The sequence below is a fragment of the Cynocephalus volans genome, chromosome 10, assembly GCF_027409185.1.
Source record: "Cynocephalus volans isolate mCynVol1 chromosome 10, mCynVol1.pri, whole genome shotgun sequence".
Classification (NCBI taxonomy): Eukaryota; Metazoa; Chordata; class Mammalia; order Dermoptera; family Cynocephalidae; genus Cynocephalus; species Cynocephalus volans.
The window spans coordinates 51,068,055-51,139,716 of NC_084469.1; the positions used below are offsets into that span (position 1 = coordinate 51,068,055).

General features: G+C 45.6%; 3 protein-coding genes and 1 non-coding gene across 8 annotated transcripts in view; all 4 read right to left on the bottom strand.

Moving 5' to 3' along the window:
* Positions 1–4,868: 4,868 nt before the first annotated feature.
* On the bottom strand, positions 4,869–16,255 carry C5AR1 (complement C5a receptor 1). Its single transcript, XM_063113226.1, has 2 exons — positions 16,202–16,255; positions 4,869–5,918 (listed from the first exon to the last, which is right to left on the bottom strand). Exons 1-2 carry the CDS (start codon positions 16,202–16,204, stop codon positions 4,869–4,871), a joined length of 1,053 nt encoding a protein of 350 aa, XP_062969296.1. The 5' UTR covers positions 16,205–16,255.
* Positions 16,256–57,459: 41,204 nt separating this feature from the next.
* Positions 57,460–57,566, bottom strand: LOC134389790 (U6 spliceosomal RNA). The gene has a single exon (XR_010024764.1). It is a non-coding gene; the product is annotated as a U6 spliceosomal RNA (small nuclear RNA).
* A 5,614-nt stretch (positions 57,567–63,180) lies between these two features.
* INAFM1 (InaF motif containing 1) lies at positions 63,181–63,947 on the bottom strand. The gene has a single exon (XM_063112919.1). The coding sequence runs from the start codon at positions 63,932–63,934 to the stop codon at positions 63,506–63,508; it is 429 nt and encodes a 142-aa protein (XP_062968989.1). The 5' UTR covers positions 63,935–63,947; the 3' UTR covers positions 63,181–63,505.
* A 731-nt stretch (positions 63,948–64,678) lies between these two features.
* CCDC9 (coiled-coil domain containing 9) overlaps positions 64,679–71,662 on the bottom strand; it is a 12,852-nt gene continuing 5,868 nt past the window's right edge. For 2 of the 5 annotated variants that reach the window (XM_063110747.1, XM_063110748.1), the window contains 9 exons: positions 71,169–71,252; positions 70,910–71,083; positions 70,336–70,517; positions 68,387–68,433; positions 68,148–68,283; positions 67,636–67,729; positions 67,130–67,547; positions 66,674–66,766; positions 65,488–65,591 (listed from right to left, as the gene is read on the bottom strand). In XM_063110747.1, coding sequence (XP_062966817.1) covers positions 65,488–65,591; positions 66,674–66,766; positions 67,130–67,547; positions 67,636–67,729; positions 68,148–68,283; positions 68,387–68,433; positions 70,336–70,517; positions 70,910–71,083; positions 71,169–71,252 — 1,332 coding nt within the window. Of the gene's footprint in view, positions 64,969–65,487; positions 65,592–66,673; positions 66,767–67,129; positions 67,548–67,635; positions 67,730–68,147; positions 68,284–68,386; positions 68,434–70,335; positions 70,518–70,909; positions 71,084–71,168; positions 71,253–71,662 lie in introns of those variants that run through there. The other 3 variants (XM_063110749.1, XM_063110751.1, XM_063110750.1) reach the window with 3 other exon arrangements.

Here is a 71,662-nt window from a genome sequence, read left to right on the forward strand (position 1 = left end):
GTCTGTTGGCCATTTGTATATCTTCCTTAGAGAAATGCCTACTTAGCTCTTTTGCCCATTTTTTAATTGGGTTGCTTGTTTTCTTCTTGTAAAGTTGTTTGAGTTCCTTGTATATTCTGGATATTAATCCTTTGTCAGATGTATATTTTGCAAATATTTTCTCCCACTCTGTTGGTTGTCTTTTAACTCTGTTAATTGTTTCTTTTGCTGTGCAGAAGCTTTTTAGTTTGATATAATCCCATTTGTTTATTTTTCCTTTGGTTGCCCGTGCTTTTGAGGTCAATACCCTTTATAATAAAGGGTAAATGAAACTACAAAGTGCCAGGCCCTGTGGGAAGTGCTTTGGATGCAATGATAACAGTGTGAACACGATGCCTGACTTTGTTGGGCTTATTGTCCATTGAGGGTTATCCTACTTTGATGCTTGGAAGTTTGTGAGAATTCTGCCACACTAGACAGTCATAGTCAACAACCAAAAAATGAAAGACATATAGGAAATAATTGTAACCAATTTATGCCTATTCAAAGAAAACTGGTGATGAAGAATTGTCCTGTTTACATTTGCCTGCATTGAAACATCTTGTTCCCTTCTGGAATAGCTGGTACTTATATGTTAGGTCATGCAATATTAAACTGATTACAAAGAAAAAAAAGTATATATATAGCATGTGATATTTGATGCATGGAAAAGAATGTCAACATATGTGTAAATTATAAAGCACAATCATAAAATAAACATCTGTGAAATCACCATCCATCTTAGAATCTTTACATATCTTAGATAAAGGGTTGGTAAATTTCTTCCATAAAAAGAAAGTAAATATTTTCATTTTTGTGGCTAAAAAAGTCACTCAAGTTTTCGGTCACATCCTCTCAACTCTGCTCCAGTAGTGTGGAAGCAGACATAGATCAAATGGGCATGGCTGTGTCAATAAAAGTTTACTTACAAAAACAAGCAGTAAGCCAGATTTGCTGACCCCTGATCTAAATCAAAGACTCTGAAGACTGGAGTGTTAGAATCACAGACTCCTAGAATGTTGGAATCATAAGCTATTTGACCCAAGGGATCTTATAATGTGAGTTACAGACTATTTGAATCACAGGGTTCTAGAATGTCACACCAGAACCTCCAGCTGTTAGATAGTGGAATGTTGCAGATGCTCTGAACTTTAATCAAGGAAGTCAACTCTGAGCAGTGTAGCCACTGGCCGTGTGAGGCTACTGAGCACTTGAAATGTGGTGGCTTCAAGGAAAGAAGTGCCATGAGTATAAAATTCACACCAAATTTTGAAAACTTAGTACAAAAACAAAATGTGAAATCTCTCGAGAATTTTTTTTATATTGATTGCATACTGAAATATTATCTTAAATATATTGGGTTAAATAAAATATATTACCAAAAGAAATTTTACCTGATTCTTTTTGTTTCTCTTTTGCTTTTCTCCTGCTTACCAGCTGGAAAATGTAAAATCATGTATGTGGTTCACATTACCTTTCAAATCTAGAGTAAAACCATCCTGGTTATTAGAAATGGGAGGCGCAGGAAGGTCTCATGACACAAATACAGCAGAGGAGGCTCTGGCCCCAGGTCTCAGGGGACCCACGTCACCATCTGGGTGAGTGAGAACCAAAGAGTGGGGGGGACTGGGGCTGCAGGTCTGGGGAGAAGCACAGCCCAACTCAGCCAGGCCTATCATCTACTTCCTTTCCTCACCACTTCCCCTCCAAAACTTGTTGACCCAGCAGATTCCCTGGGCCATGGATTTAGCAATCGCCTGGCCCTTCAGCCCACTTCCCTCCTGGGTGGGGCTGGTCAACATTAGGCAGAAGCTGCCTCAGAAAGGCCACCTGGATCGCACACATTAGCCTCCAAAGTGTTTCTAGAAGACCATTGTGGGGCCAGTTCTTGGGACAGTTTTTCCTTCCTAAATCAGAGAGGAAGGGGGACACACATCCCAAAACAGGAAAGCTAGAAGAGAGCCAGGAACAGAGATGGAATGTAGGGGCTGGGGAAGCAGAAGAGAAAGTCAAGGAGGACTTCCCGGAGGAGGCCATACTCAAAGAAAATAGAACAGGGACAGGGATGGTCTTTGGAAAACAGGCTGGATAGCCAGGATACCAGCAAAGAGGCAAGGCAGGGACACAGTGGGAACAGATGAAGGGCTTAGATCAGGCAGGGCATGGGGTGGGGATAAGCTTGGGTCCTAGGCTCAGGCCTGGGTAACTGGGTGGGCAGTGAGGTTGTCCCTGGGATGGGATGCAAGGAGAAGAAGAGATTTGGGAAAGGGTGCTGAGGTCAGTTTGTGCATGCTGAGTGAGCAGGGAGGTCAGGTGTGGAAAGAGAGATGTTGAAGGTATTGGGTGAAATCTCAAGAGTGAGCGATAGGAGAAGTGCGTTGAAGAGAGCTCAAAAAAGCCAACGCTGAAGAGGAGAGGAAGAATCTCTGTGAAGGAGGCAGAGAAGGATCAAGCCGGGAGGCAGAGGAAAACCAGCCAGGCCAGGAGCCAACCAGGGAGGAGGCCAGTAGGTGGGATGTTGGCTGAAGGGGAAGTCTAAGGGCCATTCAGGCTCGTGAGGTCTTCTTGAGGGGTACCAGGAACACCCCCACGAGCTGAAGGCAGCTGGGGCTCAGGTGCTCCTCAGTGACCTCACTGCTCGGGGATCTGCGCCCATGAACACAAGTCACAGAGCAAATCTCGCACTAGGTACCGACATTTACTATCGAGCAGGCACGTACACCCCACACAGCCTCTTCTGGAAGCTCAACAGAGTACCTGTCCTTTTAGGGGCTCAGATGGTATCTTTATTTTTTATTTATTTGTTCTTATTTTTTGGCAGCTGGTACAGGGATCCAAATCTTTGACCTTGGTGTTGTCAGCACCATGGTCTACTGCGTGAACTAACCCACCAGTCCTCAGACAGGATCTTTAGATAACGGTTGTACCCAAGGGAGCTGTGACTGTACTGTCGTGGCAGGATTCAGCTACGTTTCCCGTCAGAATCAGGCAAAACCTTGGTCCAGCACCCCATGCAGAGGTGGTGTTCCCTAAACTCTAATCCTGTTCTTGCAAAGAGGGAGAGGGACTCAATATCTGATATGGCGGCCACCAGCCCTGAGTGGCTACTGGGCACTTGAAATGGGGGAGTTTGAATTGAGACTTGCTCTGAGTGTTACATACACTCAGGATTTCAAAGACTTAGTACCAAAAAAAAAGCAAAAGATCTCATTATAATTTTTTACATTGATTACGTGTTAAAATATAATTTGCATATAGTGGATTAAATAAAATATATTATTGATTATATTATTTTATGTATTAAGTATTATATATAGCAATATAATACAAATATATTAATAGTATCAATATGACTATAATATATTAACATATATTGTGTTATGTATTTTATATATTATATCTGTACTATATTGATATTCATATAATACATAATATTCATATAATACAATTAAAATATCATTAATATAATTGTTCCTAATATAACACATAATTATATTATTAAATATGTTACTATTATTTCATCTGTTTCTTTTTACTTTTTTAATGTGGCTACTAGAAAATGTGAAACTACATATGTGACTCATCATATCTCTGTCGCACAGCATTGGTCTGTACAATATTTCTAGCCAATCCACACACACACAACGCTGAGCAGAAATACTGTGAAGTCAATTATACTTGATAAATAACACAACATTTCAACATTTATTATTGTTTATTTTCTTCATTAAAGTCATGCATACTCATTTTTAAAAAGCTCAAAAGTTTACATACTGTGTGATTTCATTAAATAACATTCTTGAAAGGACGTTAAAGAAATGAAGTGTGGTGGTATCCTGCTGCCAGGGGTTAAGGAGAAGGCTGGAGAGGGCAGAGGGAAGTGGGCATGGCTATAGAAGGGCATCCCGGGGGATCCTTGTGGTGATGGGAATGTTCTGTATCTTGACTGTACCAACGTCAAGGTTCTGGTTGTGAGACTAACTTTCCTTTGCAGGATGTTACCACTGTGGGGAACTGGGTAAAGGGTACTAAGGATACCTCTGTATTTATTTCTTAACGTTTATTTAATTGTTAATTAATTAATTAATTGTTGCGTTGTGTTTTGCAATGATCTCAAAATAAAAAGTCTAATTTTTAAAAAAGCATAAACAAAGCAGTTTTCAAAGTAAAAAAGTCAAGTTCTCCCATCTCCCCTTACCAGCAAGCCATTACTGGATGTGCATCTGCCCGGCCAACGTCCCCGAGCCGCATCGTCGCAGGCGCGCCTTCCTCACACTTTCCACCGTGACCAAATCACGTCTGCTTACTTAACACTTTTTCTAAGAACCCAATTAAGTAACATTTTAACTGAATGTATTTCTTTAAATCAACTCACGACGGCTTAGATAGATCCATGGACTTTTGCTCTATCCTCCCAAGCAAGAATAACTTGAGATGCCGGTGACAATTTTTTCCCAACTCTCCATAAAGTAAATACGTGACCATTTTTTAGAAAGTGAGAATGCTCCTGTTTGTGTGTATTCGATATGTGCTGATGAACGCTACACGCACGGACATTGCTGTGTGGAGGTTCCCAGGTGCCTCGCTTTCAGTTTGTGTTTCAAAAGACTCAGATGGAAAGACAGGCGTGGTGTCCCCAGAAGGAAGCGTTAATGTTGGAAATGAGGAAGGATGAGTAGGATGAGAAGAGTTAGTTTGGAAGAGGAGGGACAAGTCTGGGAAAGAGAAGGAAGGAAGCAGAGGTCACTAAGACAACACGCCACCTCCCCAAGAGCTGAGTTGAAATCAGTAGAAAGAGGGTGACCAGCAGGGAAGAGCCTCAGGCGGATGGTGACCTGGGACGCCTGCCCTCACACCGTTTGGCTCTTCTCAGCCGGCGTGTCCACCGTGGAGCGTGTGAAAGACTTGCTCTCCCTGACCACGGACTCCTCCGTCAGCACGTTCCGGAGCAGGCTGGGCAGGGATCTGCGCAGCCGGCCCTGAAAGCCCTGGCCGGCAACCACGTAGATGATGGGATTGATGCAGCAGTTGATGTAGGCGATGGAGACACACAGCGGGTCCAACTTGCTCACCTGTTGGAAGATGCCTGAGGACGGCTGCAGCAAGGCCAGCATCATCCCTGTCACCTGGTAGGGCAGCCAGAAGATAAAGAAGCTAGTCACCACTGCCACCACCACCTTGAGTGTCTTGGTGGACCGCGTGGCCCTGCGGCTCCATGTCCGGAGCAGAAGGAAGGTGTAACAGATGGTGAGGGTGAGCAGTGGCCACAGAAAGCCCACAATCAGCCGGACGATGGCCACGGCTTTCTCCCTGTGCTGACCGTTTTTACCATAGTCAACGCCACAGAACACCCTGGGTGGGAAGTACTCTTCATGCACCGCACGATATAGGAAGGAGGGTATGGTCAGCAGCAGGGCCAAGGCCCAGGCCACGCCACAGGCCACCCAGGCCAAGCCAGCCCCTCGGAAGTTCTGGCACCAGATGGGATTGAACACCAGCACAAAGCGGTCAGCACTGATGGTGGCCAGCAGCAGGATGCTGGCATACATGTTGAGCAGGATTAGGGAGGGCAGGATGTGGCAGGCCACCACACCAAAGGGCCAGTGGCCGTGCTGGACAATGGATACAAATAAGATGGGCAGTGCCAGGCAGGAGAGGAGGTCGGCCACCGCCAGGTTGAGAAACCAGATGGCATTGATTGTTCGCCTGGCCTCGAATGCCGTCACCCAGACCACCAGGGTGTTGCCCGGCACTCCCACCAGGAAGACAACTGTAAAGATGATCAAGGCCAGGACATCAGGAATGCGCAGTGTGTTGGAAACTTTATCCACAGGAATGCTGGGGTCCAGGGTTATGGAATCATAGTTGGAGTAATCATTGGTGCTACTGTCCACGGGATCCTAAGTGGAATCAGAGAGGCAGGGAGAGGATGAGTCTGGAGACACGTGCCAGGGGAGCCTGTCGCTCAAGTGACTTTTTGCATTCAAGCTTATCCCGGGAAATGGCGATGTGAAGGCTGACAGTCAGCTGGGGTGTCACGCCATTTATTTATTTACTTACTTGCTTATTTCTTTTGGCACAAGGATCCAAACCCTTGACCTTGGTGTTACCTATACTGTGCTCTAACCAACTGAGCTGACAGGCCAGCCCCACACCATTTATTAAAATATCGAAATGCTGATTGGTCGCTTGCCACCCTGCCATTTCCCTCCAGAATCCCCTGGACTTTCCCATGATCCAGCAACCAAATGGTTAAAGCCCAGCCTTGCTGCAAGGCTGCAGCCACTATCCATTCTGATAGGTCAGTGACCAGGACATGCCACTAGTTAGAAATTTTTAATATCGCTTACAGAGATGCTATTAACAGACAGCTTCCCCACACACATCCGCTGTCACCACACTCCCTTCTCCTGCCTTCCACCCACTGAGGCAGATGATCAGCTCTGCGCTCCTCCTTCAAGTGGCCACCCAGAGGAGGCAGTGGCTGTGCAGTATCTCATTTACCTTGGAGGGCACAAGATGGAAGGAGGAGGAGGGCACCCCCAAAAACTCAGTCATCAAGACAAATAATATTTTAATATAATATTTTAAAGAATCCAAATTAATGCCAAAAATCCCAGGTGAAAAAAATTTCCAAGTTTTAAACAAAGACAGCCTGCGTTGTTTGTTTGTTTTGTGACCCTGCATCTATTGTGCGACCGCAGCTGTAGTTTCCAATCAGCCCACGGTGTGCATTCTCAGCTGGGGGAGCTAACGCAGGTGCACAGCGTGACTGACCACAGTATGCAAACATATTGCACAAAGAGGGCTTTCTGGACAGTCATGGGGGGTCGGGGGCTTTCTGGTGAGTGTTTTCAGAGCTTTATTAACTTTTTCTACTTGGCTCAAACTGTGAGAAGATATTTCGCTAAGGGTATATAGGAGCGCACACGATGTGTCCTTTTGCCCTGGGCTCCAGTTACGGCTCAGAATGGCACTAGGGTTAGGAGTTTTGGCTTTAGGGTCCAGATCCTGACTGCCTGTGTGAAGCCTGTATGACCCTCTCACTGCAAGTTCCCTTAGGGCTCCATGCCCTCCCTTTCTTTCCTAGCTAACTCCCATGGAGCGCCTAGCAGCCCATCGGTTTTAACTATCATTATTCCAAAACCGTAGGCCGTTAGGGAGATTTATCAGTCTTAAGCAGAGAAAAAATGTTTGGGGTCAACAAAAGGAAGAATAAGAAATATAGATATGCTAATCACCCTGATTTGATCATCTCACATGGCATCAAAATATCATTGTGTACCACATAAATATGTACAATTATTATGTGTCAATTAAAAAATAATTTTAAAAATCTGAAAAAAAAAAGAAATGAATTTTTTTTTTCCTTGCTGGATGGAGGGTAGAAGGGATGAAAGGAAAAGAGACAGGTAATGAGTTCAAGAACAAAAGGGCCTCACCTAGATTATGGTCTCTAAAGACTATTTGCCGTTCAAAGAAGCCAAGGGTCCTTGGAGAAAGGTTGAGTCCTATTCTAGGACAGGAAATACACAAAGATGAGCCCACAACATCTTGCACTAGAAAGTAAGGAAATTCTTTGTAAATGACAGGTCATGTCAATAGGACAAAGAGACAGCCTGAGATGGTTACCACTACCCAAATACGGGACAATTTGAGCACCAGATAATAATTGCAATGAAATGAGACACACTAATATATAATGTGACTTCATAATGATAATAAAAACAAGCAAACTCATTGGTTACTTTTTTATTCTGGAAAGGAAAAGAAGCATTTATGCAGCTATTTCTGTATAAAGTATATGAAGGTACTTCAAAAAATTCATGGAAAAAATAGAATTAAAAGATAACACATGAGACCTGGGCAGGTTTCAAACCTAGCGATAACGCACTAGATTTCCATCTCATAAAAATCACTCAGACTTTTCTGCAGAGGGAAGATTAGATTCGGCACAGACTGGGCAGGTAGCTGAGTCAGAAAGGTTTTGAAGGGATTCACATGAGGAATTCAGAGATTAATTCATAACAACAGAGACTGTGGGAAGGAGAAGATTTAATAGACAAGAGGAAGGTGAAAATCGTACGAACTTGGGGATTTTTTTTTTTAAAAAGTTGTGGCTGGGCCGGCCCGTGGCTCACTCGGTAGAGTGCGGTGCTGATAACACCAAGGCCACGGGTTCGGATCCTATATAGGGATGGCCGGTCCACGGGTTCGGATCCTATATAGGGATGGCCGGTTTGCTCACTGGCTGAGCGTGGTGCTGACAACACCAAGTCAAGGGTTAAGATCCCCTTACCGGTCATCTTTTAAAAAAAAAAAAAAAAAAGTTGTGGCTGAAACATCAGCGTTCAGACCCTGAAGTAGAAAGGAAGACAAACAAAGGAGCACAGGCTTTTTAAGGCTCTTGTTTCCCCATTACTAGTGAAAAAGACAACGCCCCCCAGGACACAGTGGGTGCTCAAGAAACATTTGTTATGTAGGTGAGTAATTGTTTTACTGGAACAAATAAAGGAAGTGTAAAAGTGGGAAAAAAAGAAGATAATACAAATTCGTCCATGAACTTTTCAAAGTACCCTTGTATTTCAGGGTAACACAAAGATTAAAAGTGGGATAGTCCTTCTTTGTAGAAGAATCATGCACGTGGACAATGAGCACCCACGTCTCCGAAAGCCATTTAGGGGAAAAGTTGACAGAGAATTTACAATAAATGGGTTGGGCTGGCACCATGAGCCTGCTGCTCGGACTTAGCAAACCAAGAAGACAGACAAGCAGACATTATGTGCCATCCGATGTGAGGCGGTGGGCAGGACAGAGCACCACCTAGGAAGTCATCTTTGACACGAAAAAACAAATGGAACCTGAATCTAATCAAGGTTCTGGATTTCAAACTACTAGTTTACAGGAAAAGCCAGAGACACTAGAGGAACGCAGTCAGCCAGGTCAGACCGCGGGAAACGCTGGAGGGAGAAAGGTCTGGTTCCTTCCACAAATAAATGACAGCACTTTTTAAAAAGAAGAACTGTTACAGATTCAAAGGGATTTAAGAGGAATTTCAACTCAAGGCAATATGAAGACCTCATTTGGATACTGATTTGAATAACCAACCGGAAAAGAAGACATTTTTGAAACAATCTGGCAGCTTTAAAAACAGACTGGATATTTTATAATAGTAAGAAATCAGAGCTAATTTAATAAATGTGATATAGGATTGTATTTTTGTTGTTTTTTTTTAAAGTAGGACAGGGCCTTCTGTGATAGAGATACATAGCAGGTGAAATAGGATGTCTTGGGCTTGTTTTAAAACATTCCAGCAAAAGAAATAGCTATTGGGGAGGGAAAGGGAGAGGTAGAGAGGGAGGGGGAGGAGGAAGGGAAAGAGGGAGGGAGGGAGGGAGAGAAACAGAGAGGGAGGGAGGAGGGGAGGGCTAGGTGGCTAAGAACGGTGGTGTTGGTAACTGTTGAGGCTGGTTGATGGGTACGTGGGGTATCGTAATATCGTTCTCTCCACTTCTGTGTGTTTGAAATTTTTCATAATGAAATAAAATAAAGAATAGAAGAGTCCTGAGCAGTTCTTCCCAGACAGAATTGCAGGAGGCTGTTACGCCCCCAAGAGAGAAAGGCTGCTGGAGGTGGAAGCTGGACTGAAGAAAGCCCTGTAGGCAAATCTGTGTCCAGAGACACCAGACACTCCATGAAAAAATCCCCATGCGGGGCACAGATTGATCATATTAAAGCAGCCAGTATTTACTGAGCACCTCTATGTGCCCGGCACGGCATTAGCTCTTTCAGTCCTGACCACAGCCCTATAAGCAGGTTCTATTAATATGCCCATTTTGTGGATGAGGAAACAAGAGGCACCGGGCAGTGAAGTAGCCTGTTCCCGGTCGCACGGATAGTCATTCAGACCTGCACAGGCCGGGACGCAAACTCAGACAGCCGCTTCCCCACCATTTCCAAGGGGCGCTGTGGACACCAAACCAGGAAAACAGGGACAGTGAATAATAGAAATTGTTGTTATAGAAATATTCAGAGCTGGATTTTGAGTGCATTTGAATTTGCAGACTGAGTATTTACGCAAACAGAAACACCCACCTTGCAGGTGAAATAAGATGAAAAATGTCTAATCGCCTAGCACAGAGCCTGGCACACCAGAGGGGGCAAGAAATGGCAGTCATTGCTATTATTATTTATTGATATTATGATGATTGAAGAGTTCAGATTGTCTTTCTCTGGACGCTCTTTTTCAATTTGTCGTCGTCTCCTGTTGCCCTGAGGTTGGCCATGCTGTGATCAGTGGGAACTCGCTGGTGGAGATGTACCAGGGATTAAATTACTGAAAGGGAACATGCCGATGTCAGCTGGTGAGAGGATGAACAGGGTGTGGCCTATTCATTCAGTGGAATATTATTCAGCCATAAAAAGCAATGAGTCGCCGATACATGCTACAGTGTGAATGAACTTTGAAACAATGTTATGCTGAGTGAAAGAAGTCGGGCACAAAAGATCGCATATTGGACGATTCCATATGTATGAAAGGTCCAGAAGAGACAAATCCATAGAGACAGAAAGAAGTCTAGTGGTGCCAGGGGCTGGGGAGTGAATACTGGGGACTGACTGCTTAGCTGGTGTGAGGTTTCTCCTTCAGGTGATGAAAAGGTTTTGGAAATAGACAGAGATTGTGGTTGCACAACATTGTGAATTTATCAAATTCCACTGAACTGTACACTTTTAAATGGTGAATTATATGTGTTGTATGAATTTTACATAATAAAAAAATGCCCGTGCCATGAAGACAAGGAAGGACTGAGGGACTGACTGTTCCAGATGAACATTATTGAGACAATTGGGCAAGTTGGAATATGTCCTGTCTGTGGACTACATAACAGTGTTGCATCGAGTGTTAAATTTCCTGGCATTGATCACTGTGCTGTGTGCATGTGGGTGGATGTCCTTGTTCTTGAGAAACAGACACTGAAATAATTACAGGTAAAGGGACATGATGCCTGTGACTTACTTTCAAAAAAGTTCAGAAAAAAATATGATAAATGATAGATACAGATAGAAAGGTAGGTAGAGAGATAGATAAATGATGGAAGGGTGGATAACGAATGAATAGATAAATACATAGATACACAGATAGCTGATCAATATATGGAAATGGGTGGATAGATGATGGACAGGTGGGTGATAGATATCGAGTGGATGGATGGATGGGTGGAGATATATTACTGATAGACAGATGATGGATGGGGGATGGATGGATGAATGAATGGGTGGGTGGACGATGGATGAGACAGATAGATAATAGATACAGTAAATCTGGAGAATCTGAGAGTTCTTTGTACTATTCTTGTAATTTTTCTATAAATTTGAAAATATTTCAAAATAGAAAGTTAAAATTTTTGAAATATTTCCATTAGTAAATAGCCCCTGCCTTCAACCACCCACCCTACTATGCCCCCCAGCACTCTGGCCTCCCATTTCCTACTCTGGGACCCTCCCCCCAGGTCCCCATGCTCAGATCACTAAAGGGCTAATGCCAGGCACAGCATGAGGCCCCAGACCCTGTTCAGGGGGGCTCTGCATCTTAGTAGGTTGTTAAATATTTGGAATGCCACCCTCAGATGTATACATGAAACTAACTTTTCCCTCTGCTGGTTTCACAATCTGTCAGCAATCCTTGGCTGCACAATGACTCAGACCCTCTGAAGAGGAGACTCCCCACCCCCGGCTCCCCTCATGAGCTGACAAAGCTCCTTTCCTGGCGTGAGCTCACTCAGTCCCTTCCTCTCACTGACTTCATGACAGCAGAAAAAAAAAATGCTGATTCTAACTCTATGGTTTTCAGGATCCCCTTGATGCAAACAGCTAGAAAGTTTTGCCGTTGCAGCATCCCCACAAAGACTGGAAAAAACTGAAGCATTTAAGCTAATTTAAGCCAGTTTCCCCTTGCTGGAGAGAGGACTGGCTAAATTAACGATGGCACATCCAAACAACAGAATACTGCGCAACTGTCAAGAAGAATGAGGAAGCTGTTAAAGTGGTGATGTGGAAAGACCTCCGAGATAGGGGCGAAATCAAAAGAGCAAGAGTGGAGCTGTGCGTAAAGCGTGCTGTCTACAAAAGGGGATCGTCCTCTCTCAATCTGTCTCTACCTGCATGTGTGCGCGCGCTTGTGTGTGCACAAACTAGCTCCAGCGGCTTATAACAGTGGTTGTCCCTGGGGAGAAAAATGGGGTAATTGCGGGAGACAGGAATTGGAAGGCAGCTTTTCCCTATATCTGCTTTGTTCTTGTTGGATATAGAACCATGTAAGTGCATTGCCCATTCCGAAAACTGAATATTATATAAAATATATCAAACCATCCGTGGTTCTACCTTTCTAGGAGTCTAAGAAAGATTCTAAGAACATTTCTTCATTGAACAAATATTAAATGGCTAGAGGATTGGTTCATGACATACCTGGTCCCTGCTCTCAGAGAGGTTCTGGTCTACAGGGAGAAAGAAATTAATCAACTGTGATGAGAACCAAGAGTATTTAGTAAAGAGTCCAGCCTGGAGTGGGGTCAGGAAAAGGTCCCGGAGACATAAAACTATAAACCTGCTGCACTGTCCAATAGAACTTTTTACGATGATGGAGACACTCTATATCTGCACCGTCCAATATGACAGCCACAGGTGGCTGTTGAGTGTTTGAAATGTGGCCAGCGTGTCTGACAAACTGCACTTTTAGTTTTAGGTCATTCTAATTAAATTTAGATAGCCACGTGTGGCCAGTGGCAACCGGATCAGATGGTGCAGGTTGAAGGCTACGCAGGGGGTCATAAGTGCCAGGCACTGTTCAAGGTGCTTCCCAGGTGTTGGTTCGTTGATTAGTTAATAACAAGATTTATGTCACAACAACTTGAAGGGCGGGGGTACTATTATATTGTTGCTAAATTCACATGCTCATTTTAGGGAGGGCCCTTGTCTGTGGCATGAAAAAAGAAGTCTAGATCAGAAGCTGGGAAGAAGAGGAGCATCGAATTGTCCAGGTGAGGTGAGGAACAATGGTGGCTTGAACTAGGTGGCAGCGATGAGGAGACATGGATGGATCCGATGGGAACAGGGTGAAGGAGAAGACACGGCACTTACGAGAATAGAAATAGTAATTGCCAAGCTCTGTCCTAAGCCCTTCTCGTGTATTATCTCATTTAATCCATACAAGAACCCCAGGAGGGTTATTGCTATTGCAACACTTATTTTACAGATGAGAAAACTAAGGCTACAAAGAGGTTAAGACCTTTCCAGGTCCTCTCAGTTAGCAAGAGCAGAGACAGGAGGGAACTCCTGAGAGTTGAACTCCAGAGCCCTCTCTCTGCGTGGCTACCAGTCCTAACATATGGTGGGAGTGAGGGATGTGCATTCTAGATAGAAGACCCCAAGGAAAGAAGGCCAGCATGGCTGGCAGGTGGCCGAGATAAGGTTGGAAAGTCCACAAATGTCATGTGAAAGAATTTGTATTTTATCCTGGGGTGATGGGGAGCCATGGATGGTCTTTGAGGTAGAGAGGGACTAGGTTAGAATTTTCATTTAGAAAGTTCCCTCTAGCCACTGTGAGGAGGTGAGACAAGAGGCAGGAGCGCCAGAGGGAAGGCTGTGACAGGGATTCAGGCCTATTAAGATGAGGGTCTGGATGGGAGTGATGGCTGAGAGGAGGAAGAAAATGGGGAGACTTGAGATTACAGAGAAGAGGCATGACTGGGACACAGTCGGGCAGCTGACGCATGGCTTCAGGTCCCCTATCCTTCCCATAGGGAAAGTCCTGCCAATTGTCCCCCCCCTAAAGTGGGAATAACAGGCCCACTCAGGAATGCTTTCAGAGCCAGTAAATACATAGAAGGCGAGGTTTGCTTTCATTTCTTGAGCATCCCCCTCCCTCTTCCTACATGGACACAACATCTTTAAACAATCCACTCACGGAAGCACGTAAAACCATAGTATGTTGTGACCCTTGAGAAATGGGATCAGACACTTCAACTTTCGTGTTTCTTTTCTCAAATTTGCACAATCTTTATAATGAAAAATCCCTAAGCAATAAAAACAAAACCACTCACGTTCTTAAAATCAAGTGAAAAAGATAAGCCTCCATATACTTTGAAGATGCAGTGAACTGCCTCTCAAATTCAAAGACAAAAATTGTTTGGTAAAACTGTGCAAATGAGGGTGTGGACAAACAGGTAATCTCAGGCACTGTAGTGGGTAATTCAAATTGGTACAACTTTTGGCGTTACCTGTTAAAATAAAAATTGGCCATGCCTTGGAGTCAACATTCGCAATTCTGGAAACCCAATCACTAGTCCAAAGATGAAAGTAGAAGGACAATTTTAGTTTTAAAGACAGAATATTGGAAGCAACCTAAATCTACACTGACAGGGAATAGAACCTCCCACTGGAATATTACACAGCTGACAAAAAGAAGGAGGCATCTCCCTTGAGATACGTGGCAATGAAGTACCTTCCTCATAGGTTAATATAAAATTGGTAAATGCAGGGCTGGCCAGTTAGCTCACTTGGGACAGCGTGGTGCTGGCAATGCCAGGGTAAAGGGTTTGGATCCCCTTGCCAGCCAGCCATGAAAAAAGAAATTAATAAATGTCAAGTGCTTAGCAAAATGCCTGGTATGCAGTAAGCACTCAATAAACACTGATTAACAATATGTTTTTGTGAAAAAAAAAGTAAGGTGTAGAATAATGTATAAAACATACTTCTATTTGCAAGAGGGAGAAAGGACAGACATGTCACACACACTGAGCACCAGTTGTATGCCAGGCACTGTTGTAAGAGCTTTCCATGTACTATCTCATTTAATTCTCTCAACTAGCCTATGATGTAGGTTCTGGGGGTTTTTTGTTGTTGTTTTTTGTTTGTTTGTTTGCTTGCTTGCTTGCTTGCTTGGAGCTGGCCATATAGGTTCTCTTACTATCCTTGCCTTTAAAAGGAGCAGGAAGCCCAGACAGCACAAGTCTCCTGAGCTACTACACAGGAGAGGCAGAAGTCGAAGTTGGTTTCAGGTCCCCCATATCAAGCTACCCCTTACTTCGTCCCTAAGCATCCGTTCATGGGCATCTGTAGACTATTTCTGGAAGGATCTACTATAAACTGGTATCCATAAACTGCTCCTGGGGGCAATGACAACAGTCAGAGGCTCTGGGGTAGGCAGGGAGAGTTGCTTTTCACTGAATACCCTTTGGTACTTTGGCATATTTTATGAAAAGAAAAAAAAAAGAAGCAAATGGTTGCTCCTATTCTGAAAGTCCTGTTGCCCAAGTCGGATCTCAAGGGTGGAATGAAGCAACATCACACTCCTCCCTGGTCCATTCAACTAGTTTTCCATTTCCTCTTTTTTTTTCTTTTTTAAAGATGACCGGTAAGGGGATCTGAACCCTTGACTTGGTGTTGTCAGCACCACACTCTCCCGAGTGAGCCACGGGCCGGCCCCTTCCATTTCCTCTTTCACGCAGATGAAGCAAGGCAAGACCCTCTGTGACAGCAGGTGCTAAATCACAGCTCTTCTGGTGCAGTGGCCCCAACAGGGACACAGGTACAGAAGGGAAACCCTGGTGTACCCTGGGGACACACAAAATCCCTCGAGACTCACAGAATCCATGGGATAGCCCAGTTCTTCCACCCACCATTGAATGACCCAAGCCATCCCTGTGCCTGCTGGGGCCTCAGTTTCCCCATCTCTAGAATTAGAACATCTGAAACACCATGTCAGTAACTTTATCATTCTTCCAAACTACCTCTTTCCAGCCTCCCAACCTGGGCCCCTGCCATTCCTGCTGCCAGGAAAGGCTTTTCTGCGTTTCTCTGCTTGTGGAATATTCTTAGTCATCTTACAAGACCCAACTGAAGAGTTTCCTCCCCTGAGGAAACTTCTCAGGTCCCCAGCCCTGTGAGCTTGCTGTCGCTCCCACAATCCCTTGACAATGTTATTCCTTGGCTACATCCCAACCCTGGAGTGTGAGAGTCTGGGATGAGGGTGAGGAGAGAAGGGGGGAGATTGAATACAGGGAGTGGGAGGAAGGAAAGGGAGAGACAGAGTAAGAAGGGGAGAGTTGGGGAGAGGGAAAAGGACCCACGGGAGCAGAGATGGGAGGTGAGAGGGCTCCTGCACCTGTTCCCTTCCGAGACTCACCATATTCTGGTCTCCTGGGCTCCCCAATGATCCCTCCTATCTGTTTGGGCTCCCCGATCGAAGGTCCTTCTTGCCCCCAGACTGTGGCTTTTAAAGCCCCAAGGGCTGGTGCAGATAGGAGGGAGGAAATAACCCGTCTTTCCTCTCTGGCGTCCTCATTGGTCAGCGCACTGGTCACCGTGTCTGGGGCTCCCTCTGTGGGCACACACCCGAGGATTGTAAACATCCCCTGCCAGTCAGAGGAAGGAGGCCAGGGCTCAGAAAACTGAGAGAATTCCTGGTCCAAGAAGGAATGAAGCCAGTTCAAAGAGGCTCCCGCCCCTGTCTGGGCTCAGCCCCTCTCTTGGCCTTGGTCTCCCCATCTGAGGCCATCTCTCTCTTTCCTTCTAAAGCCCTAGGCTTCTGGGGAAAAGCTCAGGGGTCCAGTTGGCTTAAACTCTCATGGGGCCCTAGAGAGCAGGGATTGTGATCCCCAGCCTCCCAGCCAGGTTGCTTGGAGGCCCAGAGAGGCCAAGCAGGCCTGGGGAGGTGGCCCAGCACTTGGGTACCTTTTGCTATTAAATCTTCCTTCTAAGGTTTTGATGTTGTCAGGAGACGGCACCCCCCCCCCCCCAACAAGCCACAAGCATCCGACTTGGAAATGGGGTCCATATCGCATCCTTTCCAGCTTCATTCTAGGTTATCTTAGAGACATGCTGGGTGAAAAGTATTTTATATTACTTTCCTGTGGCTGCTGTAACAAATTGCCATGAAATGGGTGGCTTAAAACAACAGAAATTTGTTCTCACACAGTTCTGGAGGCCAAAAGTCCAAAATCAAGAAGTTGGCAGGGCCATGTTTCCTCCAGAGAATCCAGGGAAGAGTCCGCTCCTTGCCTCTTCCAGCTTCGTAAACCTTTTTTTTTTTTTTTTCTTAATTTTATTTGGTCGATATACAATGTGGTTGATTATTGTGGCCCATTACCGAAAGCCCCCTCCCTCCTCCCTCTCCCCCCTCCCACCCAACAATGTCCTTTCTGTTTGCTTGTCGTATCAACTTCAAGGAATTGTAATTGTTATGTCTTCTCCCCCCCCCCCGGGTTTTTGTGTGTGTGTGTGTGTGTGTGTGTGTGTGTGAATTTATATATTAATTTTTAGCTCCCACCAATAAGTGAGAACATGTGATATTTCTCTTTCTGTGCCTGACTCGTTTCACTTAGTATAATTCTCTCAAGGCCCATCCATGTTGTTGCAAATGGCAGTATTTCATTCGTTTTTATAGCTGAGTAGTATTCCATTGTGTAGATGTACCACATTTTCCGTATCCACTCACTGATGATGGACATTTGGGCTGGTTCCAACTCTTGGCTATTGTAAACAGTGCTGCGATGAAAATTGGGGAACAGGTATACCTTCGACTTGATGATTTCCATTCCTCTGGGTATATTCCCAGCAGTGGGATAGCTGGGTCATATGGCAGATCTATCTGCAATTTTTTGAGGAACCTCCATACCATTTTCCATAGAGGCTGCACCATTTTGCAGTCCCACCAACAATATATGAGAGTTCCTTTTTCTCCGCAACCTCGCCAGCATTTATCGTTCAGAGTCTTTTGGATTTTAGCCATCCTAACTGGGGTGAGATGGTATCTCAGTGTAGTTTTGATTTGCATTTCCCGGATGCTGAGTGATGTTGAGCATTTTTTCATATGTCTGTTGCCCATTTGTATATCTTCCTTAGAGAAATGCCTACTTAGCTCTTTTGCCCATTTTTTCATTGGGTTGCTTGTTTTTTTCTTTTAAAGTTGTTTGAGTTCCTTGTATATTCTGGATATTAATCCTTTGTCAGATGTATATTTTGCAAATATTTTCTCCCACTCTGTTGGTTGTCTTTTAACTCTGTTAATTGTTTCTTTTGCTGTGCAGAAGCTCTTTAGTTTGATATAATCCCATTTGTTTATTTTTCCTTTGGTTGCCTGTGCTTTGGGGGTCCTATTCATGAAATCTGTGTCCAGTCCTATTTCCTGAAGTGTTTCTCCTATGTTTTCTTTAAGAAGTTTTATTGTTTCAGGGTGCATATTTAATTGTTTAATCCATTTTGAGTTGACTTTAGTGTATGGTGAAAGGTGTGGGTCTAGTTTCATTCTCCTGCATATGGATATCCAGTTCTCCCAGCACCATTTGCTAAAGAGGCAGTCTCTTCCCCAGTGTATAGGCTTGGTGCCTTTGTCAACAGCTTCGTAATCCTTGACTTAAGGCTACATCACTGCAATCTGTGCCTCTGAGATTGCACTGCCTCCTCCTCCACTGTGTGTCTCACTTCTCCCTCTGCCGTCCTCGTATCATGACCCTTGTGATTAAATCCGGATATACCAGGATCGTCTCTCGATCTCAAGGTCCTTAACTTAATCACATCTGCAAAGCACCTTTTGCCATGTGAGATCACATTCTCAGCTTCTGGGAAGTAGGACGTGGACTTCATGGGGGCCATTTTTCAGCCTACAACAAATGGGTGTGATTGTGACGCTGATTACAGAAACAGGCTCGATTTTTCCCACACTGTTCTGCAACTCCACAATAATCACCCACCTCTTTCCCCACAGTATTTTTCTACAGCAATCTTCAATGTTAAAAAAAAAATCTAGTCTATTTTCATTGAAAAAGTAATCCGTGCTCGTTGAAAACATTCCAACAATCCGGAAATGCACTCCCTTCCCTCCACCCCCAGAAAAAAAAGAAAGAAAAAAAAGAAAGGCATTGAAACGTCCACCACCTGCCACCTTCTGAATTCACAGTTGGAATGCGTTCACCAAGACTTTTATAAACGCGGTGTTTGTGTTTTGAGATGGAAATGTGGGTACACGATGTTCTGCAAGGTTTAGTTCCACTAAACGAAGCCATGCGTATGGACTACATTGCTCAGCAAGGGTTTTGAAGGTCTATTGATGGGGATTTGGGGCGTCATAAGAATGCGGTGTTGTTCTCACCCTGGCCTCAGGGGGGCGCTGGAGCAGGGCTACCCAGGAGGCCAGGCCACACCCACTTGACTTTCAGGATTTTGGACCAAAGCTGCATCCCGCCTTAAAGCATGGGATCTTAACATTTTCTATGCCTTGGACCCTTGATGAAGCTTTGAACCCCTTCTCAGAATAATTGTTTTGTAACTTTTTATTTTGATGGAATTTCAAACTTAACCAGAAGTTGCAATAGTAAAAGCAACCCTGTATTCCCTTCACCCAGATTGATGCATTGTTAACATTTGTCCAAGTGCTTTAGTATGCTTCCACCACGTATTTATGGGGGGGTGGGGGGCGTGTATATCAATCAGGGTGGTCCAGAGAGAAGAACCAATAGAGAAGACAGAGAGAGAGAGAGAGGAAGAGAGAGACATTTTAAAAAATGGGCTCATGCGACTGTGGGAGCTGGCAATCCGTAGGAAACTAATACAGGAGGTATAGATCCGTAACTATAACTATAGTTACATCTGTTTACATCTTCCCCTGAATCATTTGAGAGGAAGTTGGAAACGTCATGCCCCTTTATCCTAAATTCTTCATTGTGTGTCTCTTAAGAACAAGAAGATATTCTCTGTCATAACCACAGAATAGCTATTGAAATAAGGAAATGTAATACTGATGCAACACTGTTATGTAATCCAGCTCCTCACTGAATTTCATCAATTGTTTCAATAATGTGCTTTATCCCTTTTTTTTTTTTTCAGAATAATGTGCTTCATAAGTACATTTCAAAATGTCTTGTTCTGTTTAAACAGCATGATAACTCCTTTGTTAGTTTGAAACCTGTTTATTTAATCACTTCCCAACTGGTGAAATTTTAGGTGGTTTCCAATATTTTTGTTCACACCACAGCAAGCATCCTTGTATATATATCCTAGGACCCGTACACAAATATTCATTGCAGATGACTCTCTAGCAGTGAAATTACAGGGCAGTGTGTACACACATTCTCTATGTTTGTAACCTTTATGCTGGTGTCTCTTCATCGTCTTCAAGATCCAGATGTGCCCTGCCCAATATGGCAGCCCGCCAGCCACATGTGGCCTCTGAAGGCTCAAAATATGGTGAGTTCAAATTGACAAGGGCTGTGAGTATAACACATATACCAGATTTCAAAGACTTAGTACAAAAAAATCATAAAAGATCTTAATAATTTTTATATTAATAACATGTTAAAATAATATTTTGGAAAAATTGGGTTAAGCAAAATATATTATGTTATTATAATTAAATATCATTATATGTATTAATATAATATGTATAATAATATCATCACTATGACTATACTATATTAATATATCACTAATATCATTGATTTTAATATAATATATAATAATTGTATTATTAGATATGTTACCATTATCATTTCATCTGTTCCTTTTTTTTTTTTATTGCTACTAGAAAATTTTAAATTACATATAAGGCTGACATTTGTGGCCCACATTATATTTTTATAGGACAGCACAATTCTAGAGCCCTCAGCCCACCTGGAGCCTTTGTGTGAATAATTAAGAGGCGCCCTCTCCAGGCAGTCAGAGCCCTGTACTAGAGCACACACACACAGTTTCACAAAGAGAGTCACTTCTGACTCCTACCTTTACATTTATTTCTCTCTCACATACCATGTGTGACTCATGGCTTCCACTTTGCAGTCTAAGATGGCTGCTTGAGTTTCCTCATCTCCAAACAGTAAGGGAAAAAGGAGCCAGGGGAACAGATGTCCATTCCCTTTAAGGGTAAGACTCAGAAGGGACACACTTTGCTTCCCATTCACAGCCCACTGGCTGGAATGCATTCACATGGCTGCACCTAGCTGCAAGGGAGTTTCGGAAACATAGTCTTTAGCTGGGTGGCCATGGGTCTTGTTAAAACTTTATTCCAGGGCTGGTCCATGGTTCACTCGGTAGAGTGTGGTGCTGATAACACCAAGGCCAGGGGTTCGGATCCCATATAGGGATGACCGGTTAGCTCACTGGGTGAGCATGGTGCTGACAACACCAAGTCAAGAGTTAAGATCCCCTTACTGGTCATCTTTTAAAAACAAACAAACAAACAAAAAAACCTTTATTCCAGTGGACAAAAGGGAAAATACATACTAGAGGACAATTAGAAGTCTGTCACAAACAGCATCAAGAAAGGCATCACTAATTTAAATAAAACAATCTTATTTATTATTACTTAAATAAGAAATCTAGTAGAGGAAAAAGTGTGAGAGAAAAAGGATGTGCCACTGATTTTCTTCTGGTTTACTAAAAAATATTCACACATATGTGCATGAAAATAATATTACCAGGGACGTCAATAAAAATAATATTACCAGGGCCATTATTAAGTGAGACAAACTGTGAAATGCAGGAACAGCCCACAAACCACTCCCACTTCTGACACCAACCACAGAGTTTCTAGGTTGCCAACATCACCCTCAGTCTGACACCAAATACAAGTTCAAGGGGCCCCAAGACGTCTTCAGGTTTGATAATTTGCTAGAAAGACTCACAGAACTCACTGAAAGCTGCTGTACTAGTGGTTATGGTCTATTATGGTGAAGGATACAGATTAAAATGCACCAAAGAAAGAGATGAATGGGGCAGAGTCCAGGTGAGTTCCACATTCAGAGCTTCCAGCTGTCCGGTTCTTCTCCCAAAAAAGTCAAGGATGGCTCCAACTTTCTCGGCTGCCATATGTGGCAATATAAATGGATTACTGCCAATGAGAAGAGCTCACTCAAGCTTTGGTGTTCAGTCTTTGTTGGGGCTTGGTCATGTATACCTGGCTGGTCACCAACATGGCTGATCTCAGTCTCCAGCCCCTCTGCAGATCAAGCTGATACTACATGACCCAAAGCCCCCACCCTCAATCACATTGTTAGACTATCTGGCACCAAAGGCCCCAGGTAAATAAAGACACTTTTATTAGGTGAGACATTCGAGTAACTTAGAGATGACCTCCCAGGAGCTCAGAGTGAAGGCCAGACCTCTCTTTGGACAATGTTAAATTTTTTACTATGCAACAACTGTAAGGAAAATAGAAACAATTTAGTCAGGCTTCCTCACCTCCTATCAGGCAGGACATAATTCAGCACATTTTTGCACATACACTGTGAACTAGTTATATAAGAATAGTGTAACTGTGCATGTGCGCTTATGTAATCCTTAGCTTCTGGCCACTATTGTGTACTTGTAATGTAAGAGAGACAACTACTCTGAACTGCAAGTCGGCAGAGCAGCAGAGTGGAGGCAGAGCTCCTGTCTGAAATAAAGCATGTCTGTTGTGCCTGAGGTTGCTAGAATCTTCTTTCAACTACCTGACTCGTGATCTACACAGGATGGGGCAGAGGGATCAATGATTCCAGCCCAACAAACGACCGATTGTAATTACAGACTTTTTAGAAGTGAAAAGTTATTTACGTAGGACATAAGAACAAAATCTGAAGTCTGGGTGTCTCATAAGATTCCTTTGTTAGAAATAATCTTTACAGAGTATTTTTATGATATAGAATCATGCCTGCTTTCCTGAAATTGTGGAGAATGAAAAGCTTTTTTTTTTCTCGTCTTGCTGTGATTTGTTTTTACCAGCAGTTAGAAAGGCCTACAGTTTCAAAGTAAAATCCTGGGATTCTTCCAGTTAGCACTAAGAGAAAAAAAATTGGTACGTCTGACAACCCACAGAGGAGTGGAAGAAGAAATATTACATATCTCTGGCAAAGGATTTGTACCTGGAATCTATAAAGAACTCTTACAAGTCACAAGAAAAAAGCAGCCCAGTAGTAAAATGGGTTAAAGTCTTGAATAGGTATTTCATAAAAAGAATATTCAGATAGCTAAATAAATACATTAAAAAGTGTGGATGACTTTCTTGGTCAACAGGGAAACACAAGTTAAAATCATAGTGTGGTTCTACTACACGCTCATGAGAAAGACTAAGATAAAAAAGCAGGAAACAGAGCAACCTGAATCCTCACACACAGCTGCAGGGAGTGTAAAATGGTGCAGCCACTTTAGGAAGCTTTGCATGGTATCTACTAAAATTAAACAGGCACCTAACCTATGACCTAGCAAGCCCACTCCTAGGTATTTACTCAATGGAGAAGCAAGCATGTCTGGTAAAAGAATGTTCTAGAATGTTCATAGCAGCTTTATTGTTGGTAACAACCAACAACTGGAAACCAACAAGAAATCCATCAACAGTAGAATGGATAAATAAATTGTATATTTAATAAAACACTATATAGCAGTAAAAAGGAATATGAAAACTAATAGTAAAAAAACTTATTCATGTAACAAGCAACATGGCTGAATCTCAAAGCCATTATGTTGAGTGAAAGAAGCCAAATACTAAAGCATACATATTGTATAATTCTATTTAAATGAAGTTTAAGAACAGACAAAAGTAGACTTTGGTGTTGTAAGCCAGGATAGAAGTTACTTCTGAGGGTTAGAAACTGAAAGGCAGAGTAGGGGGAGCTTGGTGTTTCAAAACATTCTGTTTCCTGATCTAAGTGTTGTTTACTCAGGGATGTTCAGCTGTGAAAAAGGTATAAAGCCATACCCTTATGATTTGTGAAGCTTTATGTCTGAATCTTATTGATGGAGTTTGGATGTGTTGTCCCCTCCAAAACTCATGTGGAAATTTGATCTCCAATGTGGCAGTGTTGGAAACTGATTGAGTCATGGGGGCAGATCCCTCATGAATGGATTAATGCTCTCCCTGGCGGAGGAGGGGAAGTGAGCGAGTTCTTGCTCTATTAGTTCCCACGAGAACTGATTGTTTAAAGGACCCTGGCACCTCCTCTCTCTCTCTTGCTTCCTCTCTCTTGCTTCCTCTCGCCATGTGATCTGCTTGTACCTGCCAGCTGCCTGCCACTTTCCACCATGAGTAGAAGCAGTCTGCGGCCCATGCCAGATGCAGCTGTCCCAGAATCGTAAGCCAAATAAACCTCTTTCCTTTATAAATTACCCAGTCTCATGTATTTCTGTCATAGCAATACGAAATGGACTAAAACACTTATACTTGAGTTAAAAGTTGTGTTCTTTTAAGGAGATCTGAGAGACTTAAAATTTACACAATGGAAAAGAAAGAAGCAGAAAAGGGTCACTGCCAATTGGCATATGGAACACGTGTTATTTTGCATCTACTATCCCTAGCACTTTGCAAAGCCCAGCTCCCATCAGGAACGGATGGGCTGAGCAGGTGGCTGCAGCCACCATGCTCGAAGAGAAGCACTGTGCTCAGCCACCAGCCTGCCAGTGGCCACAGAAAGCCCAGAGCCAGCCAAATGTTGCTTGTCACTCACCACCACCCCCTTGCATGGCGCTGAGGTTCCTCAGCTTTCAAGATGGGATGTGGTAGGCCTATCGGCAGTGGTTCTTGGGTCCACACAGCCTTCCAACCCTGGCCTGACTGGTTTACCAGAATTTTGAGCACCAGCTGGACAGTAAGCACCAGGGAGAGGCTGGGAGGAAGAAGCTGGAGGACACATCAGGCAGAGGGCCTCTCAAAGGCTGGCATAAAACACCACCACCAGCAACAATAATAATAATAACAGCCCGGCTATCACTGAGAGATTGCTCAATGCCAGGCACTGTCCCAAGCACTTCACAATAACCAAAGTTGGTGGAGATGAGACATGCCAACCCTAACAGAATGCAGAATGGAACTTATATTCCTATTACTCTGAATATTCTAGAAGTTTCTAACTCTAAAGTTGTAAATGTGTAAGAGTGTGATTCTAAGATGTCAGTTCTAAGTTGTAAGTATGTAAGAGTTTGATTCTAAGATGTCAGTTCTAAGATTGATTGCTTGACAAAATGCACTCTTTTTTGGTGTACAGATCTGCGATAAAAGCATAAAGTCATGTAACTGTTGTGGCGCAGACTCGACAGAGAAGTGATCAGCACTCAGAGGGTTGGAGAGTAAGGTATTTTATCATGCCAGTGGGCCCAGACGAGCCAGCACTCCAGGCTCTGAGCCCCAAGCTCAAGTGTTACAGGGTTTATATAGGCAACTCTTCCAGGTTTTTAAGTTTCACTTTCTCAGCATTCACATAGCTATTGCAATAAGCAAGCACAGTTTACAGAAGCAGGAGTGCAGAGCCGTTCATTATCAGTAAAGCTAATACAACAAGCAGGTTCTGTTTTAAAGGCAAAACAAGCTACTGAAAGAATTCATTTTGAATCTTCCCAATACAACCACCACTACAGACAAGACACAGAACAGTCCCATCACCCCAGAAAGTTCTCTCGGGCTGCTTCTTTACAGTCAACCTCTCCCACCCCCACACCCCACCAACCCCTGTATGCCCTGGCAATCACTTATCTATTCTCCATCACCATAGTTTTGCCTTTTCAAGAATGTCATTTAAATGGGATCATACAGTATGTAGCTTTTTAAATTTGACTTCTTTTACTTAGCATAATACATTTAAAACTCATCCTTATTGTGTGTATCAAAAGTTCCTTCTAATTTCTAAGTGGTATTTCATCATATAGATGTATCACAGTTTGTTTATTCACTCACCAGTAGAAGGACATTTGAGTTGTTTCCACAGTTTGAAGCAATCTTGAAAAAAGCCACTGTAAACATTCTTGTACACGGTTTTCTGGGATCCTAAGTTTTCACTTCTCTTGAAATGACTGTGTTAGTTTTCTGTGACTGCTGTAACAAATTGCCACAAACTGGGTAGCCTAAGACAATACAAATTTATGCTCTCACAGTTCTGGAGTCCGGAAGTCTGAAATCAAGCCGTCGGTAGGGCTGTGCTCCAGCCAAATGCTCTAAGGGAACATCATTCCTTGCCTTTTCCAGCTTCTGGTGACTGCTAGCATTCTTTGGCTTGTGGCCACATCACTCCAGTCTCTGCTTCCATCTTCACATGGCTTTCTTCTCTGTGTCTGTGTGTTTTCCTCTTCTATCTCTTATAAGGACACTTACCACTGAATTTAGCGTTCTCTGGGATAATTCAGGATGGTCTCACCTTGAGATCTTTAATTTAATTACATCTGCAAAGACCCTTTTTCCAAATAATGTTACATTCACAGATTCTGGGTGGACACATATTTTGTGAGCCACCATTCAACCCACTACACTAACAAACTGTTTTCTGAGGGGCTGCACCATTTTGCATTCCCAGCAGCAGATTCTCTGATTTTAAAGGTCCTAACCTGCGCTGGGTTGGGGGGAAACAAGGGGAAATGCCCCAGAATCTTCCCACTGATGGATGGGGAGGCTGGGAAGTTGACGGAGCAACTCCTATCACCTTTTGGGTAAGAGTTGCCCCAGAGGACATTAAACTTCCCCACACTGTTGGGGTGCATCTGGGGTCCAAGTAAGTTCACTGATACCAGAGAAAATCAATAGGAAAGAAATGGGTACCAAGCTGAGAAGTCTAGAGGCTGTCCCTATGCTGGACACTGTCAGCCCCAGCTGCAGGTGAACCTAGGTGGGTCAAAGGGTGACACAGAGGGACATCAACAGTGTCCACTACACACGGATGACCCTTGACAATTTTTTTTTCCAGAAAATTTTCTCTGCCCTAGCCAAAAGAAGTAATTCTCTTTCTGCCAGTAATTTTTTAAAATTAATATAAATCAGTTTTTCTACTTCATCTCTAAATCAGTGTTCAAAAAATAATAATAATGTAACACTATCAGGTTTAAGGAGCACTGAATTGTTACCTGTTCTGAAGAACAAAATCATCAGCATGCCCAGGAGGCTCTAATATCTCAACTGGCTTGGAAGACATGGAAGCTATGTACAAACAATGAAGTAGAGCTAATCGGGCATGTAAAACAAGCATAAGAAATATCCTTGAGGAAATAAGGGGGTATATTGCAAACTTGAAGCAAGAAGAGGAAGTTATGAAGTAGAACCTAACTGGAGATAGGGATAAAAAGTGTATAATTACTGGAATAAAGAACTCCATAGGCATGTTGAATGGCAGAATAGATACAGCTAAAAAACGAATGTGCAAGGTAAAAATGCTGCCCCAGAAGGTATCAGTAAGGGACAGAAAGAGGGAAACTGTAAGGAAAAAAATTAAGATATGTAACAATGCAAGTAAAAGTTCCAGCTTCCGTCCACCAAATAGAATCTCCCTGAAAAAGAGAAAAGAGAGCATGGGTAAGAAAACACTGTGTGAAAAATTATTCTCTAAGAATTTCCTAGAACCAAGGACGTCATGCTTCCTACTGAAGTGTTTACTACATAATGAGCAAGATAAACTAGAAGAAAAGTAACAAAACCAAATAAATGCTAGTAACAGCTTAAAATATCAAAGAACTAGAGAAAATCACAAAAGCCTCCAGAAAGAAAAAAAAATAGATTTCTTACAAAAGAAAAAGAAGCTGGGGGCTGGCTAGTCAGCTCACTTGGTTAAGAGCGTGGTGTTCTAGCACCAAAGTCAGGGATCCGGATCCATGTACTGGCCAGCTGCAAAAAAAAATAATAATAGAATAAGAATCTGATGTCAATGTGTGCGTGCTGCTGGAGGGGTGCTTAGGGGAACTGCACACTCGTGAGAACAATTATCGGACTGCCATCTCTAAGGAGAGATAAGAGAAGAGACATAGAAAAAGGGATAAGAGAGATGGGAGAAGACAAGGGTTGGTAGGTGGGTGAGAAGGAAGAGGGGAGGAAGGGGAGAGGTAGAAAGACGTGAGGAAATATCAATGAGAGGCCAAGAAGAGAAAAAGTGGAGGTAATGGGAAATGTTTTGCCCTTGACCTTGCCGTTTTTCCAATTTGGGGCTGCCCAAGGCCCTGTGTGGCCTGGGTTGTGGTGCTTAAAGAAAAAAATGTGGGTGAGGAGAGAAAATGAGTCTTGAGATTTTCCATCGGTCTGAGCTGTTTTCTAGGGTTCAGGGGTAGGGAGTCAAATAGGGTCTCCCAGTCTCCATCATGAATTCTGAACAGGGAATAGCGCAGACAAAATTCATGCTCACCAGGAGAGCAGAATGGGGGTTTTAGGCTCCGAAAGATCTCCCAAGAGAGACTACCAGAGACCGAGCACCTGGGGGCTGTGCCCAGGCTCTCTTCCTGAGCTTTGGGATCCTCCCAGGCCCAGAGAGGCTATGCAGGTCCACAAGCTGCCTAGCATTCTGGTGACTTCCCCCAGCCAAGTCCTCTTGCCTACAGTTTTGGGGTTGCTGTCGGAGCCCAGCAGCCCACCTTCTCTTTTCCCACTTCAGCTCTCTGGACTCACCCTTCCCTGCTATTCAGGTACTTCCTGGTGTTAGGTTGGGTTCCAAAGCAAATCTCAAGATGGGATTCATGGAGAAGTAATTTCTTAGGAAGTGGTTCCCAAGAAAAAACTGTTGGCAGGAGGGAGGTGAGGAAGTGAGACAGGTGTCAACCTAAATAACAGACATAGAGGGAGACTCTCTAAAAGAAAATGATATTTATTTGAGAATGGAAATATGTGTGCCATAGCAAACTAAGTGCATATTCAGGGAGGTAAAAGAAGACAAAGGTTTTTAAAGGAAGAATGAGGAGGGTGACGTAATTGTCTTGAGATCATTATGCTTGGCTGCAAGGATCAATAGTGGCACCAGTCTGAGGATGGACAGGCACTTGCTGGGCAGATGTCCTCACAGAAGTACTTTTTCGTGTAAGGTTGTGATGGCCTCTGCAAAAGGTTGTGGTTGTTGCAGTCTTTCGTGATAGCTCTTGTTATCAAGCATTTATGCTGAGAGCCCCTCCTTCATGACCTTCCCTGGCTCAGAGTTTTTAACCCGAGTGACTCCATTTTTATTCTGACAACCTTCACACAGGGAAGAGAAGGATGCCAAGCATCCCAGAAAGGGTAACTGGCTCAGTCCCACGAGGGAGTCGGAGATGTAAATCACACTTCAGAATGGGCCCCAGTAGGGCTCTGGGAGTTGAAGTGTTTATTCCCCTACAACCGTCGGCCATTGGATAAGAGCTGCATGGGGACGGGAGGCTAATTTTCAGTCACTTCCTAATCTGGCAAAGTAGGTTCTAGAAGCAACAAAGGGAATAGACACTGGCTGGCAGGAAGCTGGTGTGCACAAAAGGAAGAAGGAATCTGGAGGTGTGGAGGCAACACAGAGCATCGGTCGAATCTCTCCACCTCCACCTCCAATCTCATTCCCTTTCCCGTGTGTTAGTGATTTAGCCTTGTCCGGGGTTCATTTCCATGTATGGACACACCCCAGCCACTGTCCACAGTGTCCAGGCTAAAAGCACAAGCTCCGGAGAGATCAGGCAATATAGAGATCCTGAGGACAGAGAAATAGAGGGTGTGTGTCCCAGTTTCAAAATGTACACCCTGGGCTACCATGGAAAGCTGGAGGTGGTAAAGACAAGGATGCTGGTCAACAAATTCCAGGTTGCTAGAACTGACCAAGACAGCAGGATTGCATTGCCTCAGACACATTGAGCAGGACACACAGAAATCAGTAGGTTGGAGCATGGTGTTATAACACCAAGGTCAAGGGTTTGAATCCCTGCAGTGGCCAGCCACCAAAAAAAAAAAGAAAAAAGGAAGAAAAGAAATCACTGAGTTCTGTTACAATTTGGAGAGCCAGTGGATGGTAAAAATGATGCAGGGTGGTCCCTTCTCCATATCACCCCATGTGGTAGATTGCATTATTGGCCCCAATTCTTCACCCCTCCCTACATCCTCATTCTTGCCAAGCTTCATTATGGCCTTTTGAATTTGGGACTGACTATGTGACTTATTTGGCCAACAATACACAAGCAGAAGTGACAGCAGGTCAGTTTTCAGTCCATGCCTTAAGAAGCCATGTATATTTCTACTTGCCATTTCTGCCATTGCCCAGAGAAAAACTTGTCCAGGCTAGACCACTGGTCTCGAGAGGAGGATAAGAAACACACAAAGAAGAAACAACACTGAACCGGAGAGAGCAGCTGTTGCAGCACCCAGTTCATCTTAAGAATTTCAATTATTAGTCATGCAATAAATGGTCTGGTTTTTTAAAAAAAAAAATTTTTTTTAAAGAAAAAAGAAACAGAGCACAGCCACCAAGCCATCTTGTCGACCTGCAGTAAAAAGCAGAGCCTCCCAGCCTTGCTCAGCTTCCTCCCCCATAACCAACATGCTGATACGTGAATGATAGTCAATGGTGGCTGTTTGAAGTCCCTGAGTGTTGGGGTAGTTTGCATAATAAGTAGGTCATTTGTAGAATTGTTTAGGCCAATTTGGATGAAGTAGAGTAGTAATAAAAAGGTTTGGTAGAGCCAAACTGCTGTGTATTCTTCTAAACCTGTGTCTTTTGCCTCCTGGGCACCAGTAAGACTATATTTCCCAGCCTTCCTTGCAGTTCCGTGCGGCCATGTGACTGCGTTCTATGCAATGGACCATGAGTAGAAGAAATGTATGCTGCTTTCAAATGTGGTCCATTAAAAGCTTCTGTGAAGCCCTCCCTGCCATATTCCCCTTCTGATAGGGGATCCTGAATACAGAGGATCTAGTAGAGGCTACCAGGGCCCTATGAGATAAAAAAGCCACCTGACCGAAGATTCTGGGTCCCTGAGCCACATGGAACGTCGCCCACCAGCCAGGAACATTGGCATTGGCCCTTTTCTATTATGTTGTACCACAGAGATTTCCGGATGTAACTCTTACCACATCTAGACTTGCCTAATATCAGAATTGAACTGGGGAGAAGGAAATGAGGAAGTATAGAGAGTTTATGTAAACAGGTTCATAATGGGGCAGTTTGGTAACATGCTCACTCAATACTCATAAACCCTCACTTCTATATTCTCTGCAATCCTTTCATATTTCTTTTTTTTTTTGTTTTGTTTTTTTTTGTTTTTTTTTGTTTTTTTTTGTTTTTTTTGTTTTTTTTTAAATTTTATTTTGTCGATATACATTGTAGCTGATTAATGCTCCCCATCACCAAAACCTCCCTCCCTTCTCCCTCCCCCCCTCCCCCCAACCATGTCCTTTCTGTTTGTTTGTTGTATCAACTTCAAATAATTGTGGTTGTTATATCTTCTTCCCCCCCCCCCGGGTTTGTGTGTGTATGTGTGTATGTGTGTGTGTGAATTTATATATTAATTTTTAGCTCCCACCAATAAGTGAGAACATGTGGTATTTCTCTTTCTGTGCCTGACTTGTTTCACTTAATATAATTCTCTCGAGGTCCATCCATGTTGTTGCAAATGGCAGTATTTCATTCGTTTTTATAGCTGAGTAGTATTCCATTGTGTAGATGTACCACATTTTCCGTATCCACTCATCTGATGATGGGCATTTGGGCTGGTTCCAACTCTTGGCTATTGTAAAGAGTGCTGCGATAAACATTGGGGAACAGGTATACCTTCGACTTGATGATTTCCATTCCTCTGGGTATATTCCCAACAGTGGGATGGCTGGGTCGTATGGTAGATCTATCTGCAATTGTTTAAGGAACCTCCATACCATTTTCCATAGAGGCTGCACCATTTTGCAGTCCCACCAACAATGTATGAGAGTTCCTTTTTCTCCGCAGCCTCGCCAGCATTTATCGTTCATAGTCTTTTGGATTTTAGCCATCCTAACTGGGGTTAGATGGTATCTCAATGTGGTTTTGATTTGCATTTCCCGGATGCTGAGTGATGTTGAGCATTTTTTCATATGTCTGCTGGCCATTTGGATATCTTCCTTAGAGAAATGCCTACTTAGCTCTTTTGCCCATTTTTTAATTGGGTTGCTTGTTTTCTTCTTGTAAAGTTGTTTGAGTTCCTTATATATTCTGGATATTAATCCTTTGTCAGATGTATATTTTGCAAATATTTTCTCCCACTCTGTTGGTTGTCTTTTAACTCTTTTAATTGTTTCTTTTGCTGTGCAGAAGCTTTTTAGTTTGATATAATCCCATTTGTTTATTTTTCCTTTGGTTGCCCGTGCTTTTGGGGTCGTATTCATGAAGTCTGTGCCCAGTCCTATTTCCTGAAGTGTTTCCCCTATGTTTTCTTTAAGAAGTTTTATTGTCTCAGGGTGTATATTTAAATCCTTAATCCATTTTGAGTTGATTTTAGTATACGGTGAGAGGTATGGATCTAGTTTCATTCTCCTGCATATCGATATCCAGTTATCCCAGCACCACTTGCTGAAGAGGCAGTCCCTTCCCCAGTGAATAGGCTTGGTGCCTTTGTCAAAGATCAGATGGCAGTAAGTGTGTGGGTTGATTTCTGGATTCTCTATTCTATTCCATTGGTCAGTGTGTCTGTTTTTATGCCAGTACCATACTGTTTTGGTTATTATAGCTTTGTAGTATAGCTTAAAGTCAGGTAGTGTTATGCCTCCAGCTTTATTTTTTTTGCTGAGCATTGCTTTGGCTATTCGTGGTCTTTTATTGTTCCATATAAATGTCTGAATAGTTTTTTCCATTTCTGAGAAAAATGTCTTTGGAATTTTGATGGGGATTGCATTGAATTTGTATATCATTTTGGGTAGTATGGACATTTTCACTATGTCCTTTCATATTTCTATGATCAGTAAGCTCCCCAGTGAAGAGGCTTCCATTCCTTTAACACCATCTCAATTGCCTGCCCCCTTACCTTCCAAAGTTGATGACTTACAACCTTGCCAAAATTATGAGTTTTCCCCAACCCTGAGCCAGATTTTACTTAGATTCTTTTAACTACTGTCAACCTAAAGGAAGAAACCACAGCAAAAATGTGAATCAGTGAGTTTATTTGGGTCGAGGTTAAGGACTGCAGCCTGGGAAACACAAATCCAAGTTTCCCTGAAGATGTGCTCTACCTGGCAGCGGTTATAGACAGACTTTTTTTTTTTTAAGATGACCAGTAAGGGGATCTTATCCCTTGACTTGGTGTTGTCAGCACCATGCTCTCCCAAGTGAGCTAACCAGTCATCCCTATATAGGGATCCAAACCTGTGGCCTTGGTGTTATCAGCACAACACACTCCCAAGTGAGCTATGGGCTGGCCCATAGACAGGCTTTTAAAGGAAAAAGGAGAAGTTAGGGGGGCAATTCCAAAGTTGTTTGCCAAGAATTTACATTGGTTCACTAAAATAACATGAGCTATGTATTGGCTATACATTGTTCTTTGCATCATAAATTCCATAACATTGCAACAAAGAAAGAGTGATGGTCACATTGTACAACTTGTGATAACATTTGGATAATTTATACCCATTGGTGATGGCAGATAGTCTGGGTACTATTGCTAAAACATATCTTTAGCAATTTTCTCACACATGGGTGAGGGGGATGTGACTGAAGCCCCATGATCATATCTCTCTGGGTTAAATAAGTTTAGAGACCTCATGTCTCACATTATTCTATGCCACTTTTCTTTCTCATTACCATGTGTTAGTAATTTTAGGACACTAAGTAACAGAGACCACTCAGAAGATTTTTGCTGCCACTTCACTGTCAATTTCGATGTTTGATGATATTGATATTACCTATATTGAGAACTACTATCAGTTCAAACAATCCAAGAATACCAAACCCCACTTGAGAATGGGGAAATAATTATCCCTAAGTCTCCATTTTCCTCTTCACCCAGCCTAACACATGGGCACCCAACTAAAGATTACATCTCCCAGCCTCTCTTGCAGCTAGGTGTGGCCACTGAAAAATGTATGGCCAACCAATGGGACGTGAGCAGGAATGTGTTCGCAGCTTCTGAGTGGATGCCCCCTTCCCTCTTCCCATTCAAATTGGCTGGTATTTGGTTGTGTCTGTGAAACATCTTGCACCACGTAGATGAGAGCAATGCCCTAGGAATGGAGAGCAACAAGACAGAATGTAATGCAGGGCCTCTAACACGATAGAGCCCATCATTGCTTCCACTGAGATGCTATATGAGAAGGAAACCAACCTCTATATTGTTTAAATCACTGTTAATTTGAATCTCCAAGACAGCAATTGAGTCTGTATCCTAAGTAATTCAGTTAGACATAGATCAGTCATGTATTCATGCCACAGTCAACACCCCAGCAGGAAACAGTGATTTTTCCAGCAGGCAGAAGTGGACTCAATCATTTTATTACCTTTCTCAGGACAGAAATTTCCATTTCAAGACCTATATCTACCTTTCTCTTACTTAAAGGATGAGTCCCTCTCTGTTCTAGAATAAAAATAGAGAAAGCAAGCCAGTATAATCACCACAACAAAGTACAATTGAAATCCAGAATATACAAGGAACTCAAACAGCTTAACAGCAAAAAAACAAGTAACCCAATAAAAAAAGGGGCAAAGGAGCGGAGTAGGCATTTCTCAAAGGAAGATATACAAATGGCCAACAGACACATGAAAAATGCTCAACATTACTCAGCATTCAGGAAATGCAAATCAAAACCACTTTGAGATACCATCTCACTCCAGTTAGGCTGCCTAATACCCAAAAGACTGAGAATAATAAATGTTGGTGAGGATGTAGAGAAAAGGGAACCCTCCTACACTGTCGGCGGGACTGCGAAATGGTGCAGCTTTTATGGAAAATGGTACAGAGTTTCCTCAAACAATTACAGATAGATCTACCATATGACCCAGCTATCCCACTGCTGGGGATATACCCAGAGGAATGGAAATCATCATGTCAAAAAGACACCTGTACTCCCATGTTTATTGCAGCAGTGCTATTTACAGTAGCCAAGAGTTGGAACCAGCCTGAATGCCCGTCATCAGATGAGTGGATAAGGAAACTGTTGTATATCTACACAACAGAATACTACTCTACTGTAAAAAAGAATGAAATACTACCATTTACAGCAACATGGATGGACTTAGAGAAAGTTATATTAAGTGAAATAAACCAGGCACAGAAAGAGAAATACTGCATGCTCTCACTTCTATGTGGGGGCTAATAAAAATAAATAAATAAATATACAAACAAACAGGGAAAGAAGACACAACAATCACAATAATTCTTTGAACTTGTTAAGATAAGTGAACAGATATGATATTAATGTGGGGAGGGAGACAGAGGGAGGTAAAGGAGGAATTGGTAAAGGGACATGAAAATCAACTACATTGTATACTAGCAAACTAAAAAAAAATTTTTTAAGTACAATTGAACAAATGATATGTAGGTTGTTTTGTTTTCTCCTTCCTCACTGTTGCTTATTTTCTGAGAATGGGGCACAGAGATCTTTGGGTAATTTGCTTAAGAAAATTGGTCATAGTTTATAAACTCAATCTTATTCCTTGAGCAGGAAACAATACATTTTATCATGTATTATATCTCATAATAAGTGACCTGAATGTTGACCCCTGTCCGTCCCTCCATCTGGATGGACCCAACCCTCGTGGATGATGGATATACCCAGGAAAGATAGTGCCAGCCCTATTCAACATCCCGACGGCTCAAAAAGAGTAATCAGCAGACAAAGACCACACTGGTTATTTTAACAGAGAGAATTTGATATGACGATTGTTAACCGGGTATCGGAGAACTGAAAAGGCAAAAAGGGAACTCTAAGGCATTCATTCTCCAACTGCAGTCCCCAGACCAGCAGCATCAATATGGCCTGGAAATTTATTAGAAATGCAAATTATTGAACCCTACCTAGGTCAGAAACTCTGGAGGTGGATCCCAGCAGCCTGTTTTTTAACAAGACCTCTGGATGATTCTGATGCATACTCAACTTTGAGAACCATTGCACTGAGGTATCTTGCAGAAAGTAATTACCACCATAGGGCTGGGGAAACAAAGGGGAAAAACTAGAATTATTAAAACTCGTAACCTTAGAGGAGAGCCTCCTGGGGCTGGGACCTGGATCTCTGTCTCTAATTTAGCAAATAGAAAGAAAGGACATGCAGTTGAATTTGAATTTCATATAAACAACCAGGTGACACCAACAGGAAAAGGAAGCCAGAAAAGAAACAGGAAGAAGCAGCAGATAGGAAGTAGCAAATCCTTTCTTCTTCCTCCAGCCTAGAGTTTTCCTCCAGAGCCCCCTATTGGTGGAGTCTAATAGGGAGCCAGCTGGCAAAGGGGATAAGGGGTTTGCAGAGTCCCAGCCCCCGCATCACAGAGTATAAAAGGTGGATTTAGAGCTAGGAGAAAATAACTTAACAACCAGAACAGTAATCGTCTCCTTTTCTCAATCTCTGGTTCCTTCCAGGCAGGAATATCTACAAGCGAACCGAGCAAACCCGTGTGGACAAGTAACTACAAGATTCATTGCCAACACTGAGATGACCAGAGTCGGTGGAGTGTGAGCAGAAGTGACTTTAGTCTAGAGTGGAGCTCCAAGACAGGGGAGCACTTCGTCCACCCTTGCTCTCCTCCTTCCATTGGAACCTGGATGTGGTGACCCAGCCCTGCAAATAATGACAAGGTCCTAGGAGACGGTGAAGCCACAGCTGATGTACGGGGAAAATCCACCTGCCAACCTGTAGCACCCATCCTGGACTGTGACACACAAGTGAGAAATAAACTTTTCTTTTTAAGCCTTTGTTGGCTTGGAGTCTATTTGTTACAACAGTTCATGGCACCCGAACCAATACATGCTACTGTGCATTACACAAAGTATTTCTCTTCCTGGTCTCACTCTTCATGGCTCACACTCCTCCCAATACTTCCCCAAATCTCCCGAGATAGAAATAACCAGCTGATGGGGGGCACTTCCACCAATCACTTCTTACTTTATTTGCATACGTTTTTTTCTTTTTCCACCACTAATATTAGGTGTGGGGAGGATGTCCTGTTGCCAGGGCTACTAAGAGCGGCAAATGCCCAGTTCAGCCTTAACAGGGACATGGGGATGTCATTCATAACTTTAGGACCAGGACAAGAAATTACCATGACAGATGGACAAACAGAATAACAGGCTTCTCTTTGAAGGTCTTATTCACAGGGCACAACAACAATTTCTAAACCTTCAGAGTCTTATCGGACTCTTTGCTCACATGACACGTCAACGACAAATTTCATTTAACAAAGAGCAGAGTCAAGCTGGTAGCAGTTATTAGCATTCAGACAAGTCCTCAGATCACACAGGAAAACAAGACTGATGTGAGTTTTTTTAATTTTATATCTGATTTACTGAGATTATTTTAAGTTGTGTCTCATACAGTATAATATCTCACTCTCTGTCACTGTAGGGAGGGAACACTGCCTTCATCTCTCCCAGAGATTCTTTTTTTTCCCCACCCTCTCATGTGCAATACTTTATCTTTTTAATTGCAGTAGAATATACATAACATAAAGTTTATCATTTTAACCATATCAAAGTCTAGAGTCCAGAGGCATCAAATACATTCACACCGTTGTGCAACCATCCCCACCATCCATCCACACAACTCTCTTCATCTTGCAAAACTAGAACCCTGTACCCATTAAACAGTAACTGCCCATATTCCCCTCCCCCAGTCCCTGGCAATCGCCATTCTATGGTCTCTCTATGAATTTGACTACTCTAGGTACCTGAGCTGAATCATGCAGCATTTGTCTTTTTGTGACTGGCTTATTTCACTTAACATAGTATCCTCCAGGTTGATCCATATTGTAACTGTGCAGAATTTATTTCCTTTTTAAAGCTGAATTATATTCTATTGTATGTCTATACTACATTTTCATCAATGGACACTTGGGTTGTTTCCACCTTTTGGCTGTTGTAAATAATGCTGCTATGAGCATGGGTGTACAGATCTCCTTGAGACCTTGCTTTCAATTCTTCTGGATATTGCTATGGTCTGAATGTGCACCCCAAAACTCATGTGTTGGAAACTTAATTTCCGATGCAACAGTGTTGGGAGATGGCTCTGCCTTCATGAATGGATTAATGACGTTGTAAAAAGAGCTTATGGAAGTGGGTTCCCCCTCTTCTGTTCTTCTGCCATGTGAGGACATGGCATTCATCCCCTTCTTTGCCCTTTCACCCTCCACTATGTAAGGAAGCAGCATTCCTCCCCCCAAGAGGATGCACCATCAAGGCACCACATTGGAAGCAGAGAGCATCCCTCACCAGACATCTGAACCTGCTGGCACTATGACCTTGTACTTCCCAACCTCCAGAACTGGGAGAAATAAATTTCTGTCCTTTATAAATTACCCAGTCTCAGACATTCTGATATGGCAGCACAAATGGACCAAAACAGGTATATACCCGTATCAGAAGTGTAACTGGCGGATAACATTTTATTAATTATGGAAACAAAGTTTGGGGTCCAAGCTCTAGAATGTCATTGGCTAGCATAATAATAATCAAAAAGCAAGCAAGAGGAACTCGCTCTTACTGGCAGAAATGGAGAAAGGAATGAATGAGCTCTTACTTAATAGTGTCAAATAACAGAACATTTTCTTCCATGGGCAGGTGTCCTGGGCTCCCCTGACTTTGGGGGATCAAACAGAGGCAAATCCCTCCACAGCTCTGCCTCCTTCCCCTTGCGTATCTTCTCTCTCCCAGGTTCCCACTGACCTTTAGTCGCTCTCCTGCACTTCTATCTACCGGCCAGATCTCAAGCCTCTCCCTCCTCCCCTGAAACAGATTCTTTCTCTGATCTTCCTGCTTCTCCCCTCGTTCATCTCCTTGTTGACAGAGAACAGAGGGGCCGCACATGGCGACTGGCCACACTCCGTGGGCCCCTAGGTCCCTCTCTGCCTGGTTCTGCCTGAGCGGTATCACCCCACTTCCTCCCCTGTCTTCTGGCTTCTGGCTGGATTTGTCCAAGGGAGGGGCCAGCAGGACTAGAGGGTGAGAGAAGAGAAAACTTGACCAGGGTATTGATCACCCTGGGTCCCCCTGTTCCACCCCAAATTTGGCGGTGGCTGTGTCCCTCCACCTCCAGCCACAGCTTCCATCCAGTGACCCTCTCCCCTGGCTCCAGCTCTAAATCACCACTCCCTCTCCTGTCCCTTCAGGCCTTAGGGTGGTAAGTGCTCCCCACCATTGCTAGTCCCTGGGTGCCTCATCACACCTTTCCCTGTGCCGGTGTCTCTGAAAATAACTGCAGTGGGTGGAATGGTGCCCCTCCCCCAGAAGTCATGCTGACCCAAAACCTATGGATGTGAGTTTATTTGAAAAAAGGGTCTTTGCACATACAATTAAGCGAAGGGCCTCAAGATAAGGTCATCCTGGATTTTCTGGGTGAGCCGTAAATCCAAAGACAAGGGTACTTATAAGAGACAGAAGAGGAGAAGACACACACAGGAGAAGGCCATTGGAAGATAGAGGCAGAGATGCGAGCGACACAGCCACAAGCCAGGAGAACCACGAACCACCAGAAACTGGAAGAGGGAAGAAACGATCTTCCCAAACCGTCAGAGGAAACACAGCCCTACTGACCTCGATATCAGACTTCTGCTCTTCAGAATTGTGAGAGCATAAATTCTTGTCATTGTAAGCCACCCAGTTTGTGGTCATTTGTTATGGCAGCCACAGGAAACTAATACATGAGCACTTCATTAAACCCTCCTCGTGCAAACTGTCTGGAGCATCCCCCAGGTTTGCCGTCAGGATCCTTACTGATACCCATACTGCTTTCCTTAACTTCCCTCTGCCTAACGTCCCTAACTTAGCCACTGCCCCATCTCCCTCCTCTCCTAGGATGATCGAGGAAATGCTCGTGTCTAACTCATCCCATCTTCTCCCATGGTCTTGGGAAACTTAATCCATTGGATTCCACTCTCTGCCCTGCATCTTCAACATTTCTCTCCACTGAAGTCCCTCAAATCTGTACACCACTAATAATAATAGGAATAGTAATAACAAATGCTTAATGTACGCCAGGCACTGTTCTAAGCATTTCACACGTGTTAGCTCGTTTAATCCTCACAGTCTTATCAGAGGGACTCTGTTGTGACCCCAGTGTACAGAGGAGGAAACCGAAGCACAGAACAGAGAAGAAGCTCAAACAATGGCTTCCCTGTCCCAGCCAAAGTTCTTAGACATCATTCCAGCGTTTTCCATTTTATTACCTCACCTGGACTTCTTAACCTAATCAAGCTAAACTCTGTCCCTATCATTCTGCCAAAACAGCAGCAGTATTCATGTCTCAGGATAGATTTTTCTTAAAAACTGAGGTAAAATTCACATAACATAAAATCCTCCATTTTAAAGTGTACAATTCAGCGACATCCAGCATTCACAATGTTGTGCAACCATCACCACAAACAATTTCGTAATATTTTCATCATCCCCCCCAAAAATCCCATACCCATTGAGCAGTCATTCCCCAATCTTCCCTCTCCCCCAGCCCCTGGTAATCACTAATCTACTTTCTATCTCTATGGATTTGCCTATTCTGAACATTTCATATAAACAGAGTCATGCAATATATGGCTTTGTGTCTGGTTTTCACTTAAAAGTTTTCAAGATTCATCCATGGTGTAGACGTGTCAGAGCATGTTCCTTTTTGTTGCTGAACAACATTCCATTGACTGGATATTCTGCATATTGTTTCTCCATTCATCAGTTGATGCGCATTTGGGTTGTTTCCACTTTTTGGCAAATATGAATAATGTTTGAGATAGGAGGTGCTCAGTTTCCCTGGGCTCAGGTTATAGGACATGCCTGTAGGTTTCAAGCCATTCCCCAAGGTGTCAGGCCCCTTCACTAGGCCCTCCCCTAGAGGAAAGTTACCGTTGCTGGTTAGACCTATTTTGGGCACCAACTTGTGGAAGTGAGACCTCAGGCAGCTGGCTTTTGCAAATCCAGTGGCTGAGCACGCTCAGTAGAGAGGGGTTGTATTATCCTGGCAGCCAGGCATGCTCAGTAAAGTGGAGTTTATCCTCTGAATGACCTTCCACTAGAGATGCTAGAGAGCACAGAACATTCTTGAATGTCTCTGGGTGCATGTGATAGGATTTGACCAAAGAACATGCTCCAAGAAAAGACCAACTGAGCGTGTGCAAGGCTAATGTTACAGAACTGGAACCACCCCCTTAGTGGAATATTCATTAGATAGTGAAACCATAAAAGCCAAATCCCAGCAGGAAGAGGATTGCTGCTCACTCTCCTGGAGCCACCCTGTGTTCTGCTTGTGGAGTGTGTATTTCTCTCTTTTTGTATCAAACTTACTTTGAACAAGCAGCTGCTTATTCTCCTGAGCCAGCCTGCACTCTATACTAAATTTTAAGTATGTATTTCTTAGTTTCTATTAAACTTAGTGTGGGCCCTGCTCAGTGTCTGGAGCTAAGCTGCGCTCTCTCTGTGGAATCTGTATTTCTTATCTGTTATATTAAACCCGTTCTCATTTTCTACTGTAACTTTGCCCTTGAATTCTTTCCTGTGGCAGAGTCAAGAAGCTGGTAAGAGGACGGGGTGGGTTGAGGCCGACTATTGGGGCCCTCAGACACTTCCTCCAACATCAATATTGCTGTTTCCTGTGGTTCTATCTCTGCATTACCTCAGTTTTCTCTGCTTTTTCAATCCTCCAATACTGTTTAACCAATTTCCTACTCTACATTCTTTAGCGTAATACAGTGTGATTTTGTTGGAGTGAGCAGGACTGAAGCCAGGTTGAGACGTAAAACCACCTGGACTGCAGGAAAATTTAAAAGACAGTTTTTCTTTCTTAGCATGTATTTCTCTGAGTTCCCTCTTTTTTCATGGTTATTTGATATTTTGAACCTTAGTTATGGAGCAAGATGACATTATTTACATGAATATAAAGTTTTCAGTCAGTCTAGCACTGCAGACTTGTTACAAGCATGTACTATCCAGACCTTAAGAAAACAAGGGAGATACCAGTAAAGCTACGCTGATCCCACCTCCAGCAGGATCTTGAGGTAACAGCAAGCCCCGGAGCAGGAACCAGGTGGAGGGACCTTGCACCTGGCTCCTTGCACCGAGTTCCCCCCCTCCTGCTTTTCACTTCTCAGTTTCCATTCCCTCAGCCCCCTCTTTAAAAACCCCTCAGTAAATCTGAGTCTAGGAGATGGCTTTAGTCTGGCCATTCTTTTTCAGGTTTACCAGAGACATGGGTGAGCCTCACATCTCTCCTCAGCTCACTGGTATTCCTGAATAAAAGCCGACTTCCATTTTCACCAACAATTGGCTTTTGACTTGTTTATTTTTGTTTGGGGTCAGACAGCTAGACCTGGGCTTGGTAACATATTTGGGGAAGCCTTGGCCAGAGGCTGAATGTCCTGAGGTAACAGATTTTGGCAAATCAAGCCAGGGGTTTTTGTTTGGGGCAGGCAGCGGAACTTGAGCCTGGTAAGAAGATTTGGCAAGCTTCAGCCAGGAGGTGCGTGCTCCCTAGTATCAATTTAAGTTTTCCTGACTGGTTGCAGATTGATACAATTAGCAAAAGGTATTAACGTGCAACTTTTTGTTTGAACCTATATTTTTAATTCTCTTGGGTATGTATCCAGGAGTGGAAGCCTGGCTGTCTTCCAGTCTCATCTCGCCTGCTTGCTCTTGGCAGCATCCGACACCACTGACCAAAACCTCCTTTTCCAGAAATCTCTTTTCCTTGGCTTCCATGATGGGCGCCCCATGCTCCGGCCGCTCCTCTGAGAACTCTAGCCTCCTTAGTTGGGCAGAGAGGCAGACCCGGCTGCAGCTGCCCAGAAACAGCCATGATGTTTAGCCTCTTCCAGAATGACTCATTTATTGAATGAGTTGGGCCCATCGGGACGCAATTATGAGATGATATTCATTTTTTTCATACTCCTCTTTTGCATCCTGCCCTCTGAGAGGTAGGACAACATGGTGGTTATAGAGCCACACTGTCTGGGTTCAAATCCTGGCTCTGCTTTCTTGCTATAGGACCTTGGGCAAATGACAGTCTTTCTGTACCTCATTTTCCTCATTCATAAAGTGGGGATAGTAACAGTGCCCACCTCATTGGGTTGCTGTGAGATCATAAATGAGATTGGACAGTGCCTGGCATATGATTAGTGCCATAGACAGCATCTTAGCTTGTTTTCTGTCACTTATAACAGAATACCTGAACATGGGTAACTTATAAGAAAGTATTTATTTATTTCAGTTTGGGAGATTGAGAAGTCCATGGTCATGGGAACACATCTGGTGAGGGTCTTCTTCCTGGTGGGAACTCTGCAGAGTCTTGAGGCAGCACAGGAAATCGCAAGACAAGGGGGGTGTGGTGCAGGAATCTCAGATCTTTTTCCCCTTCCTGTGCAAGTTGTGAGTCAGGTAATTGAAAGAAGAAGATACTGGCAGCTTTTTGCAAGGTAGACATACTTTATTCTTCAGATATGAGCTTCACAGACATGTTTTATTCTCAGACACAAACTCAGGCTCTACTCTACTGACCCTCCATGTTCTGCCTTCCTTCCATGCTCCACCAACCAGCAGTTCAGAGCAGTTATCTATATACTATTAGTACACAACAGTGGCCCCAAACCAAGCACTACATAATTACAATAATCATGCTGAATCAGTAAATACACACATGCGCAGTTACACTACTTCTATAACTTGTTTCTAGAGAATGTGCTGAATCTTGCCCATTTGTAACAGATGTGAGGCAAGAGATCCTGACTCAACTTTTCCTACTTTCCTTACAGGGGGCAAGAGCATGCTAATGTGTTTGTGTCTCTCTTCCTCTTGTTATAAAGCCACCAGTTCCTCTCCCACAATAACTCGTTAATCCATTAACCCATTAATCTATGAATCCATTAACGGGTTAATTCATTTGTGAGGGCAAAGCCCTCATGATCTAATCACCTCCTAAAGGTCCCACCTCTCAACACTGCCACATTGTGGATTAAGCTTCAATATGAGTTTTGGAGGAGACATTCAGACCACAGCAGACATGTCAGCTTCTACTGTCCAATTTCCCTTGCTCACTCCTGGGTGAAGCAGGTGGAAGACAAGATACATTTAGTTCTCTCTAGAGCTTCTTCTCCGGCATTTAAAAGTCTGGTCCAGAGGGCCGGCCCGTGGCTCACTCGGGAGAGTGCGGTGCTGATAAAAGTCTGGTCCAATTTGATCCAAATCAAACTTCAGGCTCTCCATGGAAAGTTCATCCAATCCCCATGACTTCCGAGGCCAGGAAAGTTGCCATGAGAAAGGGAACGCAGACTGGATCTATTCCCACTCATGCCGTTCATGGTCAGTGTTGGGGAGGAAAGGGAAATAAAGGGATTTGAAAACCTTTCTTTAATGAAAACATATGCCTATGCAAAAATGTGTACATGAATGTTCATATCAGCTCATATCAACAAGAGCCAAAAGGTGAAAACAACCCGAACGACCATCAGCTGACGAGTGGATGTATAAAATGTGATATATCCATTCAGTGGAATATTATTCAGCCATAAAAAGGAATGAAGTTCTGATAAATGTCACAACATGGATGAAACTTGACAATATTATTCTACTTAAAAGAAGCTATATGCAAAAGACCACTTATTATACAATTCCATTTATACAAAGTGTCCAGAATGGGCAAATCTATGGAGACAGAAAGTAGATTAGTGGTTGCCTGAGGGGAAGGGGGGATCGGGGGTTCATAGCGAAAGGGTACAGGGTTTCTTTTTGGGTGATGAAAGTGTTCTAAAATTGACAGTGGTGGTGGTTGCATAACTCTGTGAATATACTAAAAATCATTGGTGAATTGGGTGAATTGTATGGTATGTGAATTATATCTCAGGAAAGCTGTTACCAAAAAAGTTTGATAGGCATGAATGCACTCTAGTGTTGAAGTCTGCTTGGTGACAAGAGCCCCAGTGGCTGTTCTTTTTCATGAGGGCCTGTCCCACTGTAGCTCCCTTTTCTCAATCCACTGGTGGTGGCGGCTCTGACCAGAAGGTTCTCAGAATTGCCATGTGTGCACAACTCCAGAGAAAGCCTTTGGGCAGTCCACAGTCCGTGGGGTTCTACAGCACTGTCACCATGTCCTCCAAACTCCAGGGAACACACGCCAAGTTTTCTAGAATCTTCCCTCACTTGGCTTGAGGTAGGGAGAAGCACCTCTCTCATCATGTGCAGCATTCCTACAACTCTCTCCAAAGAAACCTCTGTGATAATCTCTATATATAGGCTGGGGTAGAAGATAGGGTAAGGGCCCAAAAGTGTTGAGGCCAGCCCCTTATATAAGTCAGAGCCAGATGATTTAATATTTCTCTTTAGAATGCTGAGATACTTGTCACCTATTGTTTGTGCCATTGGGGGGGCCTCTGCCCCCTAAGAAAACCTTTATTTGATAGCCTGTTAAATTCACCCCATGGATACATTTCATGTTTTCCAAAAAGCCAATTACCGTGTGTAAGTGTGTTGGTTGGGTTGTCAGGAAGCAAACTCTGAGACAGCATTAGGAGTGCAAAGCAGGGGGGCTGGCCAGATAGCTCACTTGGGAAAGTGAGGTGCTGATAATACCTACGTCAAGAGTTCATATCCCATTACTGGCCAGCCCCTGGGGGTTGCGGGGGTGGTTCAAAGGGTTTAGGAATAATAGTGAAAGGAAAAGGGGTGGAAGCAGGATCGAGCTGGGGGAGCCATCAGGACTGTGACACAGGTTAGATGAAGTATCATCCGGCCCAACAGGGAGCCCTGGAGCAAAGACTGCCCATTCTAGGATTCCCACATTGGGTGGAAATGGACAGACCCTGGTAGCCCTGTCTGCTCAATCATAGGATGGGGGCAGCCCCAGGAAGAGTGAGACCTCAGCTCACATGCTGGGGCAGATCTTGAAGGCACTGTCTTAGTTCATGCGGGCTGCTATTAAAAAATGCCATACACTGGGTAGCTTATAAACAACCAAAATTTATTTCTCACAGTTCTGGAGGCTGGGAAGATCACGATCAAGGCAACAGCACATCTAGTGTCTGATGAGGGCCTGCTTCTTATAGAACATTTTCTCACTGCATCTTCACATGGTGGAAGCAGGTAGCTAGCTAGCTCTTTGCAGTCTTTTTTCTGCAAGCACTAATCCCAAAAAGCTCTACTTCTTAATACAATTACCTTTGGAGTTAGGATTCAACCCTTGTCTTACTCTGTTTTGTGCTGCAATAACAGAATACCACAGACTGGGTAATTTATAAACAGAAATTCACTAGCTCACAGTTTTGGAAACTGGGAAGTTCAATGTCAAGGCATCCACATGTTTGGTGATTCTGATTCCAAGATGGTGCCTTGAACATTGTGTCCTCCAGAGGTGAGGAATACTTCATCTTTACATGGCAGAAGATGGAAGAGCAAAGAAGCAAATGGGGGCAAACTTGACCTTCTATAATGGTATCAATCCCACCCGTGAGGGCAGAGCCCTCACCCTATCACCTCCCAAAGTTCCACCTCCTAACACTGCCACAATGGCAACCAAATTACAGCATGAGTTTTGGAGGGGACAGACATACAAATCATAGCAACCCCCAATGGGATCTGAGCAGCCCATCTCCAGGTCTTTCACTGGAAGCCTCTTATAGCTTTAAATAGCATCTACTCAGCAGGAGTTTGATTTTCCTGGTATCATTTTTGCATTTACTTATTGCAGTCAGGGAGAAATTAAATATCTAGCAATTAACATGATATTTCTCCTTTTATAAATTATTCACGTGATTCATAAATACATTCTTGTAAACAATTTTAACAATTCAGAAGTTGAGTAAAAAAATGATGCAATGAGCCCCTTTGTGCCCCTGTGTGATGGGACAGAAACCTAGACGTGGGACTGCTTTGTATAAGGTCTACGGTAGATAACATTATGGGCCCCAGTTCTTCGCCCTCCCTGTATCCACACCCTTGCCATGTAATGTGACAGGTCCCTCCCACTGTGGGTGGTGCCTCTTCCCCAATCCTTGATGATCGGCCAGGTGACTAACTCTGGCCAAGAGAATAAGGCAGATGTGACAGTGTACCAGTTCTGAGCCCAGGCTTCAAAGGATATTGCTCATTCCCACTTGCATTCTTGCATCTCTCCCATCATCATAAGAACATGCCCGGGCTAGTCCACTGGTCCCAGAAGACATTGAGAGATACAAGGAGCAGAACCCACAGAACCACACTCAGTTGAACCCAACTAATCCAACTAACCCCCAGCTGACCAACGGACTCATGAAAAATACTTTATTGTTTTAAGCTATTGAGTTTTGGGGTTGTTTGTTACACAGCAATAGCAAATTGATCCTCAGAGTTATACCTCTTTCTCTAAATCTGGATTCCCCTCATTCACTGGGGATTTCTTTCTATTGTGCATCAGGTGTGGACAGTAGAGTTCATAGCATGTTTTCTGGCCTGAACAAGGCTCCTCTCTTATTTAATGTATTCTCTTTTAGCCCCATTGCCTTCCCCTCATAGGCAACCATTCTAATGTGGTTAACACACATTACTAGTATCATTAATGTTAGCTGCTATAACAAACAAGTCCCCAAATCTTAAAGACCTAAAAGAGAAGTAAAGATTTGTTTATCACTTATGTAAAGTTGGATGCAGGTCCTGCAGCCTCCTCTACCATGTAGCTACACTATCAGGAACACATGGACTTTAAGATCTCGGTGGATGGGGAGAGAGAGAGGTGGAGGAATGTAAGGAAAGTACAAAAAGTTTAGTCAGGCTCACTCACCTTCTATACATCTGTTCCAAATGGGCAAGATTCAGAACATTCACTAGAAACAAGTTATAAAAGAAGTGTAACTTGGCACTTGTGCCCATTTACTGATCCAGCATGATTCTTGTAATTATGTAATGCTTGGCTTGTAGCCGCTATGGTGTACTAAAGGTACACAATAAAGGTAACTGCTCTGAACTGCTGGTCAGCAGAGCAGCAGAGGAGAATGGCAGAGCATGGAGGGTCAGTGGGGTAGGGCAGAGCTCATGTCTGAGGATAAAGCATGTCTGTGAGGCTCACATCTGAAGAATAATATATGTCTACCTTGAAAAAAGCTGCCAAAATCTTCTTTTAATTACCTGACTCATGGCCTGCACAGGAAAGGGACAGAAGGATCTGAGATTCCTGCTCAATAATTGGTGTAGTTTGGCAGGACCTGAGCAGGCAAGGAAGCTACAAGCCCCTTGGGAGGGGGAGGACATAATGGTCACCCTCAAGTCCATGGTACCTGGTGATAGTGTTCCTCTGGACTTGGGCTCCACTGGAAACATTGGACCAAATGGATGGGTCCCCTGAGAGCACAGAGGAAGCTCTCAGGGTATTAAGCTCCATGGTGAAAGACAGGAGTCCCGGAGAGTGGCTGGCCAGATGGGCTGGTTGTGATTTACTGTACTGCGAGCCAGTATGGACTGGGCACTCCATGAGGCAGCACAGCAAACGGCAGACATGCTGGAGAATGAAGTACAGCGACAGGTCACCCCGTTCCTGAAGCTGAGGATGATGACGACCCTGAGGGTGAGTTGGGAGAACCTGTGCGTCTCCTGATGTGACCTGTTGTGCATCAGAAAATGAAATGGGAGCAGCCCATGGGACTGCGTGGAGTACTGGTGGGCAACCCACAAGTGACCCAATGTACCACCTATGTCCCCTGTACTCAAGCTGAGTTGGTTGATTTTGGGGAAACAGTTTTGGCAGAAACAAGGTGAACCCCTAGCTGCTTGGCTTCTACATTTGTGGGACCTAGGGGTGGATGGCATAATGTGCTCTCTGCGGCAGCAGTTACAGAATAGCTGGAGATACACCCAAGGGCATGCTAACCACTCTTTGATGGAATGGGTGAATGCAGCTGTCTGGACCACGTGGACAAACGCCGGAGAACTACCTGAAACTGAGTAAATGGCAAACATTTATGGAGCTGGTTCAAGTAGTTTGGGAGTTGGGGATGCCACAGGCCATGTTTGATGTGAACACCCATGTTCAGGATGATGAGTGTTTTACAGCTGGTATGAGAGACGCAGTGTTAGAAAATGCTCCGTCAACGTCTTTTGGGTCACTGGTAGTTATAATGGGCCTATGCGTTGGTCATCCTATACCATGATGGCCAGCTTTGGTGAAGCAGAGGAGAGGAGACAAACAAAAGGGGTCTGGAAAGTCGTAAAGACCCAGCCCAAAAACAATCATCAGGACGTTATTCCAAAGGGACCTAGTAAAATCAGCCATAATCAGCTGTGGACTGGTTTGGTCAGGGCAGGGGTTAATAAACAAAAAATCAACAACCAGACAAATGTGGTGCTGTTTGCCTTATGGCAACAATTGCATCCTGAACAGTGTAAGACCAAGCGTCCAAAGGGGACAAATAACAAGATACACTCAGTGAATCTTAAAGACTTTATGGATACTCCCACAGAGGTGGATGGATTGTTCTCCCTTAGCTAGGGGACAGGTCAAGGTGCTCACCTCTTGGGGGCAGACGAGGACCGGAGGCCTCATATTGAACTGGCAATACATTGGTCTGAGACAAATGTGCAACATGTGTTGGTGTTAGTGGACACTGGCGCAGAATGTAGCCTGATACGTGGCAACCCAGATTAATTTCCTGGGGCCACAGTGAATGTTGATGGCTATGGAGGACAGACACATTAAAGTCAAAGCTGTGTCTTTGCCACTGAGCACTGGATGATTGCCCCCTCGTGTGTATACTGTGTGTGTATCTCCAGTAGCTGAATATATTTTAGGTATAGATTACTTTATGGTTTGCACCTGCAGACAACAGTTGGAGAATTATGGTTGCAAATCCGGACAGTGAAGCCTGTGTTGCGATGACATGTGAAACATGGCCCACAGGTATTACCCAAGCCAAGATGTGTGGTCAATGCAAAACGGTATCATTTGCCGGGAGGACATACACAGATAAGTGCCACTATCTCAGAGTTAGAAAAGGTTGGCATCATTAAAAGAACTATCCTGCACATTGTCCTTTTAATGTCCCGGTTTGGCCAGTGAGAACACCTGATGGTACCTGGAGAAAGACTGTGGACTATCGAGAACTGAATAAAGTAGTGCCTCCTCTGCACGCAGCTGTGCCTTCATGATTTAATGGATCAGCTAACAATTTAGCTGGGAACTTATCATTATGTACTGAACCTTGCAAATGCTTTTTTCTCTATTCCAATTTCAGTTGGCAGCCAAGATCAATTTGTCTTCGTGTGGGAATGGAGACCTTTCAAGTGTTGCTTCAAGTCTATCTGCATAGCCCAACTATCTGTCATGGTTTGGTGGTTGGGGACCTAGCCAAGTGGACTAGGCCCAGCACAGTATATTGATGATGTTCTACTAACCTATGATTCTCGTGCAGATTTAACCCAAGTAGCTCTGATGCTGCTAGGCCACTTGGAACAATGTGGGCGGGCCATGAACACAATGAAAGTGCAATGACCTGGGCTGTCTGTCAAACTCTTCGGAGCTGTGTGGTTGGGTAAGACACAAGTCATCCCGGAAGCCGTTATAGATAAGATACTGTTATACACCAGCCCATAACAGTAGCTCAGCTAGTCTTATTTGGGACTTTTGGGGTATTGGAGAGTTTTTGTAACCCATATGGCCCAAATGGCATACCCACTGTGTGCATTAATAAAGAAAGGACCTCCTTAGGATTGGACTGAAGAGGTAGAACAAGCTTACCATGCTACTAAGAGGGCAGTACAGCAAGTGCAGGCTTTGCAAGTGGCTGATCCACTAAGCCTTTTGAATTAGATGTGCATATAACACAAGAAGGGTCAGGATGGGGTTTGTGGCAGAGACAAGACCGATTCCAAATGCCTATAGGATTCTGGTCTCAGTTCTGGAAGGGCGCTGAAGTGTGTTACTCTCTGATAGAGAAACAGCAGATGTGTATTCTGCCCTGATGTCCACCGAAGACATTATAGGAACTGCCAAGGTCTTAGTAAGGACAAGATACCCCATTCTAGGTTGACCACACACGTAGACAGCCACCCCTAAAACTGGTGTGGCTCAGACTCCCAGTCTAAATGGGGAGCATATATAGAACAGAGAAGTACTGTGTCTACAAGTCCTTTGTCTAATGAATTGCAAACTGTGCTAGGACCAGTAGAGGGTGTGAAAGAAACTTTGACACAACCTGTACCCATGGAGGTGGAGACCACACCTTTCCATGAGGGAGAGACCTATTACGGAGCAGGCTTGGTATACAGATGGCTCCAGCATAGGACCCTCAGCATCGTGGATGGCTGTTGCTGTCTAGCCCTTAACTGATACCTTGTGGTATGAGAATGGCACAGGGCAAAACAACCAGTGGGCTGAATCAAGAGCAGCATGAGGGACTGGCCCGTGGCTCACTCGGGAGAGTGTGGTGCTGATAACACCAAGGCCACGGGCTCGGATCCTATATAGGGATGGCTTGTTGCTCACTGGCTGAGAGTGGTGCTGACAACAACAAGCCAAGGGTTGAGATCCCCTTACCAGTCATCTTTAAAAAAAAAAAAAAAAGAGCAGTATGGATGGTGATTAAAAAAAAATGAGCCAGGACCATTGACCATCTGTACTGACAGCTGGGCTGTATTCATGGATTTGATCTTTTGGATCTCTACCTGGAAATATCAACAGTAGCTGGTAGGTCACCGGCCCTTGTGGGGGCAAGCCAAGTGGCAAGAGTTACGGGAATTAGGACAGGAAAAGGAAGTAAGTCTTTTCCATGTCACAGGACACTTCCCCTTAGCCAGTCCAGGCAATGATGAAGGTGATGCCTTGACTAAGGTAAGATGGCTGGAGAGAGCTCCAGCAGCTGGTGTAGCTGGGTGGCTACATTGAAGAATGCAGCATGCTGGCTGCAGAACCATGTGGGTGACAGTTCAAAAGTGGAAACTTCCTTAAAATGGGAGGAGGAGCCAACGCTTGTCACATTTATCCAGTGTGCACTCTTGAGGATCCCCACCCCAGATGGGCTCCATTCTGAGGAGCCAACGTTGAGAACCCAAGGACAGGCATCCATGATGGGCAGATGGCTCACCAGGGTGCCACATAAACAAGAGAAAGAATGTCCCTGAGGGGCAGATGTGCCCCTGATGGGAAGACGGGTACCCTATGCTGATGGGCAGATTACATGGGGAAGAGTACCTCTGATCAGATGGCAAGTGGATTTTGTCGTACCACTGCCCAGTTCAGAGAATTTCAGGTATATCTTCACAGGTGTTGATACAATGACAAGTCTTTTGTCTGTATGGCCTTGCAAAGCCTCAGACCAGATAAGACATCTGTTCCTACAACCATTCTTTCTCAAGATGGTAAATTAGCAGTACTGGGAGGGAGTGCTTGTGTTTTAGTAGCATGTTGCTGCAGGCTATATTGCTACTGTGACCTACGGATACAAGGGTCAGTTATTCTTGCTAAGGGAACATGCAGAAGATCAAATGCATAGATTGTATGGCAAGTGACCCTGAACAGGTGGACTGTAAGGAAAGCAGAAAAAGTTTAGTCAGGCCCACATGCCCTACATCTGTTACAAATAGGCAAGATTCAGCACATTCACTAGAAACAAGTTATAAAAGTAGTGTAACTGTGCACGTGTGCCCATTTACTGATCCAGCATGATTCTTGTAATTATGCTTGGCTTGTGGCAGCTTATTGTGTACTAAAAGTATAAAGAGGAGAATAGCAGAGCATGGAGGGTCAGTGGGTTAGGGCAGAGCTCATGTCTGAGATAAAGCATGTCTGTGAAGCTCATCTCTGAAGAATAAAGTATGTCTACCTTGCATAAAGCTGCCACAATTTTCTTTCAGTTACCTGACTCATGGCCTGCACAGGAAGGGGCAGAAGGATCTGAGACCCATCCCAACAAGGAAATATGCCAGCTTTTAGCTGCCTCACCCCACAAGTGACAAGTGACTTCCATTGGGCAGTACTAGTCACATGGCTCCAACCTAGCTCTGGCAAATGTAAGGGAGCATGTGGATTTCATGGGTCTTTAGTAACCTCTACTTCTACCACATTTGTGTTCCTATAAAGTACATATTTTTATGTACATGTATTTTCACTTTGTATACATGATAGCAGGTAATAGCTCACTCTATGTTCTACTCACTCACTCAGTTTTTAAGATCCATGCTATGTGCTCATCTGGTCCATTGTCTCATGGCATGCATCCACCACTGCTCCTGTTATCAATTACTGCTTCACAAACCACTCCAAAAGTTCATGACTTAAAACAGTCATCTAGTTAGCTCATGAATATGCAAACTGGGCTAGTCCCAGCAGAGAAGTCTCCTCTCTGCTCCACATAGCATCAGCTGGGGCAGCTGGAATCATCCAAAGCTTACATCACTCACAGGTCTGGCAGCAGATGTGGGCTATCAGCTGGAACCCCAGCTGGGATTGTTAGCAGGGACACTGTGTTAGTCAGGGTTCTTCAGAGAAACAGAGCCAACAGGAGATAGATTGATAGATACATAATTTATTATGAGTTATTGGCCCAAGCAATTATGGAAGCTGAGAGGCCCCACAATCTGCCATCTGCAATCTAAGGCCGGCCCGTGGCTCATTCGGTAGAGTGCGATGTTGATAACACCAAGGCCACGGGTTCGGATCCTGTATAAGGATGGCCAGTTCGCTCACTGGCTGAGTGTGGTGCTGCAATCTAGAAACCCAGGAAAGCCAGTGGTATAATTCAGTCCAAATCTTAAGACCTGAGAAACAGGGGAGCCAATGGTGTAAGTTTCAGTCTGAGAGTAAGAGAAAATGAGAGATGTCCCAGCTCAAGCAGTAAGGCAGAAAAAAACGTGTGTAGGGGGTGGTCACATTCCTCCTTGGGTTCTGTTTAGGCATCAGTGGATTGGATGATGCTCACTCACACTGGAGAGAGCGATCTGCTTTACTGAGTCAACCTGTTCAAATGCTAAATCTCATCCAGAAACACCCTCACAAACACACCGAGAAATTATGTTTAATCTGGGCACCCTGTGGCCCAGTCTGGTTGATACATAGAATTAACCATCACAGACACCAACGTGTGACCTCTCCCAGGGGCTGGTTGGCTTCCTCACAGCATGGTGGTGGCTCCAGGAGCAAGCATCTCAAGACAACACCATGTAGGAGCTGCATGGTTTTTGGTGACCTAGACTTGAAAACCAAGCTGGGTTACATGTTCTACCTTCTTTTCTTTAGAAGTGAGCCACTAAATCTGGGCCATATTCAAAGGGAGAATTAGGCTCCACCTCTTGATAGGCTGGAAGGAATGTCAAAGACTTGGTGAACATGTTTTAAAACCATCATGATCGGGCCAAGCCCGTGGCGCACTCGGGAGAGTGCGGCGCTGGGAGCACAGCAACGCTTCTGCCGCAGGTTCGGATCCTATATAGGACTGGCCGGTGCACTCACTGGCTGAGTGCCGGTCATGACAAAGACAAAAAAAAAAAAAAAAACCATCATGATCATATTTTATTCATTTCACTGTCCATCCCCACCTGCTGAATGGAAACTCAGATTGCCTCCAAGTCACTGTGACCAGAAACACTGCCATAAACATCCCGCCTCTGTCCCCTAAGAGTATGGGGTACCCCAAAACTCACACTTCACTCACTGAGAGCTTTAGCGAAGGATATGGAATGCAGTAGATATTCCATCGAGGCACGAGGGGGATGATCTCACACACTAAACTGCAATTCAGTCAATATACCTCCACCTGACGAATCTCCACTGTAAGGTGGCTCTGCTCACCATGCAGGCACTGGGTCTCCTCCTTTCTCATTCCCCTTCCCCAGCTCTCTGCTTCCTCATTCCTGGACATCAGATTTTGCTATCTCCTTCCCACACACTGAATCTCTGCCCCAACTTTTTATAATGTTCAAATCTGTTAAAGTGTTTTTTTTTTCAGATGGGAAATATCTTACCATGATAAAGTTTTTTAAATGACTATGTGATGCTTATTGCAACTGAGCAAAAACTGAGGATGCAAAATTGAAATAAGATATTTAGTCTCTTGGGAGATCCATTAAGTATATAATAAAGGTACCATATGCTATTTTTATAACTATATTGAGGTACAATTGATGTGTTATAAACAGCCCAAATTTAAAATGAAAAGTATCCATGAAACTATCACCACCATCAATTTAACAAACTTGGCAGGACCCTACCCAGGAGAGGCAGAACAACATCACCACCAAGCACGCTGGTGTTCAAAACTCGCTTCATAGGCATCACATGAGGATTAAGAGAGATCATCTTGGTAAGTAGGTCCCAAAGTATGACCTGTGGACATCCTAGGGGTCCCTGAGACCCTGTCATGGGGTCTCCAAAGTCAAAACAATTTTCATAATAATACAAAGGCATGATTTGCCTTTTTCATTCTCTCCTGAGTATCCAGTGGAGTTTTCCAGAGGCTAGATTTGTGATCTTGCAACAGCTCAAATGCAGAAACAGCTGTGAGAATCCAGCTGCCTTCTGTGAGCCAGACACTGAAGAGATTCTCAGAAATGTAAAACCATGCCAACCTTCACACTAAGTTTTTTTGTTTTAGAAAATATAATATTTTTCATTTAAGATGTCATTTAGGTTAAAATGTACTGGGTTACCAAATGCCTATCATGAATGGATAAACAAAATGTGGTATACCTACACAATGGAATATTAGACTTAAAAAGGAAGGAAATTCTGACGTATGCTACATTGACGAACCTTGAAAATATTAAGCTAAATGAAACGAGCCAAACACAAAAGAACAAATACTGTATGATTCCACTTCTATGAAGTACCTAAAATAGGCAAATTCAAAGAGACAGAACGTAGACTACAGGTTAGCAGGAGCTGAGGGGAGGAGAAGTGGGAAGTGAGTGTTTAACGGGTAGAGAGTTTCAGTATGGGAAAATGAAAAAATTCTGAAGATGGGTGGTGGTGGTGATTGCACAGCAGTGTAAATGTACTTAAAAGCACCGAATTGTACCCTTAAAAATAGCTAAAATGGTAAATTTTATGTTATGTATATATTACCACAATAAAATCACAAAAAGAAAATGCAATAGATTTATAATGGTTGTTCTTAAATCAACAAGTTGTTTTTAAAATTTCTACACCTTAATTTAATACCTAATATTGACAGACACAACCCACATAAAAACTCTTTGGGGTTTTTTCCAATTTTTTTGGGCTGCTGGCGGGTATGGGGATCCAAACCCTCGACCTTGTTGTTATCAGCACCCACTCTACCAACTGAGCTAATCGGCCAACCCCCTCAATAATTTTTAACAGCATGAAAGAATCTTGAGACGAATAAGTTTGAGGATTGCTGCTCTACGTACAGCTATGGAGAGTCTGAAGGCAGCAGCTAAGCCCTTAAGCCGCTCATCTCTGGAAGGGTCTGCAAACTCCCAAGAGTTCAATGGCAAAAATGTAGATTGGTTTCTTCTGGCCAAAGTAGACAAGCGGCCTCTAGTGGAAATACAAGGTATTGCTTGACAGCACAAAATTTCTCTACTAAGTAATTTTGTCCAGTCCACTGAAATTCTAAAGCGGAGCGGCAGATGGTTGCCTAAAATGAGGACTTTCAGGCCGGCCCGTGGCTCACTCGGTAGAGTGCGGTGCTGATAACACCAAGGCTACAGGTTCAGATCCTATATAGGGATGGCCGGTTAGCTCACTGGCTGAGCGTGGTGCTGACAACACCAAGCCAAGGGTTGAGATCCCCTTACCGGTCATCTTTTTAAAAAAATAAATAAATAAAATAAAATAAAATGAGGACTTTCTTTCAGCATATAAACTTTCAACCCTGCATTATGCCTCCTCTCATGCACATTCACACACAAACACACACACACAGACACAACTAGACATACATGCACTTTCATATACACAGACTCACACAGACCCACATATGCACTTACACAGAAATACTGTTACACACACAAACACACCCTCACACACGGACATACTCAGTCATAAACACAACAGGCTCACTTTCACATCCACACACACACACGCCAAAAAAAAAAAACATTAAAAATAGCATATCAGGGCCGGCCCGTGGCTCACTCGGGAGAGTGCAGTGCTGATAACACCAAGGCCCCGGGTTCGGATCCCATATACGGATGGCCGGTTCGCTCACTGGCTGAGCGTGGTGCTGACAACACCAAGTCAAGGGTTAAGATCCCCTTACCGGTCATCTTTAAAAAAAAAAAAAAATAGCATATCATTAACAAAGGAGGCTTAGTAAATGAACATCATTCTCTATTTTAAAAAAATTGTAATGGAAAATTAGTTTCTTCCCAAAGCCATTAAATAAACGTTGAACAAATAATTAAGATGAATCTTGATTTGGCAGCATGCCAAATTACAGGTCCACAATCCCTTAGCTGAAGTCCTTAGGGACAGATGCATTCCAGAACTCAGAATTGTTCCAATTTTAGAAAGGTAATTCTGAGCAAATGCTATCTACAGCAGTCCCAGAGGCCTGAGGCAGATGCCCCAATACCACTCCGCCCCCCATCACACATGTTCATATTTTTTGTAGCAGAATGTGTGAATATTCACACCAAAGGAGATAAAGAGTATAAATAGATATTATTATTTTTTTATATATATGGAACGTTTTACGAATTTGCGTGTCACCTTTGAGCAGGGACCATTCTAATTTTCTCTGTATCATACCAATTTTAGTATATGTGCTGCCAAAGTGAGCACTAAATAAAATAATTCATATTGATTGATTTGCCACCACGTGAGACTGGGGCAAAATTACCCCCAAAATATCTTTTGGTTGTCAGAGCTTTTTGAAATTAAGAATTATGGATAATGAATACGGGATTCGATTAGCAGGCCCCTCACCCATACGTCCACATATATTCCTGCTCTGATTATAAATCTTCCATTCTAGGTTCAGGAGTGAAGGGAGTGAGTGGTCAAGATCCCGGAAAAGGGCGCCCCTTCAGCACACCCTCCTGGCAGCCCCAGCCCTTGCAGTTGGGCTGCTGGGTTATGATATCCCCTGGCTGAGGCCAGATCTAAGGCTGGGTCATGATTTGTCTAAACCTTCATAGTAATCCCATCTTTACTTGCCCATGAGTGGTTCAGGAACCCATGCCTTAACCAACCAGCACCTGACAGTCCCCTGGCCCAGGCACTGGGTCTGAGGTTATCATGTGACCCATGTTGGTCAATCACATTGAAGGCAAGCCTTTTGGTTCGGCAATAGTGGCCAGGCCTCCTTATCTCCCAGGGGTGGGAATGAGGAGCTCACAGGTGCCTGGATCTCTGTGCACTTGGCCTACAACCTTGAGGGGAAGCACGCTGGGGATGAGGCTGACCTGTGTACATCAAGAACTGGAACAAACAAATCAAGGGTGTGTGGGGAGAAGACAGAATAACCACAAAAATTCCTTGAACTATTTAAGTCAAGTGAACAGACACAATGTGGGGGTGGGGGGTGGAGAAGAACGGGTAAAGGGGCATGAAAATCAACTACAATGTATATTGAGAAGTAAAATTTTTTTAAAAAATAAAGTAACCAAATAATGTCAAAAATAAAATAAAATAAAACAGAAAAAAAAAAAAAAACAATTTAGGTCACTGTGGTGGCCATGGAAGAGCACTGCCCAGATCTCCTGTTAAGAGATCCTGCAGCTCCAAGCACAGCTGACAACCACACTGCATGCCAGTGACTCCCAGCCAATGACAGAATGGAAGTACTAGTGCCAGCCCACTGCTGCCTAACCCAGGACTCCTCTGACGGGCTACCTAGGCTCAGGGACCCCCCCCACACACACACACACACCCCAGTAGGCAACCAACCTCCAGACTATCTCAGAATGTGCTGCAGCCTGAGGCTTGTTCCACACAGTCCCTCCTTACCTCCCTCCTTTCACAGCTCTCAGACCAGCATCATGTCTGAAGGTTCTCCTGCCACACACACACCCCTGCTCCTTCCCCCTCCATCCCTCACAGGCATTTCCCCCAACAAATTTCTTGCACATCAAATCTGGTCTTGGCATCTGCTTTCCAGAAGACCGGAACTGCCAAAGTCCCAGATGATACCAGATAGAGGTAAAGAGCAGAAGTTCTGGGACCAAACTGCCCAGCCCTCGAATTTTGGTTCTACCACTTATTTGCTCTGTGACACCACGTCAGTTACCCACCTTTCTGAGCTTCAGTTTCCAAATAGGTAAATGGGGGATGATAATAGTACCTGCCTATGAGAGTGGAACAAGTCACGTGCTTGGAATGAGGTCTGGCTACTATGCCACTCAGAAGCCTGCCCGTCTTATGGAAATCTAGTTATGTGAGCCAGTAAAGTTTTATGTTGTCTAAGCCAGATAGAGTTGGGCATTTCTGTTACTTGTCACCAAGCCCTTCCTGACTGACGTGTTATCCCGTAGCCCTCCCCAAGTCAAGCTGCGTAGAATATGACAAGGGAGCCTCACCCAGGAGGCCCTCCCTGACTCCCAAGATGAGTCAGGCACCCCCCCAGGGCTCCTTCAGACCCCTGAACTCTCTCATCCTAGCTCTACTCACTCTGGATCATAGATATCTAGGGACAGATCTGTCCTTGACTGGAATGTGAAACCCATGAAGGCAGGGCAGGGCTGTCATGGTCACTCCAGGTTCCCAAGCACCGCCCCCCACAGGGCTGGGCTCTAAGTAGCACAGGGGGATCACCATCTTCAGGGCTGATTGTCCCAGCCCTGACCTAGAGCTTGACACAGTCCTTGCTTTGAATTTTCACAACCCCTCTGTGAGGTTGGGACTATGATTATCGCCTTTTATGGATAAGGAGACTGAGGCAGACAGTTGAAGTTGTGGGAGAATTTTTGGAACTCTTTGAGATTCTTTTTTTTTTTTTTTAATAAAGATGACCGGTAAGGGGATCTTAACCCTTGACTTGGTGTGGTCAGCACCACGCTCAGCCAGTGAGCGAACCGACCATCCCTATATGGGATCCAAACCCGGGGCCTTGGTGTTGTCAGCACCGCACTCTCCCGAGTGAGCCACGGGCCAGCCTGAACTCTTTGAGATTCTAAAACCCATGAAGGGCAGGAATCAATCTCTTCAAGCTTCCCCTGGACTATTAAAGGTGATAACTGTTAAAGGTGGGAAGCCAGTGGGAGTTTGCAGAAGGGAGTGTCACTTTTTAATCAATATAATTAAAAATTGTTGAAGGAGAGAAAGAAGGAGAGACAGAGGAAAGACATGGCAGGCAGGGAGAACCTGGTGAGTCTGGAGGAAAGAGGACGGGAGAGATGAGAGGGAGGAGAAAGCACTAAATACCCTATCCCTGATGCACCCCAGTCTCTGGTCTCAGCAAGGGGCTCCCCGTCCCCCCAGGTGCTCAGGCCCAACCCTGGCATCAGGCTTCTCTTTCACACCCCACAGCCAACTCAGTTCGTGTATCTTCAAAATACATACGCATTTTGTTCGACGGTTCCTCAATAAATTACACATAGACTACCATAGGACCCAGCAATTCTGCTCCTTGATATATATCCATGAGAATTAAAAGCAGGTGTTCAAAAAAACTTGTACAAAATTGTTCATAGCAGCATCATTCACAATAGCCAAAAGGTGGAAACAACCCAAAAGTCCATCAACTAATAAAACTAATAAATAAACAAAATATGGTATATGCATACAATGGAATGTTATTCAGGCACAGAAAGGAAGGAAGCTCTGATACATGCTACAACATGGATGAGCCTTGAAAGCATGATGCTAAGTGAAAGAAGCCAGTCACAAAAGGCCATATACTGCATGATTTCTTTTATATGAGGTGTCCAGAATAGGCAACTCTATAGAGACAGAAAGTAGATTAGTGGTTGCCAGGGGCTGGGGAGAGGGAGAATGAGGAGTGTTTAATGGAGACTCACTTTCATTTGGGGAAGATGAAAACATCCTGGACACGGACGGTGGTGATGGTTGCACCACGTTGTGAAATACTTAATTCCACTGAACTGTCCACTTTTAAATTGTTAAAATGGTAACTTTTATAACATGTGGTATTTTACCACTGTACACACACACACACACACCGATTTTGACCGACCACCTCTCTCCTCCTCCCCAGCTGACACTCTGGTCTGGCCACAATCATCCCTCACCTGATCCATGGGGTGGCCTCCTCCTTGTGCTGTCAGCTTCCACCATCTCCTTCTACAATCCATTCTCCACACACCAGCCAGAGGTTCCAAACATCAGACTCAGCTCATGTCCCTCCTCAGCTCAGTAGACTCCCATAGCTCCCATCTCATTCAAAGTAAAAGCTGCCATGACCCACAAGCCCTGAACAATCTGCCAGTCGTTCTCTCTCGCCTCACCTCCTCCCAGTCTTCCCTCACTCACTCTTGCTCCAGCCACCCTGACCTCTTTGCTGTTCCCTGAACAAGCCAAGCACCTCCAGCCTCAGGGCCTGTGGACTTACTGCTCCCTCTGCCTGGAGCACTCTTCTCGACATCTGCCTGCCCCATCCTCACCTGCAGCAGTCTTCTACCCAGTAACTACTTCCTCCATCATTCTCTATCACCATCACCCTACTTTATTTTTCTCTTTTGTGTTTATTACTACCTCACATAACATATATGTGATTTATTGATCATATTTCTTGCTCATTTCCTTGCTAATATGTCGGTTCCGTTGAAAGCAGGAATTTTTACCTGTTTTGTTCACTGCTTTGTCCCCAGTGTTTAAAAGAAGCCCTGGCACACAATAGATGCTCAAGAAATATTTGTTTAATGAAAGATTAAGAGAGAGGGGCCAAAAAGAGATACTGAGAGAAACAGGAATACAGGCAAAGAAAGGAAAGGAGACAGGAGAGAGACGGGGAGGCTGAGACAAGGGGAGAAATTGGAAAGGAGAAACAGGAAAAGGAGAGCAAGCTGCTGGGCGAGATCGGGGAGAAAAGTGGGGAGGAGAGAAAAAAACAGAGCTGGGAGCAGGGAGCAACAGAGATGAAACAGAGCGAGTCAGAGATGCAGAATGGAAGAGAAAATATTGAGAGACACAGAGACAAGGAGAAGAAAGATTAGGGAAGATGTGGCTGGGAGAAGAGAGCTGGAAACTAGAAGGAGGGGGCCAGTGAGAACAGAGGTAGAGAGGTCCCTTCCTCTAACTCATCATTTGTTGGTTCCAGGGCTTTGAGCTGACATGATATCCCTAGGGACCCAACACAGGATTTTTAAGCCCTGAGGGATGGGGGTGGTGGAGAAAAAGAACATGTGATACTGTTCTCAGGGCTTTAGATCACTAGTTTACTTAACCCTCAGAGCAACTCTGTAACTATTATCATCTTTGTTTTACCAGACCAAAGCGGTTAAGTAACCTGCCCAAAGTCAACAGGTAATGAGAGGAACAGCTGGGACTTGAATCTGAGCAGCCTGGCTCCAAAGTCAGTACCCCTAACCACTACCTATGCTGACTATAAAGGGGTGCTGGCTTCCTGAATTCCCCTTCTGTCTACACTCGCCCTCTACGGAGTGGTGGTGGAATAGAGGGGAGGTAAACAGAGTGGCTGGCATTTCAATCCATCTCCACAGTTATCCCAGTCTGAGAGAAGAGGCTCGACTTCACTTTCCTGGCAGTCTCCAGGCCAAGGAGGGAGGATGAACAGGAAAACCACTTCCTGCATGCCAGACCCCAGGCCCTGTCCAAAGCCTGGCCTCAGTCTTCTGGGAGGGAAAATGGACTCAACTACCTCTGACTCCTTCACTAGAAGCTAGACCTAAGTTTCTCAGCCTTGCTTTACTAGCAGCATTTCAGACCAGAGAGGTTTACTAACCTTCGCTTTGATAACTTACTCTGTGATTTCCAGAGAAGTGACACAACCACCCCTGTTCATCCTCATCTCTCTGACCCCAGGAAGAAGGCAGGCTTCATCATTCCCTCCCAGCAGCATCCTGAGCTCTCATGATGATTTAGCTTCTGTCCCCAATATTATTAATAATTATGCTAATGGTAATTCCCATAACCCCAAATCTTGCCCAATATCATACCATTCCTCCTCTCACACGAGGATAGACCCTCTGCTTCTCTCCAGAAAAGCACTTGTCCTTTGCCCCAAGCACACAAAAACTGGGAAGTCCTTCACACTGTCCGACCTTCAACGGCCCAGTTTCTGATAAGCCTCTTTTCTCACCCCAACCCAAAATTTACATGAGGGCGATGGAAGGACAGAAGGGCTCCCTAGGGAAGGGACAAAGCTTCACAACCCACCCGGGGAAGGAGAGACAAAGGCCAGACCCCCGGAAGGACTTCCCCTCACAACCTTGGATGAGGAGGCACCTCTGCAGACAACACGAGACACAGCACGAGGCAGCTGGGGCTGGAGTTTATTGCAGATGGAGAGGTGGACACGGAGATTCAGGGAGAAGAGAAGGGTGGGCTGTGGGCGCTACACTAAGAATCCTTCTTGGAGAGTGTCAGGAGGCAGAGGCCAGCGCGGGGCCTGCCGGCGGAGGAGCTCCAAGAGGCCAGGCCCCGAACAGCAACCCCTTGCCCCCATTCTTCAGGATGACGGCTCCAGAGACGCTAGGTGATGTCACTAAGAGAGCGCTCAGGCCCAGCCGAGGACGGCGCATTCACTCGGGGAAGCACCGGCTCTCGAGAGCTGACGGTCCGGTCTGGGGTGGAAGGGAGTGTTACCCGGGCCCACGCCCCCCCGCGGCCTCCGGCGTCCCTCCTGGCGTCTGGCGGCTCGGGCGGCGGCTAGGGTCGCTGTGGCGACGGCGGCGGCTTCGCGGCAGCTCCAGCTGGGGTCGCGGCTCGCTGGGGGCTCCCAGGAAGCAGGAAACGGAGGCAGCGGCGGGCGCCGGAGCAGGCGGTGCGCCCGGGCGGGAGGCGCAAGGAGGGGCCAGCGCGCTGGGCGGCGGGCCGGCAGGGCCGGCGGGGGGCCGGGTGGGAACCCAGATGAGACCGTAGTACACGGCGAGCAGCACCGCGGCTAATGAGACACACAGAAAGTAGGCGCAGACCGGAGCCAGGCGCAACCAGCGGCCCCGCGGGCCCTCACTCAGCCCTGCGATGCCCGGGCTCTCGCCGCCGCCGCCCACGCAGCTCGTGCCCCTCATCCCCGCAGCCCCCTCAACCCTGTGCCGCTGCCCGCAGTCCCGCCCCCGCACGGACTCCGCCCCCTCCCAGGACAGCCTCGCGTTCCAAATGGCCCTCCTCCGACCCCACCCCTTCAGGCACGGGCACGCCCCCGCGCAGCCAGGCCTCCTCCGCCTGGTATGTTGGCCCCCTTCTCAGCCTCTGGCCAATCACTATCAAGCTACGAGGTTCTAACCCCGCTCCCATAATCTAGCGCCGCCCTCTTTTTCTGTTCTCCCCTCGCCCTAACCCAGCCCTAACCCAGTCTCCTCACGTCTCATACTTCATCCAGGTACCTAGCTAGCCCCGCCTCCCCCCTGCCCCCGAGCCCACCCCCTTCACAGGTTCGAGCCCCGCCCGCTTTAGTGCCGCCCAGTGCCCTAGTCCCGCCCCTCCTTAGCCTGAGCCCTGTCTCAATTTTAACTCCCCTTTCTACCAATCGAACTGTCTACTCCAGCCCTCGAACGTCGCCCTCTTTCCCCTCTGGCCTCACCACACTCCAGTCTGGCACCCCTTTTCCCTACTTCACTGGCCCCAGTACTGCTGTATTCTGACCACGCCCTCAGCCGGTGGCCCCGCCCCATGCCGGCGTTAGGCGCCATCTAAACCGGCTCGTTCAGACCTAGCCCCGCCCCCACGTTACATACACCCCGGGTGGTTAACTAACCCCGCCTACCAAAATTCCGGCCTCCCCCACAAACATCCTAACCCCGCCCCTTATGGGCCCTTCCCCCTTTTCCGTACATACAGCCGCCCCTTTAGGTGTCCCGAAGCCTAACAACACGCCCCCAGGCTCCAACTCCCCCTCTCACCCCAATTATGTCCCTTCCCCCAGCTTCTCGCCCACCACCCTCAATTTCTCCCTCTCCCTAGGGCCGCTGGGTCCAGAGTGGGCTCCGGGGAGAAGAGAACACAGGCTGGAGATCCAGATAAACCCGTTCCTGCCACCCCCTCCCCATCAAGGCGGGGAAGCTTCGGGCCCCTCCCAGCAGCGTCTTCAGGAATTTGGGGAGGCCTGCGGGGGGAAGGGGAAAGGAGGAGATGTATCAGGGGGTTGGAGGAAGACCCTTTCCTCCCACGTCTTCCGCCACGGAAAAGCCCGCCAAGCACAGCAACCCAGACTGCCCCGCCAGACACACAGCTCAAAGGTTAGCGGAAGCACTGTGTTTAATACAGATGGGACTGGCGCCCGTCCGAATCAGTCAAGTCCTTCGGAAGAGTCATCGGCTATTTGCTATACCCCACAGGTAAACTCCTGGAGGCAGGAAATTCGGCCCGGGGACTGGCACCTAGCCACCCATAGCCTCCACGGGTGGCTAGCTTGGAGGTGTCTGTCATCCCGGTCCCACGATGTCCCCCATTTGTGGGGCCCAGACCGAGTTCTCACAAAATTCAGACCGTTGCCCTGGCCCCACCCGGCTTCTCCCCCATTATATTTAACCCTCTCCTGGCTGGAGTGTTGCAGAAGCAGAGAACAGAAGAGCAAGGCGACAGGTTAGTGCAGAGCGTGGAAGCCGCGGTGCGGCGGGCGCGGTCAGCGGGCGGCCCCCGGTGGCGGTACTGCCGCCACCACCTTGCAGAAACGCACCCTCTGGAAGTCGGTGATCTCCGCTGTCTCCTGGCCCTCGGGGCCCGCCTCTGGGGAGAAAAGGGGCGATCAGCGGAGGGGAACAGCCTCCCCACCTCCTCTCAGTCCTTGGACACCCTCCCCCCGTGTAGCCCAGCCCCTCTTCCCTAGAGAGCCGGGTTGCAGGCAGAACCGCACTAAGCGGTTTACGGCCCTAATTCCTTTAATCCTCTCAGTTGACCCACGAAGAGGCATACACCCCCAACATAACCCTGTTTACAATCACTGAAACACTGGTGTCACGAGATCACGGTCACCCTGCCAATACAGAGTAAAGACCGAGCGCTTGGGCCCCCACCTCACCCGCCAACCCAAACTGTCTTCTTCAGTCCCAGCCCCAGCCCACAATCCTAAGCAATCTCCATCAAGAGAGCACTACAGGACCGGCTCTCCTGCTTCCTTCCCTACCACCTGACATCTCACCAACCCTTCCTTGGCTCTGCCCCCAAATCCTAATCCCACTCCTGGGGGAAGGGAGACAGCCCCCTGGTTCCAAACCTGGTTCCTACCAAGTAGAACTAGGCCCAGCCTCTTGCTCCCACTCCAATGGGCCCCAAATTCTCATCGGGTCTGCATTTCTAGTCCAATTTACCCCACTCCATTGCACCTCAAAATTCTAATCTCCCCCACAGCTAAATCCATTACTGTGCCCATCACCCATTCTTACTTTTGACCTTTAGGACCCCAGTTCAAATACCTAATTCTGCCGTTAGCCCCTCCCCTAGGTCCTAGCCCTACCCCATTACTTTTATATTACTTTCTAAATCCACTGGGGTCAACCTCCAAATTCTAGTCCTATCCTTGCTCCACCTCCTCACCTGGCTCCATCCACACACTCAATTCCTATTGACTTGCCCCCTGAAGTCCATCTCTGAGCTCCACTCCTATAGCCAGGGCTCCAGTCCCACCCCCTATCCTATCCTTAGCCTGGCCCAGCACTCTAACCTTACCCCCCATGTTCACATGCTATTCTGACCCACCCATGGCAGTGCCTCGACCCCATCCTACTCACCCCAAGCCCTTTTCCTTCTTAGCCCCAGAGGAAGAGAAAGGAGGCCACTTCCACCTCCACCCACCCCATGTACTCCCCCACCTGGAACAGCCTCAGACCCCTCCTCTTCAGCTTTCTGAGTTCCTGGGAGGCTGGGCCCACTCTCCAGGGACACAGGGATTGGCTGGTCACCTCCTGAGAAAGGGGAGGCCCAGTCAAGCCCCCATCCTCTCCAAACAAATCCCCATCCCAAAAGAGGAGGCCCAGGGAGAGTGAGAGGGGGTTCAAGCACACACTTGGGGGAATGTCATTTGAGGATGTGAATTCTTTATTAGGAAGGGCACTCTGAAAGGCCCAGGGGCAGTCTCTGGGAGTGGGCATTCCAGAGACAGGAACATGACAGTACAAAGGGGACATGGACTGCCCTACCCAGCCACCAGGGCTGTGGGGCACACGTGGTCCTGGGGCCCAGCCCTCAGGGGGCCCCCTGCCAGCCATACCCCTCGAGTGCACACACAGGCAGCCAGCTTCATGCATTCTCAAAAGGCCAGGCCTCACCCGGAGAGAGGGCGCCAACCAGGTGGGTGATCCGGGGAGAATTCAGCTCCATCTCTTCACCCCAGTCGGACACGGGCTGGTGGCCACCAGGTGGCAAGAAGGGACTGGAAGACGTGGCAGTAGTCTGGGGAAGTGGCAAGGGCTCCTCTGGCCTGGAGGGCACTTTTTCGGCCTGCTCACTGGTGGGGTTCCCAGTGGGATCAGCCTCTTGAGATTGATGGTCTTGGGCTGGTTCTTCCTCCTCATCACCCTCTTCCTCCTTGATCTCCTCCTCCTCCTCGATCTCCTCCTCCTCGATCTCCTCCTCCTCACTCACATCCTCCCATTCTTCATCCTCGTCCCCCTCATCTTCATCCCCTTCGTTCTCTTCCCCCTCATCCTCAGGAGGCCGGTGGGCAGGGGCTGGAGTCTCAGGTGGCTGTGGGGAACACAAAGTGGTCAGGGAAAGGATGAGGGACCTGAGCAGCCCCACACCCTGCTGCCTGGGGCTGACAGCCCTGTCTTACTTGTGTGGATGTCTCCTCAGGGGAAGTGGGCTGTGGGGCCTCTGAGGCTGGGGACACTGCCTCTTCTTTTGTCTCCCAGCGGTCATCATGGTCACTGGATGGGACAAAGGAAAGGGATGAAAAACAGGTGGAGGGTGGATGGGAGGCTGGGGCTTCCTACCTCCCACTCCTTGCCAGCGAGCAGCTGCCCAGAGAGGATCTGGCATGTTGAAGCACAGAGAAGGGAATGGTAGACGCATGTCCCCAGGTGTCAGGGGACAGAAAAGATGGAAGGGGGACCAGGTGGCAGAAGGGGAGATGGTAGGAAGGGAGAAGGTGACAGATGAGGGTAAAGCTAAGAGCCAGCCAGACCCAACCCTCCAAACCACGTACCTATGAGACAGGGCCAAGACAGAAAGAGACGGGGACAGACAGATGCACCAAACTTACATATGCAAGTCAGAGAACACCCCAGAGACAAAGCCACGCAGCCAATGGGGGTATGAACATGCCAGGGGAAGGGACACCCCCACCTGTAGGCATGGGAGGCTGCCTTGGCCTGGGATCGGATGCTCTTCCTCCTCCTGCGGCTGCTGATCTGAGCTTTGTGCTGGGACAGGAATTCCCCAAAAGTGGGGGGTTTCGGGGGCCGGGCCCAGGCCTGTCCATCTACAACAGAACCCAGGAGTCAGGGAGAGCAGCGTAAACCACCTCCCCACCCCCACACCCAGCCGGCTGCCTCACCCTGTCCAAAGATACCCACACCACTCACCATAGCAGTGAGACACTTCATGTGTAGCAGTTGGGCCATCCTTGAACCTGGGGAAAGAAAACAGGAGTGAGCAGGCAGCTGGGGGAACAAGGGAGCAAGAGGAGTGTGAGGAGAGCAGAGGGAGAGATGCAGGCCAGGGTCAGAAATCAGATCAGAAAGGGGGCTGGCTGGTTAGCTCAGTTGGTTAGAGCACAGCCTTATAACACCAAGGTCAATGGTTCAGATCCCCATACCATCCAGCTGCCAAAAAAAAGAAATCAGATCAGAGAAAGACAGACAGCCAACCAGTGGGGGTCACTAATTAGGGGACTGGATCAGGTGACAGACGAGAGGCAAAGCAGACATTATAGTCACAAATACAGAAAGAAAAATGATTCAGAATTTGGCCCCCAAAACAAAAATTTGGGGGGGTCACCAAAGACCCTTGCCAAAGAACATGATCCCCAGTTCCCTGTCTGATCTCATTTCCTTTCACTCTCACCTCTCCAGCTAAGCAGGTTCTCCTACCACATCTAGCACCTGCCTCAGGGCCTTTGTACCTGCTGCTCTTGGAACATTCTTCCCCATACCTTTCAGTGACCCCCTCCCTCACCTCCTCCAGGCCTCAGCCCAGAAGCCTTCCTGAGCCCCCATCTAAAAAAATAATATTTTATATATATTACCTAAGTCTAAAATAATAACCCCCATCCCTATCTCCTTACTCCGCTTCATTATTCTTCACAGCCTGACATTAGATCTACTCATTACCCGGCTTTCCCACTAAACTTTAAGTGTGTTCACTGCTGTATCTCCATCACCTAGAACCACCTATGACACATAAAAAGAACTCAATAAATACTTATTGACAAATTGACTTCTTTAGGGATACATTTTTTTTTGGCCAGTATGGGGATCCGAACCCTTGACCTTTGTAATATAACACTGCACTAAAAACAACTGAGCTAATCAGACAGCCCAAACTTTCTCATTCTTAAGTCTGAGAATGTCTCCCAAAAAGCCCAGCTCCCTATACCTTAGAAAGATCAGATCTGTGCAAAACATTTCACGTTTACACAAGCACAGCTCACAATCCAGGGAAAAAAAAGCTCCCAACAGACTCCTTTTTTCTTTAGCCAGAGCCATCGATAGATTATAGGTGTACGAAAACTTTCAATGCAGCCAAGGATGGTATAAAACCTAAAGTTGCTGATCTTTACAGACTGCCATTCATCAGCTCTTCCAGAATGACTATGGAAGTTGGTCCTCATGACAATGATGCCTTTGCTTTAACTTTGACTGACTGGATGTTTCCTGGGACCCAAAAGGGAACACAGTCAGTCTTGAGGATAACAGTACCACTGGGATAAGATGATGGTGGCAAGCACGTAGAGAAATTCAGGGATCTTGGTTGGTGAGAGACAGGTCAGGACAGAGGAAGAGTGCAAAGGTCTAATCACTGTTGGCAATTCCTCATACCCTCCCTACATCAGAATTGACATCCACACTCTTAGCCACATGGCCACTGCTATACCATCCCCAGGAGTGCACAGAGTTCCTTCTCCCGCCCCACAAGGCTGGGTTTATTGGCTAACAAAATGCGGAAGTGTATCCACTCGCCTGCTCACATATCTGCCAATGCCATGACTAGTGTCTCCCCAGATAGCTGCTGCCTTCAGCCAGGACCCAAGAACGAACACATGTGGAGCAGACCTGCATTCAACCAGCACCAACGAGCCAGGCCCAGAGGGACCTGCCACTTAACATACAGCCTAGATCACCCAAGCCTAGCTGACCTGTGAAAATGTGAGAAAGAAATGCTTTTATGTGACACTGAGCTTTAGAGCTGTTACACAGCATTACTGCAGCACTCGCTCACTGATACACAGGGTGAGAAACCAGAAAGAAGCAAAGGAGATAGAAATCAGGGCCAAGGTCAAGGAGCCAAATGGGTGAGCAGGGAGCAGACTCACATCCCATCAGTCTTCTCAGCATCCCACTCCCGCCGCCACTGGCCAGTGGGCTTGCGGTGTCTCTGCAGCCGCTCCTGGTCAATCTTCTCCCTCTCCTGCTTCCAGCGCAGGTACTCCGACCGCTCCCGGCCCGTCATGGACAGAGTCATGTCACCAGCACCGCCCAGGGCAGCCCGGCGGCCCTGCCCCCAACAGGCAGTTAGGGCCCTGTTCCACATCGCACCTCCCATCCCCCAAACTCAGATGTGGAGCCACTTGCACAAGGTCACACAAGGAGAAGGTGACAAGGTGGAGATGAAAACTAGGTCCACTCAGATCTGTCTCATAAGTACCATCCTGCTGTCCTCTACCCCCTCACCTTGCTGGCTTTTCCTTCACAACATTTGGCATTACCTGACATTTTATTGTATTTCAATTTATATAGCCCTAGCACAAAACAAAACATACTACAAATCCTTAACAATGAATATCCTGTGCTATCTGTTTTGCTTTCTGCTGTGCCTGGCACATGGTCCACGGAGAGTCCACATCAGGACACTGACTGCCCCAGGGTGCCCAGGCTGACAGTACCCACCTGCCGCTCATGCTCAAGGCCATAGCGCACCCGCTCGAAGTCAGGGCCCCCCCAGTTGCGGCCGTGCCGGCGGCTACCCTCCCGGCGGTCCCGCTCAGGTTCCTCCAGGGGCCCACTGCGCCGCCGGGGGTCATCCAGGAAGTTCCGCACCGGATTCGGCTCCAGCACCCCTTCCTGCAGGCAGGAGAGTAGGGAGTTGGCAGGGTCATGGTAGCTCAGGCAGCTCTGCCCCGCCTTGGGGGACACCTGCGGTACTGACCCGCTGGTTGCGCTCATACTCTGCGATCTTCTCCATCTCCTCGTTCATCTTCTCAATGTTCTGCCTGCGCCGCTCCTCCCACTCCTGGGGATGTGAGGAGAAAGACAAGCACACCAGCATCGGGAAGAGCTACTCAACCACTTGTGCAGAAAAGGGTTCCCACAGCAGACCTGACACAGCTCTCGTCAGACTGGCCTTCTGGCAAGGTGAGCACTGGGCTGGTGTCTGGACATCTGCTCTCTGTGTGTACCCAGTCAACGGTTCACTGATGAGGGTAGCTCACTGTGCCTAGACTGTGCAAACAATATGGTACATGCTGCACAGCCGCTTTCCTCCTGGGAGTCTGGAATTTTGGTACATACCAGGCAGAGGGGGCCTATGTGACCGGCTTCCAATAAAAACCCCAGACGCCAAGTCTCTCATGAGCATCCCTGGTAGACATGTGTTGTCACAACTCAATGCTGGAGGAATTAAGTGAGCCCCTTGTGACTCCA

What these genes read in the sequence shown, in the direction of transcription:
- INAFM1 (XM_063112919.1), bottom strand. Translation starts at nt 63,934, where the DNA reads ATGAGGGGCACGAGCTGCGTGGGCGGCGGCGGCGAGAGCCCGGGCATC.